General features: G+C 43.9%; 1 protein-coding gene across 8 annotated transcripts; it reads left to right on the forward strand.

Annotated features, from left to right (window-relative positions):
• The first annotated feature begins 16,513 nt into the window (after window positions 1–16,513).
• On the forward strand, window positions 16,514–51,418 carry FRMD1 (FERM domain containing 1). 8 transcript variants are annotated; one of them, XM_085219822.1, is made up of 14 exons: window positions 16,514–16,797; window positions 24,919–25,100; window positions 30,088–30,178; window positions 37,762–37,850; window positions 38,892–38,968; window positions 40,555–40,741; window positions 43,037–43,192; window positions 45,349–45,414; window positions 45,622–45,690; window positions 45,877–46,051; window positions 46,803–47,138; window positions 47,265–47,393; window positions 48,119–48,198; window positions 50,125–51,418. In XM_085219822.1, the coding sequence occupies exons 2-14, from the start codon at window positions 25,005–25,007 to the stop codon at window positions 50,410–50,412; spliced, it is 1,839 nt and encodes a 612-aa protein (XP_085075948.1). In that variant the 5' UTR covers window positions 16,514–16,797; window positions 24,919–25,004; the 3' UTR covers window positions 50,413–51,418. The 8 variants fall into 8 exon arrangements, with proteins under 8 accessions (XP_085075948.1, XP_085075953.1, XP_085075949.1 ...); XM_085219827.1 differs by having other exon boundaries at window positions 37,762–37,841; XM_085219823.1 differs by having other exon boundaries at window positions 24,922–25,100.
• The last annotated feature ends 8,229 nt before the right edge of the window (window positions 51,419–59,647 follow it).

A 59,647-nucleotide genomic window follows, 5' to 3' on the forward strand; every position in this document is an offset into this window, starting at 1 on the left:
AAATACAAGGAAATAAAAGTTGGGAGTAGAAGAGGGACTATCACTGGTATTTACTGTTCCCTAATACCAGATAAGCCTTTTACTTTATAGCAAAGTTTTTAAGTGCTACTTTTCCATGCTTTTGCAAGTTGCTACTATTCTGTTTCAATGAATATTCTTGTATTGCACAAGGAGGAGTAAAATTTTATCTCTGTACGCACAGATGAATTTCAGCCATACCTTTCACTCGCTTGCATCTGTTCCTTGCATACTGCATCACTTTTGACTGTCTGCCCACTCCCTGAAATAAATATCTTCCTTATCTCTTAGTCTCACTTGAAATACTTGTCCCAAGTGTGGGGCATACACGGCAGGGACTCAGCAGCAGGGGCTGTATGTGGAGAAGGGCCATGCGCTGCCCCATGCTGGTCACAGCCAGGCCTCACCACCTCTGAAACCAATGTAGGTGACCATCACACACCAGACCTGCAGCCAAGCAATGGATCCCACTGCACCCCAGCATGGATGTATCTCAAAGGCAACAGCAGCCATTCCTGCACAGACGACACTCTAAAGGAGATACATGGAGAGACATGGAGCTGCAGAAGCACTCTTGGAAAGAAAACCTCCATGCCAAATGAGACACCCTGTGTCCTGGGGTGACCCACATGTATCAGGGACATTTCTGTGGGACTGAGGCTGTGGGTGACCAGTGCTGGGGCAGAGATTACTCTGAGGGACTGTAGCCATCATACAAACCAAGGAGTGAGGAAAAGCAGTCATCATGACAGGTGAGCAAAGGATCTTTGCACCTGGATTGTGAACCTGGCTGGCTGGGACAAAATGTAGCCATGACTGATGGTAGGTTGTGGCTTCCTACTTTGTAGCAAATGAGCTAATGGAGTACTGGAGAAATCTCTGCATGATGCTTCTTGCTGAACTCAGTTCACATCACTAAAGAAGGGAGAACGTTATTAAGTACAAATAGGAAGGAAGTGGTTGGCAATTCTGTTCACTTCCAGTATCTTTCCTTGCATGAATCATAAGCAAGTACAGTAGAGTAGACTCATACAGACCTTAAGAAACACTACTGAACAATCTCTTGGCCCTCCTGTTCCAAAATTACTTGGTAGCTTTACCCTGAATTTGCTTTTTCAAACCTGTTCTTTATTTTCCATTTGAATGTATTTATTTTCCCCTTTGCCTACCACTGAGTATTCAGGAACTGAAAAAAACAATACGGTACAAAATGCACAGTGATCTTACAACTGTTCAGCCAGAGAGATGCAATACTCTGTGCTGCTGCTATTCACTAGCAAGTATAGTGCATTTGAAAAAATGGCAAGTGATGGATTTTGCTCGTATTCAGAAGACCACACCAAGTCCTATCTGTTAACCACATACTAGATAAACCTAGTTTGAGGTCTGCTAGGGATCTATGCAGTGCACAAACCTTGTGGTCCAAGGTACAAACCTTACACAGAGCCAAGGGTTTCCAGGCCTCTGCCTACTCCTGCAGACTTTGCAGGTTCTCCCAGCCATTTCAGGGCACATACTGGCAGTAGAGAGCTGCTGAGTCCAGCAGTGTGACCTGCTGAAAGACATGAGCAGCCGGAGGGTGAAAAGACTCTGGGAGAGCCAAGAAAGCTCCTAGGGAGTGGTCGAGCTGAACTAACAAAATTCTTTCCCATGCACATGCCTAATACTTATAATAATATAAAAACACTTTTTGGGGACTACTGAGGCATGGGAAAACCAAACAAAATCTGCTTTGGATTTACTTTAGTGAGTGGCACAGGAGTATCAGAGAGCCTGGTACGCAAACTGGAGATTTAAATACTAAAAAATTCCTGAGACAGATAAAAACAGACTTTTATTTTCAAGAAGGGATGTGCTTGTGCAATGTTCATAGCACTCACTGACAGAGTAAAGCAATATGTCTCCCAGAACTAGTGGCACTGCCACCTTTACTCAGCCCTTCCATCAGCTGCAGAGTCTCTCAGCAAAGTCCTTCTCATGAAGAAAACATCTCTGCAATGCCAAGCTCAGTCTCTCCATGCAGAGAAGTGCTGGGAATGGAGTGGCACAGTCAAGTGGCCGAGCAAAGCAGCTTGAAAACCTTGCACCAGATGGGCTTCCACTGAGCACTGCTCCTTGCAGCACAAACCCATCCTCTGCTGCAGCCAGCAGCTCAGCCCTGGGTAGGCTGCACAGGTTGGTCAGTTCCAAATAGCAGGAGCTGTTCTCACAGCCACGAACAGATCTAAAGCCCATGGTGACCTGAAGGACCACCAGCTGAAAGTTCTTGTGTGCTATCACAGTCACTGGGGAACAGTGCTCATCAGAAAGCTCTTTTGTGGAGAAAACATGTTCTTCAGTATGTTTTCCTCTTTGTCAGTTTAGGAGCAGATTTTGTCACATTCACACAGATATCCCCAGACAATCCATTTGCTTCGCATAAACATATGTTGATTGTTTGACAGACACCATATTTTTGCTGATTGTGGCTTTGCTGGTGGTGTGAAGATACCTGAAGGAGATGGAGAGCAGAACTGGCAGCTGGAGACTGCTCTCTGCCTTGCTTGAACAGGAATAGTCCTTCATAGCTTGTCCTTCAGTCACTGCATGTGCCTGGTGGAGAAAGGATCCAGAGGACAGGCCTTCCTTCCATCCTGCCTGGCCTTTTCACCTGGAATATCTGCCTTCCCATGGGAACAGATTCAGACATGATGGGGAACGTGATGTGGAGACATCTGAAACTGTTAAATCCAGTGATGTGCAAACATTGTTGTACTGCTTCCAGACATGTTGTAGAACATCTGTGTACTGCTGCACATGGCCAGGATTGGGCTCTTGCAGATCAGGAATGCTTCCTTCTTGGGGAAGGCAGCCTGCAAATACCACTAAACTGAGGAGCAAGCGGATGAAGAGAATCGTCAGGAGAGGAACAGCAGCAGTATTCAATCGCAGCCAGTGTGGTCTAAAGGTACCAAACTACATGTTAAAGGGACTTACTAGAGTTGTGTCTCAGGTTATCCAGGGACCCAGGAAGAATCCAGGCCACAGTTTGGCAATGTTGTAAATCCAGCTTCAGAGCTCTTGTTAGATCAAAAATATTGCATCCTCATGCTACAGGAATTAAAAGAGTAAGCACTGAGTGCTCTATCTACTAACCAGCCTGCTAATTTACTGTAGGAGTTTCACAGGCATATGGCACAGCAGTTTCTCTCCTCAGATGCTGTGTGAAAGCAAGATATAAAGCATCTCCAGAACAAGACTGCAGGGGGGGAAATAGCTGAACTGACAATGCATAACATCAAGTTTACTGAGTAAACAAGCTGGGGAGACAAAAGCAAATCTTCTCTCAAGTCTTTAGTTAAAAGAGTCTTTTTTACAGCATGTAGCTTTTATAGCATGCAGCTGTAGCACCATCATCGCACAGATGGGATTGGGAGATTTGAAACCAATGTTCCTTTTAAGAGTTTGCCATGGGCGCCCATTGTAGGAACAAACAGTATCCTCTGGATTACCAGTAGGCAAAGGCCGGTCACCAAATTCATTTCCTGCAGTCGCACCCAAGGGCACAGAGATGCATCACTGCCAGCATCAAGCTCCATTTGCAGTCCCAACTGCAAACCAGGTGCACAAACTCTGCCCATTATCTTTTCCTAAAGATGCTATCTGAGGCAAAATAGGGAGGGTTTGTAGTACTTCAGTGCTCCAGATTTGCCTGCGCTGAAGCCAGCTCTGTCCCTATGAGGGGACAGACTGAGAATCTACACATGCACACACAGATGCACATACACTTACTAAACTTTGCAGTCAGAAGTTGTCTTCAATGCCATTTTGCCTTCTTTGGTCTTGCTTTTTTCCCACAAAAGACTTGTGGTTGCATCCAGAGATAGCATCTTGCTATGAATAAGCAAGGCATCTCCAGCATGAACAGGGGCTCTGGGGGCAACCATACGATGTTGTGATGCTGCTTTTCAGAGCGGTAAGCTGGCAGTACAGAAGAAGAGAGAAAGAAGGACTGAAAGAGAGAGATAGCTGCTTCATGATGCCAGGTCAGCTGGTGCTCCTCTTATTCAGGTGTTAACCTTGCATACATTGGCCTGGCCAAGGCTGTATGAATACACTGTGAAACTAGCTTAAGGCACTCAACACTAAGCTCATTCCTCTCCCAGGACATGGAAAATTCAATGTTGGATTGGAACCTGTTTTTTTGTTGTTGTTTTGTTGTGTTTTTATCGGCAAAACACCCTGAAGCACAAACCTCCTAGCCCTCACACAAAAGTCCGCAGCATTTCGGTAGCAGAGGGGTGGGCTAGGTGGGGGGGATTACGCTTTGCTGTTGTTCTGTTGAAAGTAGGTTTGTTTCTGTCTCATAAAGTATGCAAGAATTTTCCCATGCTCTGCTCCTGGCCAGCCCTGAACAGCATGCTTTGCACATTAGCAGCTGATGCTGGAATGTGGCGTTCCCAGGGCAACTATTAACCCCCCATGGAGCACCGCCAACCCCTTGCCATTGTGTGGGGCCTGACTGAAGGCCGCTTTGTTGGGTGATGTAATGCCATGTATGCAAACTAAGCCAGGGGCACAAATGGCACTTGGAAACTGTTCCCTGACTTCAAAGGATGGGCTGCGTGACTCCCACTATGGCTGACTCCAGCCTGCACCATCCCAGTCATATTTCCAGTGCAGTCCCATCTGCCATTATTGCCCTGCTTTGGCCCTGGCAAAAGTTGCACCTGCCTTGTTCACCCCTATGTTCCCACTTGGGTCTCTGTGCCTCTGAGCACTGTGCCCTCAAGACATTTGGCTTTCATATTGATTAGAGGCTTCAGCTCCCAAGAACCATGACTTGATGTAGACTTAACGCTGTGTAAATAGTAAAAATAAATTTTTTCCATCCCTGAAGCTTTGCTGAGTTCTGCAGGCCTTGAATACTGGATGGGGAACTGGAGGTTTGCCACTAGCTTCAAAAACAGAGCAATGCTGCTGTTAAATCTAAAATCCATTTATTACAACACTGTCTAAATTCAGTTACATAAAATATCAGAGCATATCAGGGACTGCAGGGACTAACCAAATCCTTACCAACACCTTGGGTTTATGGAAAATCTCAGCATCAGACAACTCACAACAGCATCCTAGATTGATTGAGAAACAATGGAAATGTGCCTGGTCTGCAAGTGTACTTTCTGTTCTGAACAAGGGATTGATAGAAGCATTTTGAAGGATACAAAACAAAACAAACAAAAAAAAGAAAATTTGCAGTGTTCAAAACATTATTTACAATGCACTTCTTTTGTGCAATAGCAAACCAATATATAACTCCAATTAGGATGGAGAAGTTCTGACTGAGAAACAAAAGCATGCTAATTTCATATCTACTTGCAGACTGCAAAGTACTTCAATACTGACATCCTGTCCTAGTACATTTTGGCCCCGTTGTTCACAGATATATAGGGTGATGGAAAATGTATATAGACATCACTGAGTTAAGTGTCTAATGTTTTGTTTCATGTTCCTTAGTATACGCAGCTGCTGGTACCAGGACTTTGTCAAATGATCTTGGACATTTCCTCTAGCACATCCGTGAGGCACACAAGTCAAGTATAATTATGATGTTTTTAACCAGGGCAAAGTAAATACATAAAAGGACAAGTATTTTGGTCATACATCACTGTCAGTGACAGAACTGGGACAATAATCCAGTGCATGCAGACAGGAAGAACTCGTTTTAATTTCAGGGCCAAGGTCCCCCCTCAGTCTCCTAGTTCACCTGCCTTAAGGAAGGTGATTTCATGATCACACAGTTCTTCTGATGGGAATGAAAACTGAATTACATAGTGTTCTTTGTAAAAAGGAATCAATTGAAACAACTCATACAAGCTGGAAAGCCAAGAAATTCAGATACTCTTAACACAACCTTATGATGTGAAAATAGAAAGTGAATGTAAGGCATATAAGTATGCCCACATGTCCCTATCAAAATGGAAATAGGAAGACTTCTGCTTCAGTTATCCAGCTCCCACAAATGAAGACATTGAGAAATTTTCTAACCTGCTCTAGTGAGACTCAGTCCTGCTTCTCTTGAGGTTACACAAAGCTCCCATCACTTTCTGTGGGAAGAGCTTAACAGATCTAGTAGTGTGAATGGGTGGGTTATAATGACAGTAATAACAAATGTCATCTACATTCCATGATTAGCTAGAAAAGTGATGCTAGGGCTAAATAGGCATGTCTCATTCAGATGCATGTCACCAAGCTGGGCTCATCACCTAGGTACTGGATGCCATCTCTCCCTTTTTCTCCTCCTATTGCTAAACATGCTAATCCTGTGCAGCAACCAAACATCATTATTGCAGGCTTGTCCAAAAATTATGCAGAGACAATTAGCCTCATTGAAAAAGGTATCAAAGACCTCACAGTATCATTCATCTGTCCCTCACTGTGCGCACACACACACACAGAGGCATCCAAGGGATTTTAAACATAGCTAAAGACAGTGTTTTCATTAGTTCACTGTGAATGGCAGTGACTTCATGCATTAAAAACTCGGCACCTCCCCCTGTGGTGTAATGCCTGTGCCTGAGATGAATGGCTTTGCTACAGCTTTTTGTCCTGAAAGCCTAGGACAGAGATGCTCACCAGCCCCAAGGGAGGCTGCAGCTGAACGTGGCCTATTATGACCATGCTGGCAGCACATATTGATTGGAAAAAGCAAATGATAGCATCCTCACCAAAATAAACACAAGGATAAGGGGAACATAGAGGAATACCTCGGCTTAGCTTCTCCTAAGGTGTAAGTAGTCAGCAAACTTTTCAGATTGCTTTACTAATATGAACAGCCACTGAGCTCCTGAAAAGTAGAAATGTCATCCCTTGTCCTCCTCCTTCATGTTGTAAAAGTGAAAAAAAGAAATATGAGGTGGGTTCAACCACAGCATTCTCAAATGTAACTCTCAGCACCCAGGCACCATGTGGGAAAGAAAAACTATAAGTTGGGCAAGTGGATGCAGGAAGGGCAAGTGGATGCAGGAAGGATCCAGAAGTTTGCAGAAACTATGTAAGTAGTCTGCTATGGCTATAAAGTTTCTGTAGGGGGTTCCCTATAAAATGATATTATTAAATGAGTGGTTTTTTTTGTTTGTTTTAAAAATGCTTTTCAACTATTTTGATATCAGCTTTTAAGACTACAATTCTATTCCCTATATTTGTTATTTTATTGTTCCCAAGCATTCAGTGCATGTTTATGACAAATACATGCTGTGATACCATCATGAGGGAACCACTACGTACCGAACCAGCCTACTGAATGAGACGCTAAGTTGCTCTATCTTACTGCGAATTTGTCAACAAAGATGAAAAAAAAAAAAAAAAAAGAACCCCACAACTCTGGAAGGAGATTATAATCATAACTTGTCTTGGGAGACATGATAGTGCAGCCAGAGATCAACCAAGCTGTGGAAGTTGAGTCCTGGGATCAGTTGATGGCTCTGTGCAATCCTATTGAAGTGTCCACAGGCCTAAAAGTTTATTCCCATTTTACAGCTGTAGGGGCTGTTACTGCTCTCTTAAAGCACTTCTCTGGACCACCAAGGCTGCAACAATTTCAGTGCCGCTTTCTTAAGAGCAGCAACTTTCACATCAATAGCCTGATCCAAGAGTAATGGCCATGTAGAAATGTGCAGCCATTCTAAAATCTCAGCTCTTAAGTTTGCTTGAAAATATAAATCAAAACTTTTCCCAAATCCATTATTGAAAATATTTACCTGCTCTGAAATCTCCTTAGCAACTCTAGGGAAAATCACTGTAAGACCAGATCAGTACATTTTCACAATGGGCTGCCTTTTAAGAGTGAATTAGACCAGCCTGGAGCAGTGTCTGTGCAGAGCCTTTAGGAATCCACAGTTGTTAATAATTAAACTAGATGCCATTACCTAAAGGTGGACCTGCAGCTGAAATGAGATCCATAGGTAGGCAGCAGAAACCAAGGCAAAGCCACTGTTGTTCTAATAAAGAATGATTACTGCCTTCAAGCATAATGCTTTTGACAGGCTGGTCTAAACTCTTGTTGGGGTCACAAGGTTAATCTCGCAGCAGCTACAGGCCCCCTCACTGCTGAGCGTGAACAATATGGTTAACATTTTTGGAACGGAGTTAAATTTCTTTGTCACTCCTGGTCCACACCTGACAGAAGCCGCCCTCTTCTGTGCTTTTGGAACCTGCCATCTGGAAGATAACAAATTCTTATCTAGCCCGTTGATCTTTTCTTAAATTGCTATGAATGTTTCCCATCGCTGACCAAAAGACCAGAATACAGAGTTTATCCACCTGAAATAAACTCTGAGCTTTCCTGGGGCTAATTCCTTCAGATCCTAATGTGACTGCAAAACATTAGGAATGTGTGACACAGCGGAGAGCTCTCATTGCTAGCAACATTCCTCAGGCTCATCACTGCAGCCATCACAGCTCTTTTTCCTGGGCTACCAAGTAAATGCAAATAAATCTTGACATCATGTTTTTGTTCAGTATCTGACCGTATTTGGCTTCATTCATCAGTTTATCCTCACATAAGTTAATAAAGGATGGATGACGTCATTTAGCTTATGTCCAACAAAGAAGGGATTACAGTTTGCTTGAGCACCTACAGTGACTGTGCAATATTTACCTTTGGTAAATTAGCATCAACACACAGATACTGATAATTTTACTAAGGGATCTGCCTGTCCTCACGAAGACTTGTGTCCTGTGCCGCGGAAACTATGTAAACCAAAAGTATTCAGACAACAAGTGCTATCTACAACCCCAAATCTTATCCAAATGTACACAAGTCTTACCATATCTACTTGCATTTGAGCAAGCTTCTTCCTGGCCCCTAGATTCCAGTTAGAAACCTGAAGGCATCATGTCCAGGGTGTCAAATCCAAGCCCTTCTCTCATGTGACCTACAATTAACCAAGAAATTCCAAAGTTTAATTGCTAGCAATGCAGACCAAATAGCTATGGTACAGATCCACAGACAGTTAAGTCTTATTTACATACCTAAATTCTTTTAAATCACTGAGGTCAAGTGTCTACACAGTAATGCATACCTGGATTACTGAGAACTATTTATGCTGCTTAATTTTAGGTGAGGCAACCTGAAGGGTCACAGAAGGGAGAAAGGCCAGTTAGAGGTGGTATTTTCAGTTTCCTAGTAAAACTGGCTGCTCTGTCCCATCCAGAGAAAGGGAATGTAAGCTGGGGAAAGAAAGGTGTAGATGGAGCCCCAAAACTCTTCCAAAAGAGAAATGACATAGTACTTAAGTTTTGGTACTCTTCCTCCTCAGCAGCATCTGTGTTGGCTGTATTAGGAACACAGACAGAGTGATCTCTATCTGCAGTTACCCTTGTTATCTACACCTGTGTCCTGCTTCGCACCAGATCCAAAAAACATACAATTGCCAGAGATTTCAGCCTTTTATTTTTGTGGGTTAGGCATCACTAAGACATGTTACTAAACTTAATTAACAGTGGTTTCTGCTGTAAGGTTGCCTGCCCCCACAAATCTCCATCTCTAGAGTCCCTGCCAGCTCTCCCAGTATCCTACTGGGTAGGTCACCTTCAAGCAAGGTGCTTGAATTCAGCTGGCACATAGTGAGAAAATTGGTTAATTTTCCCAAAAGATTAATTCTCTTGCATATTTCTACTTTTCTTGTAACGTAACTCTCTACAACATCAAAAGTGATTGGAAAAAGTATTTCTCACTTAAAAGCCAGTCAAAACAACTGAAAAAAAAAAATCCAACCAAAACAACAAACGTGGTGGGCATTATAATATGCTAAGGACCTTAATATGGCATTTCTCAACATCCTAGAAAAGGGGAGCCCACAGACTAAGACACCTGTCTGAACACGCTTTGGTAGTTGCTCAACCAACTTCTTCCAGCAGTTTGCTTTCCTGCTCGTGTCTGCTTTGAACCAGTGCTACGTCCAAGGCACTGTCCAGAGCCCAGTGAAAGAAAAAACCTTAAAAATTCAATGTTCAACTTTGAACCATAAGATTGAAATTAATCAATACCCGTAACAGTTTTTATGAGACAAAACTAATATGCACCTAGAATTAGAGAACACTTTTTCAAGATTCTAAATACATTTTGGAAACAACTGTAAGTGAACCAGGCTGACTTCTGTTTCTCATCTTTACTTTATTATGATGAGAAAAGGAGATAACCTCAGTATAAATAGCATGATTTATTAAAAGCTGAAAAGAGTAAGACATGTTTGCAACTATTGCAGATTAGGAACTCCTGTGTGCATATTTTTTATTACCTTAGGCTTTTCTTCACTTCCCTCCCTTCATCTCCAGCTTCTACCTTGTCTTGAAGTCTTTCTACCTTGTCTTTCCTAAAGGACAGAAATGAACTCCACCAAGGATTGTGTTTCACAGGCACATTCTTTATTTACAAGGAGTTTTCAGTGCTCAAGACCTTTCGTAAGATACCTCAGTTGTTTTTATAACATGATGAAATGTGATGAGGTGAGGCATAGTTGCCTCTTTCGTTCATTTACTTCAAAATATGAACTCTGGGTGGAATAAACCCCAAACCTAGGGCACTTTTCCTAACATCGGCTCCTCTGTCACAACTCTTCCCTGTGGTCCTTCCTGGCTTTGCACAGGAGCTGGGGTTTACCCAAATCCCTTGTTCACCAGAGAGGTAATGTGATGAGGAAGGCAGTGGGACATATACACCTTAGTAATTTTATCCTGAATGTGCTGGAGAGAACAAGAACATTTAAGGAATGCATCTGTACAGCAGAAGACAGTTTCTTGTGAAATCCAATAGGGTTTTAAGTCAGGTAGAGGCAATACCTTTTTTTCATGTTTGGAACTGTTTTGCCTTGAGTAATGCAAAAAATTAGAAACAAATTTTAGTCAAAATTACTAAATTTGACCTACATTTGCACTGACACTGTTGTAAATTCAAATTATTTCACTCCAAAATCTTCACTCTCTAGAACATAGCTGAGTCCTAATTGTTATTTTTACAACCTTTTGTTTACAGATTTCACTGGTTATTTCCTGCATTATTATATTCCACTCCTGCTGTCTAATTTCAAAGCTCTTGCTGCTTTGACACAGCATACCTGTGTTAATGCATAACTCGTGCATTTACTAAATGGGCAGGAGGGAAAAACAGATGAGCAAGAACAGAGTAAGCACTTGACTATAATTACCTCTGAATAGGCTTAGGTTAGCAGCGATAATGGCAGAAATAGATTTTACACGTCAGGCTAAATTCATCCTGTGGGCAATTCAAATTATCTTTGTGCCATTACTTCATGGAAATATTCAATGTAAATGTAGCCCCCCCCCTTTTTTTTTCCCTCTTCTACAGACAATTTCTTATGTAAGAAGCAGGATGACACAGCACATAAGGTTATTTATTCTTGTCCCTTTCGCTTACAGCAGTATATGTATTTTAATTTTTGTCTTTCTCTCTGCTTTTGCCAGAATTTTCTCATCCAGGCTCAAGATTTCCCAAGGTTGGGGAATCTGAAATGCTGCCTGGTGGCACAAGGTACAGAAAGGCCAGCACATTTGCAGGTGGTGGTCCTGTTCAGACAATTGTTTCCTGCATGTAGGACTTTGGAGCTTGTGGAGCTGCTCCCAGGCACGTTTACCTCCTGATGTACTGCAGGCTCCTCCCTTAATCCCCCCAACCAGAAACACCAGCTCTTCTTCGCATGAGGACACAAGATTGCATCAGCCAAGATTGCACTTCTTTTACATCCCAATTTGCTGAGGGGTGAATCCAAGGGAGCACATAAACACGTATTTAAAAAAAAAAAAAAAAAAAAGACCAGGAAAGGATAATGTTTTTGCCATGAAAGGCTCTAGTGATTTTGCAGAAGAATCTCCTGGTTCTGCTGCCTCTTTAACAATACTCTTAACACTTTGTAACTTCGGGCAGCCCCATCATTTGATCTAGGAAAGAACACAGAAATGCAAATAAAAAATACAAAAACGTAAAACCAGATGAAAAATAAAACTTATAATTGGCATTAAAAAAAAAGAAAGAAAAAGCTTAGCAAGGGAATATATTTCCAAAGTATTTTAAAAGTCATTTAGTTTTTGTAATCCAAACCTAGTTGTTCCTATTAGACAGTGGTGTTATTTTTTACTTTTCCATCAGAAATACTTAAGCCAGAGAGAAAAAAAATAAAATAAAAAAATGGAGAAAGAATACTACAGAAAGTAATTCCAAAAAAAACAGCAAAAATAAATACCCAGCTAGAAGAATACAAAATGGAGAGCAAAGCCTGTGTGAAATGCATCATCTGTGTGAAAACACATCAGATACAGCAGAGGCTATGACTGTTGGGGAATAGTGCTTTGGCAGAATTGTTGCCCCTAGGGACCAAGAGAAGAAAACTTGCATGGAATTGACAGCAGGAAATATTTTTTCTTTAAGCAGTGAATGGACAGTGTGAAGCATATGTTTGCCATGCAGGTTATTAATGCTGTGACTGAAGCACAAACACAATGAGCACTAAGAAACCCCAGGCAGGGAATTAACATCACTGACAAGGTTTCAAAGTTAACATAACCAAAATTCACAGTTCAAATCATAGAGCATGGTTAGATAAGTCAACTCCTTCTCTGTCATTACCGTAGCAAAAATTAACTATGGCCACTGGGGAGGAACTGTTAGAGATTATTACATTTTATGTAAGGTCATCGAAGTGGCATTACTGTGACCCCTAAAGCGAACTCGTATCAACACCTTATGCATTTTGTGTGTATTTAACCACAGATAACATCTTGCCAAAGCACCTGTACAGACAAATATCTATTGAACAGGTCCCATCAGAGAGTAGGCAATTTAAACTCCCCGTGGCCAGCAGCCATGTCACCACCAGCTGTGATCTCAGAAGGCTGCGTAATGTGAATACAGGTTTGGGCGTGCACAGAGCTGGGGTTAGGAAATCTTGAAGCACAAAAAGTAGCGAGAAAGGGCTCTGGGAATGTGGTCAGAGTTCAAATAAAATCATGAGCTTATAATGATATTAATGATTTAGGGTTACTGAAAGACTCAACTTCTCTGTTCTGTTTTAGAACTCATATGAAGCGTATGATCACTTTAGTAAATGCAGTCCCACAGAGACACTGTCAAGGCTATGAGCTAGGCCAGATTTGATTACGAGCCCATCCTCCTCCCAGATTGCTTATATGCTTTCCAAAGCTTTGCAGCACCATGGAGCACCATTAAGCAGCTGTTCTCAAAGACATGAGGGCGTATCTGTTTCAACAGCAAACGAAAGAAACTCTCTCTGAAGAAAGGACACCAGGACTCTTGAAGATTAAAGATACAATATATACTGCTTGTAAAACACAAGACAGAATAGGGTAGAAAGCAATGTTTCATATTTCCTTGCAGTCACATGGCACATGAACCATACCTGAACTGCCTGCAACCATTTTTTGGCTCCAGTGCCAACCCTTGGCCTTGCCTGCAGCATCATGTGGTTGGTACTCACTACACAAAGCATTTGTTTTTTATTTAATGTAAACTGATGTCTCAAAACTCACTAGTTATAACTACAGATTATACACAACTTTTGGTATAATAACGACTGATTATAATTAATAACAAGTACTGTTATTAGCATATAAACTACCCTGCACACAATTTTATTGGTGTTTGTTGTTTGCGTACTGTTATAGATAAATGTGGTATTTTAAAGTTGGAAAAAACGCATTCTCTGTCCCAGAGCTCAAAATTAAACCTGATTTTGCAACGTTAATCATGAAAGCCTTGGTTTGATGAATACTCACAATGAAGCCATTGATAATTTTCTAGGAATAGGGAACGCCAGCAAAATCAAGCTCCAACATGCACCGAAAACACAACAAAATAAGATTTTGCTTCAGCGTGAATGCTAATAGAGAGCAGATTATGATCATCTCATGTGTAATGCCTAAGATGACTGTATATACAATGACAAATATTACAAACAAACCCCTGAAAGAGTTGCACTGTGTTCGGAAAGACTGCATAACATGTACAGCAGGGATCTGACTGATGTAAATGCAGAATGCAGAGCACTGAGAATAGCCTTTCACACAGGAAAGTTGTGTAATTTTTTAAAAAGCTCTCTGACGGTCAGCTCATTGCAGCCACCACTAGTTCAGATTTTAAGATTAATTTCATGCCCTCTTTTCTGTTAATATCCTGGCGGTCAACCCTTTCTCTAATGAATAGCTGGCCTATTATTCTTTGATTTGCCATTGATTTCTTCTCCTTACTTGCCAATGCTTTGCCTGTTGATTAAATGCTAGACATAAGAATGCCTCAAATTTCTGACTTCTGAGTCATCCTCTCATGACTTGAACAGCTTGAAGCCAGCTTCAGCTCCCCGAGATCATTAGTGAAAACTCCTTTTGTTTCCAGACACTACAAACATGCTTCTCCCCGAGCTTCAGCACTGCTCGTGAACTAGAAAATAAATCGTACTAACAAAACTATTTCCTACATGCATTTTTTAGATTATCATAAGAAAAGGAAATGGATTCTTTTCCATGATTGTGAAGGCAAACTTCAGCTTTCCTTTTCACACTGTGAAATCCTTTCATCTACATGCAGTGCAGACAAGACCATGAGCAAAGACATCTGTTTATGCAAACTTTTGCTTGAAGTCCCTCTGACTTTAGCAAAACTCTGCATGAGACACATGCTTACAAAAGGAGCTCTATTTTCTCAATCAAGACTCTGCTTTATAAGAACTCTTCCAGAAATCCTGCCCCCCTCCCAGCTTCTCCTTTACAGAGAAAGCTGGTCAAACTTGCTTATCTGCACTGCAGGTAGGAGAGCTGGAGTTGACATGTTCAACAGGCAAAGCAGTGTTTCCTTGGATCATAGATATCTTCAGACTCCGATGCTTTGATGTGCCCTTTTAAAAACAAACAAGCTAACGCTATCTGCATTTTCCTGCAGTTCTGCTGTTTCTCAAAATGCAGCTTGTTTTCTCTGGGGTGACACATGTAGGCCGCCAATCGTAGGAGACCAGATATGCAGGATAATTACTAGATTTGTAATTACAGTACCATACCTGACATACTGTATTATCTTCCATTATGATCATAGCTAGCCTGGGAGCTGCCGTTGACCCACACTACAAGCCCTTCCACTTAGATTCCACAGGAAGGAAACTCAGGTGTGAGAGCATCAAGGTGGCTGATGGGAACAAGGAGGACGGCAGAACAAGGTGATGTGCCAGGACATACATAACTGCCTCAACAGCCAACACACAGCCATTTGCTCCTGCCATAGCTGAAGGATTCTGTCACATAAAGCTATGCTATGATTTTGTAAGCAAATGTAATGTTTTCTTTTTCAACTGATCAAAGCCCAGAAGCATGCAACAACCATTATTCCCATTTCTAGTTCTATGCTAGCTGTCAGGGCATGACAGAAAGTCCTACCATGAGCACCTTGCTGGCTTTGCTGCAGATTGCATGCATAGTGTTGGGCAAAATAAGTAAGAAGTTCAACAACAGAGCTTAAATGCAGGCACCAGATTCTCAGTCCATTCTGGAAAGGGAGGAGACCTAGGTGATGATATACACAATGCTGACTCTAACAATGGATTGTGCCCTGAGACCATCTAATCAGCAACAAAACAGACTGCTCTTCCAGCAAAAAAGCTTGAGCTTTCTGTTCTTTGGGTGAGCTGCATCGGCTTAGTACTCTAAAGTGCCTCACAGCTGTGCTGCAGCAAAGGGAGCAAAGGAGACAGAGGACTGGAAATGGGAAAGAATAAAAGGAAAGGACAGCCAGGCATCTTTCTATGGGCAGTAGGGAAGGACAGCTGTATGAATCAATATGAAAGAACCAGAGATGACATTGGCCTTCTTTCAGAAACCGCGCTAAAAAGCAAACACACAAGAAGGATGGGGTGTTTAACAGAGCACCTTCCTCCCAAGTATGTTGCTTCTTACCCAGTCAGGTGCAAGGGCTGTGCACAACGTGAAGTGTTTCCAGATCTGATACTGACTTTTCAACTGCACTTTTAAAACCATTTTATTATAACCCCTTAGCCAGCACCGCACTGCCGGCCTGGCCATGGGAGAGCGGCCCGGAACTGCTTCTCATGCCCTGCTGGGATCGCTCTCTGTTCAAATCCCATCTCCACGTGCTCTATGACAGCCGATAACGCCCGCAGACTGCACCGCCACAACACCCGTGAATAAAACCACGTCCGGATGCAGACAAAACACCCTCCGGCAAACACCGGACAGCCCGAGACTAGGCGAGGCGACCAAAGGCCACAGACACGGCCGCAGGGCATCCCCGGTTGCAATCGGGCACAGCCGTGTTTCTTCTTCCTCGCCGCGCCCCAGCGGGCGTAGCCGGGCGTTACCGACCGAGCCGGCCCCCAACACCTCCCTTAGTGGCAGGGTGCGGATCGACGGCGTCGCTAACCAATCAGAGACCGCTCCGCTAGTAAGTCCCGCCGACTGCTTGCCCGGCTCCGCCAATCCGCTCACGCGGCGGAGCGGCGGACGTGAGTGAAGATGGGGGAGCGCCGCGCGAAGTGTCCGCGTGCCGCCACTCCACGTGGGCGCCCCCGCCGGGGAAGAGCGGGGCGGGACGGGACCCACGGCCCCGCCCCTCCGCAGGGCCCCGCCCCTACCTCTGCTTCCCCCGGCGGGGTACCGGGGGGAGCCCGGCGCTGAGCGCTGCCGGTCGGGGTGCTATCGCTGTCGGCTCGGTACGCGTCGGATGCAACCCCAGACGGAACGGCGGAGCCCCGAGGGCGTCCCGCGGTGAGTGCGGGGATCCCGCGCCCCCACCGCTTGGGGTTCCTCTCGCGGCACAGGGGACAAAGGACGGAGCCCTAGAGCGGGGCGGCCCCGGTGCGTGTTGAGGGCGGGCAGGGAGCCCCGCAGGCTGCCCCGAGAGCGGGGCCGGCGCTGCCGGTGTGAGCCCGTCCCGGTGACTGCGCGGCGGGAGCTCGGGGTGCACCCGGCTGGGCTGGAGCTGCTCGGCTCCGGCTGTCCCGCGTTGTCCGTGCTGAGCTGCGGAGGTGCCGCGCCCTGACGGTAAGCACCTAAAAATCACAGGGGTTACTATGAGAGAAAGTAACACGCGTGTATCTCTGGCAGTGGTCACCTTTGCTATGATGTCCAAAACAAGGCTTTCAAAGGCTGGTGTCCCTGTTTGTTTGTTCAGGTGTTTTAAAATCTTTTCTGTCTAGTTCCCGGGAAGCTCGGAGTGGCCGTAGAATGCCGTGGCCTCGCTGTGCTGGTTATTTTTTGCTCTAATTGCGATATGCTCTCAGTCAGGCGTGCTGCCTGCTGTTCTCGTGATGCCGGGGCTTTGCCTGGGTCTATGGACCTCAGATCGGGGAGACCCAGCAGGGGGAAAAGGTGTTTACTCATACCCCCTTCCCTTTCCTTTTAAAAGTGAAGATGAGCAAATGCAGAACAGGTCTCCATCAGACACCGTGTGATGGAGTTCTACAGTTGCCCTACTGTTAGTCCAGTTCAAGACAGTGTAAATGACTTGCTTGCCTGCTGTGCTCTGGGGTTACGCTGCTTCTTTTCCTACAGGAATTCTCTTGCTGCTCCTCAATGCTCTTGGAGGTGTTTAGCAGTGGCACCTTAATTCTTAGAAACTGAGCATGGAGAAGGTGTGGGCCAGATCCTGAAGTCCCCAAGAGGAGCTGCTTCTTGGAGAACTTTAGGAGGAGGATCTTTTTTTTAAGGAACTCCTTACTCTTGCTTTTCTTTTTTTCTTTTTTTTGCTGTCTTTTCTCTTTTTGCAAAACTCAGCATTGCCGCAAAAAGGAACCATTCTTTGTAAGGCTGTTTGTCCTCATTCTGTTTCTTTTTTTGGGCTGTGCCTTCCTGTTTCCACATCTTTTTGCTGAAGGTAGCTGCTGGCAGCAGCATGTGTGATCCCTGAAGCTGCATTTGTTCCTATAGGCCCCGTTTGTGATGTTGGCATTAGTTCTGTCAAAGTATGGGCAGATAGGTGATTTCACATTTGTAACAGAAGCAGGCTGTGTTCCAATCAGAGCTTTCTCTCTCTATTCTGGAAGTTCCTCTGTTTTACATATTCAGAGCAGAGAGGAGTATTGGTTTAAGATAAGCTGCACTTTTCGGGGAGGGAAAAAGTTAGAAGCAGGTGGATGCAGAAGCTGAATGGTTGGTGTGGATGTTCAGATTTGGATTTGAGTGCCATGAGATGAGCAGTGGACTTTCTCCCTCCTTCAGAGAAGCAAACCAGTTTTTTTACCCAGTTCTTACTACCTCAAAGGGTTACTTATGTAATACAGTGGTAAAAGCGTGTCTGTTCTTATCCATCTTGCAGTTCAGGGTATTACCTCTGAAGTTATAATGATGTCTTTATTTCTCTTAAATAGCTTATAGTGCGTTTACTTCTAAAACTGATATAAGATCTTGGTTTGTTTGTTTGTTTGTTTTTTGACAGCTCTACGGAATATTTTGGGTGGCTTGGTTCCAATTCAGCCCAGTATAGCTGAAATATAGAAATTCCACCACAGTGGAACTATTTCTGCAAAGACAGTCTTGCAGAAGAATTTTCTCAGCTGTTTTTGAGTTTGATTACATGAGAGTTCAAACAATAGATTAAGCAAGTATTTAATAAACTGACTTGTGAGAATCACTGTTTATTAGCCTTGATAGACTCAATGGAGAAATATGTTCCCCGTTAGAGAATTAGCTGATAGGCTTTTGGGTTACGAGATCTCAACTGTTTTCAATTAGCATGACAGAGAAACACGCTTTTCTCTTGAGTCTCTGGAAGAGAGATCAGGTCTTGCTGTTCCATGCTCTCACTGTGCTTCCTGAACATCCCAACAGCTGCAGGAGCAGGGAACAAGCCTCATTCTCCCTTCTTATTAAGACCTTGCTGCAGCTCTCCACCTGTGCTTTGCTTCTCCTGTTTCACCTACATACAAAAGGTGAGCAGTCTCTCATAAATAAAGGTTGCACTACTTGGCGGAGGTGTGCAGGGAAAGCACCAAAGTGGAGTACCTTCTGTTGCTCCCCTTCACACTGAGGCAGCAGACTCTGCCTGGTACTGTCTGTACTGCACTCTGGACTGCCTGTGTATGCATGCCCGTGAGTTAGCTTTCTGTACTGATCTTTCTCCAAAGGGATGTGTCCTTGTGTTTGGGTGTGGGCAAGCTTTTGGTGAGACTGAACGGCTGCTGAAGCAATTTGCTTTGCTTAATCTTGGAAGGATTCATGTGATGCTGCCTTGGTCACTCAGCTGAAAGAACAGAGCTTTGCACTTCCATGTAAGCTTTCTTTGCAGCAGCTTCATGTGTTGTGTCCTGGACACTGAAGCTGTTTCACATACTGTGCTGTATTTCACTGATTCGTTCTTATGCGTCTGCATTTGCCTAAGCCATTTGATTCCTTCACATAGTACGTAATCATAAACACTAATTCACATATGTGATTTTTGAAACCTGAGGAAGTCCTGTGACTGTTAATCAGTAAAAGGACCCCAGCTGTAGATTGTGAGGAAATAAACAAATTCATTGTAATGAGAACCTTCACGCTGGTAGTCAGGCATGATGAGGAAATGCTGTATTTGCATTACCAATCAATGAGCAGGCAGGGTCAGTTCAACCATTGCTGTTTCTGATGTTGACAGCAGAAAGTCTTCCCAGGAACATGGCATGCTGCAAAGGAGATGTGTGTTCTCACTGCAGACATTTAATGTTCAAAGGATGTATATTGCAAAGTTTTGCACGTTTCTATTAATGCACTTTAAAAGGCTGCGTACCTTTGTGCACAGAAACTCAAAGGCAGACACAGACTTGGAAGTGATGGAAAACCTTGCTCCCTCATGAGATCATAATTTGTCCCTTTTGCTTGGAGGCTGTAATGCTCATTGTTTCTCTCAAAGACTTCTGAATTCAGTTCTGTTTTTGGGGAAGGATTAAGCCCAGGTGATTCATGCTGAGCTCTCTTCATGGGAAATAAAGTGCTGAAGTGCTTTTCTCATCCCAGGAGCAGCCAGATAGAAACATGGCAGCCACCCACATGGTCCTGCCCTCACAGCCTCCTCACCTCCATACTACAGGAGCATGTGTGTCCTTTGCTGCTTTGCTTTCAGCTGAGCCTTTTTCCCTTCCTTGAAGACTGTTTTGCAGGTGTCAGTGTGTGTACAAAAACATGTGTCTCTTGGCTTCCAAAGAGCGCTGCATCACCACTGAGGAGAGTTGTCCCCTGCCTCTAAGCAGAAGTAGGGCAGCCCATAAAGTGGCATACCACCACGATCACAGGTCAGGAATAGGTGTCGTGGGAATTCTGGGGGAACCCATCTTCCTGAGCACACTGGCCATGTTCTAGGAGAGGCAGAGCAAAGCGGAAGAGGTAGAAACCCAAGAGAGCACTTCTTGCTCTAGCGCTCACTTTTGATGCTTGAAGTGAGGTGGGAAAACTTCACAGCACACAGGTGGAGTGTGGGGCAGTCATGCCTAAGAGCTGTGTCTAATCCTGCAATAGGACTACAAACAAAGAGTTTTCCTCTCTATTGTTAAAGCTCAATGACGTTGGAGAGTGCTGTTTGTACAAAAGGGAAAGAAAAAGGATGTTAGTTGGCATCTAAGACCAGTATTCAGCAACTTCCCCATCTGTCCCCAAAGATACGTGGTGAGAATGAACTCTACCAGGACTCCACAGCCCTGGAGTTCTTGAAGGCATTTCCTATTGGTCCTTTTGAAAATCCCAGAAGTGAGAGCTGGGCCCACATCCTATCCATGCAGGTGTGCTGTGCTCAGATGTAGCAGATGCAAAAGACCTGCTGCAGTTGCATCTCCCTAGTCTATGAACCGAATGCCAATCATTTCTGCTGACAGTGTTGCATCTTTCTTGTGGCCAGACTGCATCTATTCTGAGATCCTGTCTTTTGGAGCACCCAGGGAAAATTTTGTCATCTCATGGGCTAGTCAAGGGAGTTGTATGGGGACTCAGGTTGTTGAGAAGAGCTAATACATGCCACTTGTATGTCCTTGTTCAGCCTGGAAAAGAGAAGGCTGCAGGATGACCTCATTGCAGCTTTCCAGTACCTAAAGGGAGCCTACAAACAGGAGGGGAGTCAAATCTTTGAAGGTAATGGCAGGACAAGGAGAAATGGTTTTAAGTTGAAAGAGGGAAGATTTAGGCTGGATATCAGAGGGAAGTTCTTCACAGAGAGAGTGGTGAGGTGCTGCAACAGGCTGCGCAGAGAGGCTATGGATGCCTCATCCCTGGAGGTGCTCAAGGCCAGGTTAGATGGGGCCCTGGGCAGTCTGGTCTAGTATTAAATGTGGAGGTTGGCAGCCCTGCTTGCGGCAGGGAGGTTGGAGCTTGATGTCCTTGAGGTCCTTTCCAATCAATTCTATGATTCTTTGCTTGCTTAGGCTTTTTCTTACTCTGTTTTTGTTACTCTGTCTTACAGTGTATATTTGAAGGGAAAAAAGATATAGGTGAGGGAGGTTCTCAGTTTTAAGGCTGTATTTTATCATCAGGTTGAGGCAACATGAGCGTGGGTTGCTGCACAAAGGTAGGCTTCTTTCCAGGCAGCTGCCTATCTGCCTTGCTGCACAGCTGGCTTGATTAGAGCTACCTAAGCTGATTGTGGAACGGCAGTCTAGGAGTCCGGTTGTCTTAGAAGCATAAGACATCTGTGAAAAACATTAAGAAGAGTCTTAGCATTTCTGAGCAGTCCTTGACAGAACTCGGTAGGGCCAGTCTGCTGTGGTTTCATCGGGAATGTGCTAAGTGTTCATTTCTGTCAGTAGTAGCAAAACAAGCTTTCCCAAGATACTTTACTATAATAAACCTTCAAAACCGTGCTTTCAGGTTGCGTTCCTGGATGTTTTTGAGAGAAGCACATAATTATCTGCGCTCTTTCTTCTTGATGATTGAATTTTGTTCTGCTTTGCTTCTTAGAGTTGGTGGGCGATTCTTTCACCTATTTGTTTTTATTCCCTTGAGGTGTGCCTGTGGCAGTCCCGAGAGGCTGAAGTCAAGATTAGGGCCTAATTCCAAGCGGGCTGTGATATATAAAATAGGATTGTGCAGTTCACACTGAAGCCCAGTTTAAGTGCATGGGCTGGTTTGTATAGATGCCGTTTGGGGATCTGAAGTTACAAAGTGCAGGAAGAAGGAACTACTAACTTTTTTTCTCCTTGCCACCTTAGACCAGAAAGAAAGGTGGATTTCAAACTTGCTTATGGAAATGCAACAACCAATCTCATCTCCAAAGGATTCTCTTGCTTCTACTGCTGTTGCTAACTCCACCAATTCCCGTTTTTACTAACTGAACACTGTAGCCCTGCTCTGCTGCTGGGAGGCAGCTTGTGGGGCCGTGGGTAGAGGAGCAGAAGATTAGGGTTCTTACTAATTAGTTTTTACAGCCGTGTTTGACCTGTTTAATCGGAGTAGTGTTGAAATTAATGGCAGGCTTATTGTCCAAAGCTCTGATGCACGTGTATTTAGGTAGAATAAAATAAACAGTGCTAAATAAACTGTAGGCACTAAAAAGATGCCTGACTGATACCAGAAGAGTAGGAATATAAAGCATCTTTGACTGTTTCACTGACAGGCCTTTGACTAAGCAATTACATCTCAAAATGGACTTCTCTGGGAGCAAAATCATGGAAAGATGTTATTTAAAAAAAGAAATCAAAACAAACAAACAAAAAAAGGCCAACCCAAACAAACTGTAGAGTGTCCCAGAGGCCAATGATTGACTTCAGCTTTTATTAATTCATCTGCAGTGCATTTGCCAGAGCTTTTAGGGTTTAATTGAGGTTAAGAGGTTGGAATCTCTGGTAAACAAAAGAATGGCATATGGGCAGTCTGAAATTGTGTATGTTTAAGTAAGAGCATTCCTTCTGGCCACTTGTTATGGTTGGACAGTTATTCTTGGCTTTTTTGTGTGTGTGTGTGTGTGTGTGTGTTCAGTATAAGCGTGCACTGCTAGCAAGTTAATGATTCATTAAGTTTTATCACATTCTAGCATACCTCTGAAGAAGAGAAAGCTGATCTGGGCTTGTGTTTGACCTCCCCCTTCAGATTAAGGACATCGCTTCTTTAACCTCTTACCTGCTGCAGGGTTGAAGAGCTCATTTGTTGTAAAACATTGGAAAAAATATCTCCCTGTCCATTCACAGCATCACAGAATTGCAGGAGCTGGAAGGGAACTCTGGAGACCATCTTGCCCAACCCCCTGCTAATGCACCCTGCTAATGCAGGGTCCCTTTCTGACTTCCCATCTCCCACAATCTACAGTTGTCCATTTGAAATTTTAGGAGAACAAAGCAAGTGTGAATAGGATGAGCCGTGATTAACAGAGGGTATGAGGAAATAGGGTTCAGTTTCTCGAATTATCCACAGGGGAAAAAAAAGTCAGTTTATTTTTACTTTTTCGCCTTTTCTGACTTGTGTTACAGGCTGTGTGAATGCTTGTCCCCTTGTGAGTGAAGACATGGGCCATAGTGCAATAGTTTGACAATCGAAACAAACCTACTTACAGTGGAAAGCTTGAGCTCATAACTCTGAGGTTCTTATACTATCCATAAAGTTTATGGAGCGCATGACATCAGATGACAATAAAAAGTGACCTGTCACCCTCAAGTCATTCTATAGACGTCTGGTATTTATATACAGCTGTTCACAGTGTGTAGCCTGGGACCCAGGAGAGCTCATTGGTATAATTATATTGATGGAGGAGGATGAATGAGAGATTTTCTCCAAATGTTTCATTACCTGGAAGCTTTGACCTCTTCTCATCCGGGAAGTCAAATGTCTTTTCTGTGTGCTTATAATTTAGAGCAACCTTCATTTTAAAGATCCTAGTTCCCGTTTATTACTTTTTTTCAAAGTCTGAATTAATAATAACTTGGTCCTTTAATGGCACTCCCTCCTTTATTAGTAAGTTTTGTATGCTTTGCTCTCAGAATGATTTCTATAGAAAACATATACAACACTTCTTAATAAAGCAATGCTTTATATGCCAGCTCAAGCAAGGGAGGAGGTGCATGGAGCAGCTTTTGCAGTTGTAGGAGGACACTTACAGCTCTTCTGCTTGATTCAAAAACAAAGCAGAAAGCATGTAGCATTCTGATGCAGGCTGTGCAGTGACCAACAGCGAAAAGGTGGCAACAGGTAGCTGTGGGGAGTGCTGTGTAACCTCCCATAGCAATGGGAAGAAGATACGTGCTGTTGTGCTTCTGCGCACGAATTCAGTTTCCCTCTCATGTTTCTGTGGTTATTGTAGCTTCAGCTCTGAGTTGCTTGTGCAGCTCCCAGGCAGCCGCATTTTCGATGCTGTTCCAGCAGCTTTTTCCCAAAAGTGAAAACCTCCCAACTGTGCTGCCAGGGTTCGGCCCTTGGGAGGAGGCAAAAAATGAGGAGTGGTGGCTCAGCCTTGGAAGCTGATGAGTTCACTTGAGTATGAGGGCAGCGATTTCCTGGGGATCAGGGCTGGGCAGAAGGGATCCTAGTTCAGATGACGTGCTCTGCGCTGACAGCTTGTCAAAATCCTCCACTTCAGGTGGCATCAAGGAGATGTCCCAGATGAAGAACGTGGCACTCCCTTTTGCTCATAGGCTTTTTCAGGCAGTGTCCTGTGGCATCATCTGTCTCGTTGCTTACGTACATCTCAGTCTTGTTTTGGGTTCATAGATCTGATTGCTTTATGGCACTCTGCTCTGCCTCTCAGACTATGTAAAGGTTATCTCTGCCCAGTTTGTGCCACAATGCCATCAGAAACATTGACAGTGACCTTGTGAAATGGGTGAGTCAGGTTCCACTGAGACTTGCCCTCTCGGCACAGCGCAGCCAACCTCAGCCAGCAGTGGGGCAGAGCTGCAACTGCAAGGCCTCACCACAGCCTCACTGACACTCTCCCCTTCCCAGCAGGTGCATGGGATGAAGGGAGCCTGACGCCTATCCACACCGGAGACACCAGGTGCTGCTGGCGGGGCCACACGGAGCTGCCCGCCATGAGCCGGGCACTGCTGTCTGGCAGGATGCACCCTGAGGGCCGCAGCGTCTGCGTCTTTCTGCCTGACCGGGAGCAGCTCAGCCTGACTGTGGGGGTGAGTGGCTCTCGAGGGATGCCGGGAGGCCTCGCTCCGGGCCAAGGCTGGCTTTGTTAGCTGCTGTTTTTCTCTCAAAGCCTGGTCTGCTGACCCAAAGGCTATTAGCCAGCTTAGTGTAATTGGCACTCCATTTTCTAATTGGGTGGTTTCAAAACGTTAGTACTGACTTACCCAAAACTTCTGGGATGGAGGTAACTTCTGTTCTTTCTCTGCTGTTATTTTGTTGGGGTTATTTTAAGCACCCACAGTGTTTTTTCCACAATTAATAAACCAGAGATTTTTTCATATTGAATCTGAAGTGTCCTGATGATTTAGCAAGCATACTTAATAATGACCATTTACACTGGTGTTTCAGCTATTTCTGCTTTGAGAGCCTGTCAGCGTCTTTCAAAGAATCCAAGGCAGAGCAAACATCTGAGGCTTTTTTTTCCCTCCTTCGAGTACTTGTACACACACTGACCACAGCTAAGTTGCTGCATTTCTTTGATCAGCTCTTCAAATACTGGAGTGCGCGTGCAGGAGTGCTGGCAGAACCCTGCTGGCTGCCTGCTTGGCACAGCCCCATGCCCACTGCAGTGCACATGGGCTCCTTGCTGCTCGCTTCTCAGCTTGCGAGAAACCAAACCAGCAGCAGTACTTCAGCTTAGGTGACAGAGCTGAGCACTCCCTTATGACTATGTGCAGTTTCCATGTGCGCTGGTGAGATTTTTCCTTTTGATTTTTATTTGCTTTCCCCTGGGATGGGGAGAGAGGGAAGGCAGGTGAGGTGAGCTGTTCTAAGTACTCAGCTGAAAACATGGCACGTGTGCTAATCTTCAAAATCCACATAGGAATTCTCCTGCCTGTTATGCCTAAATGTGGCATCACTAACGGAAAGTTCCACAAGGGCTGGTCAGAATGAGACTTCAGTAGCAAAACCTGGGGCTCTCTGCTTGCAGGTCGTCTGATCAAATTCAGCCCAGTTACCTCCCGAACTTCTGCAGTCTGTTAGTTTTGTACAAGTCACAACATGAGAATTTAATTAAGCTCCTAGGGCAGGTGCAAAGGCCAGTGATAATGGTCTGTTGAGACTGACCCTAAATCTCACCTTTTTATAGCTTTTATCAGCAAGGCTAAAGATGTGAGATAGCAGAGCCTGCCCTAAATCTCTTGAGGTGCAGACTCGCGTGCAGAAGTGCAGGCAGGGCTGATGGCATTGCCATTTGGTTTGGCTCAGCATTAAATGAGCAGAGGGTCATCCAGAGATGCCCAAAGCCCTTTCTGGTCTCATTGCTCCACCTCTGCTCCCTGCCTGGCATTTTAACTGTGGTATCGCACATCTGGCTGAGTACTGTTGTCCCAAGAGCATATGACAGCTGTGGGGCTGCCCAAGCTCCACTGTCTTTAGGCGATGTCCCACTGCAGCAGGATGTCCCATGCCCAGTCTTGGGCAGGTAGCAAGAGCTATAGTCTGTGTTTAAAATGTGACTGTGAATTGCCCTGGGCTGCAGCAGCTTGATAAAGCATAAGGAATGTCCTTTCATATTTAGTGTTTTGGGGATGGGGGGAAGGCAGCATGTCCCTGTTCCCACCTGCCTTCCTGCAGCTCCTGCAAAAAGCTAAGAGTCTTTGAATATCCCTTTCTCTGGCAGGATCTGTGACACCACATCCATCTGTAGACCTTTTAAGACATTTTCCCTCCTCACTTCTGCTGCTTCATGCTTCAGTGGTTATAAAGTTGCAAAAATATGTATGCGGAGATACCTGGGTGTGAAAGAGAATATCTGCTTGGGTCAAAACACGAGTTCTCAAAACACAGTTGTGTCCTAATTGCATAGAGAGTGAAACATAACCTCTTAAAACTGGGCAAGTCACCAAACCCAGCTTTTCATTTGGCTTCATTCTTTACCACAACACCCCTTCAAAACAACAACAAAAATCAGGATTTTGCAGCTGGAGACATCTTCTAAAAGGAACATCAAGGCAATTTTCCAGTAATATTAGTAGAACACAAATTTAATTAGCACAACCACAGACGATAGCTTGTGCATTTATTAGAATAATAATGCCACTACTTAATGTTTCCAAAGCCTTTTAACCTCCTCAATGTGGAATGCAAATACTAAATAAGGTTGGAGCTCAGTGAGGTAGGTAGGAATCATTATCCTTCCAGCAGAATAAATTATAGATCCTTTCCCCGATAAGAAAAGAGTTTATGCACATAATTCCTTTCTCCTCCTCTCATACAAATTCCATCCTTCCAGATAAGAGTTTTCCTATATGTGTTTTGTATGGTTGCATGTAGATGGAAGCCTGTTCTTTAAGTTTTTGTGCTTTTCTTAGATATTGACATTGTAGGGAAAAAAGTCGGGGCCATTTTAAAGTTTCTTCAGCCCTCATCAGATCTGTATTAATTTAAGTGTCTGCCATGGGGGTTTATTGGCTGATTTGAGGGAATGGTGAGAAAGAACACTGTTCTCTATGTATTGTCTATCACTTACATCAAAGATCTGGAGCAGCATCCAGTTTGTTCAGTTTTCTTTACCTCCCAGTGTGCTGGCTTACCTCATTTTGAACCCACTGGTCAGTACCAACTAGATTTTGTGACTGTCTCAGTAAAATTTCTGAGAAGTTTCTTTGGTGATAGCAGCTGAAAAAAATGACAGAGACCTAGAATAGTGAGGGTCAGACTGCTTCCTGTGAGGAGCAGAACAGCCAACTACTCCACCAGTGCTTAGGTGTCTCAGAAGTGCCCCCAGTTGTTGCTTGTTGCCAAGCTGGCAGAGGAGAGATGGGAATGTGAACTGAAACTTGGGAAGAAAGTCTGGTGTAGTCCTGTGTGTTTAGGGGCAGCAGGCGCAGGTCTGAAGTCTTCCAGTTATTCTGTGAGCAGCAGAGCTGGTTCTTTAAAGCATATGGACTGCTAAAATAGAGATGGGTGACCAGCATGTATGAATGCTTGCATGTAGAGTGACTCTGGAGTAGCACATGATTTTATGATCTTGCATATGATCTTATTTTTGGGTTTCTTCACACTATGAATTTTAGTCCAATCTGATGTGGAACAAAGCTGAGTATCAGGCCTCATCAGAGGAAGGAATGATGCATAATGTGTTTGGAATGGAGTCTGGCATACAAACCATGTGCAAAGGGAGGAAAGGCCAAACAGAACCACAAAAAATGGAAAATTAAAAAGGAAATATTGATTGTTCTAACAGGGGAATGTAAGAGGAGGAAACAGAGATTGCAGGTGTTATCAGTATTGCATAGCTATGAAGTTTGGGAGTAAAACTGGATACAGTAGGAAAATACCAAAAGGAGAATGGACAAGGTGGTAGATCACATACCTGCTGTGCAAGAAACCTCATTGAATTGCTGCTTTTGAGATGAGTGTTGCAAAATGTTCTTCAGTTCATAGAAGTAAATATCTTCCAGCAAGTTTTTCTTCCCTTAGGTGTGAAAGCATGTCACAAAATATACCTATTTATATAGCTTTTACATAGTCATGTGCTCCTAGTGACTGATGCATGTGCATAATCATTCCAGCTACAGGTAGGTCATCCAGTCCTTCCCAGAAAGGAGAACAAGCACAGAGCTTGCTTTCTTGAGAAAGGAGGCCAGCTACAACTACGTCTTTTTGGTGAACGAGTACCACTTTTAGGTCTGAGACCACACCCTTACCGTTTGGGGGTCTTACAGAATTGCATGTTATCACCTCTCATCCTAAAGTTTGTGTTGCACACATGTTGGTGTAGTGCAGGTTTCAAAGCTTTGGGTGAAGCATTAGTGAGTGGCTGGTTGGTGGTGCATTGTCAAGAAGAAAAAACAAAGCAGGCAAACAAAAAACGTCAGTGACCTCATTTCCCATTGTCCGTAACTAGTGACATGGTACACCCTGGGGCAGGGAGGAGAGTGGAACCTGCTTCTGGGCAGCATGGCATGCCAACCCTAAAAGGGCTTGAGGAATTATGGTGGCAGTTAATTTGGTGATGATTACACTGCAGGCAAGTTCAGAGAGAGACTTCTGTTTTCTTCTTGGGATGGCAGCTTCTGGTGCTGCTGCTTGGTATTGTCCAACAGTGGCACAGGAGGACAGCTGAGAGATTGTGGCTGATTTCACAGCAGCTGGCTGCACCCCAGGCAGCACTTTGGTTGTCTGTCTCAGTACTGTTTTGCTCTCTGCAGCTGTTCTGGCTCAGAACTCCTCCCATGTCTCTTGAGGGTTGGGGATTTGTGGGATTTTGCTAGTCTGTTGAGTTGTACTCCTGAGGTAGAGTATAGTGAGGGAAACAAGGCTATAAATGAGAGGAGATCTAATAGGGGAGCTTTCCAGTCACTGTACACATCCTTGCCACATGCAAGTAGCCCATAACACCACTTTGCTGAGGGAGCTTGTACTGGACCGGTCTCCGTTTGGCAAGGAAATAGGCAATTGATGACAGCTTCTGAAAATGCAGATGTTTAATTGTTGTGTGACCAGAAGTCAGTGGCAGACAGAATAAGCTGTTCTGTGTGGAGTAGAGAGCAACATCGTTTGTACCCCACAAGGCATTTCAGGTAAATGTAGGAATGCAGTCTTGGCTTTCTTTGTGTACTTTTGTTTTTAGTTCTCTTGAATGAAAGTTTTGTTGTTTCTCATAATCTCTGAAAAAACATTTATACAAGAGACCAGTGTTTTGATTTCTATATTTACAAACTTTTTCCATGAGAGTACCTGTCAGTAGCACTGCACAAAGCTAGCACTCCAGAATTCTCTTTACCCAACAATGCCAATAAATAGGAGATCTGAATTCATATCTGACTGAGCTGAGCCACTTTGCAGTGTGAAGGTACAAAAGGAATGCCTTGATAATTTTTCTATGATGATAATAATGAAAACAAATCTTGTTCTTTGAGAGTTCTTCAGCTTTGATAACCAAAAACATGTTGGCCAGTGTAAGGAAGGAGAACTGGCCCATTCAGGTGTGTGGGCCATCTGTAATGTTGGACTGGTTGTTTCTTTCAGGTCAAAGCCACAGGACAGGAGCTCTTCCAGCAAGTTTGTGATTTAGTGAAGATTAAAGAGCCTCACTTCTTTGGCCTCAGCATTGTTAAAAGTAAGCAAACTCAATGCAAAGAACAAATGACTTGGCAAACTTCCACAGACCTGCTTGTGTGTATTTACAGTGTGTGCATATATACACACTGGCCATGCCTGTGGAGAATTCAATTGTAATAAGGTCACAAAGTATGTAGATTATGCACAGGCTTCTTAGAGCTCTCTTGATCTTTGGTATGTGGGCAGACAAATTGGGAGAAGGGGGCCCTTTTCTTCTCTTTCTTTGTTCTTATGTTCTACCTCTTTGTGGAATTTTCTTTCTCCCCTATAGCTAACTTGCTAGCCAACATATTTGTTACTGTATGAGTTCAGAACTGTCAGTAGTTGGACAAGAGATGAATTTTAAAAGGAATTTGGGGCTGGAAATGTTATTTATGTTCTGAAGTCACATGCAAGGAATGCAGAATAATGGGGAGAGGAAACTTACATGGTTTGAGGGGACTGAATACATGAGGAGTAGGAAAATTGTGTTTTGAAATATCATCTGGGAAATATAAAATGTCTTAGTACATGAATTGAAGTCCAGTCTGCTTATTCTTTATCTTGGTGTTGACCAGGTGACAGTGTAAGATGATGCCTTAAAAAGGAGCAAACCGATAGGAGATATTACATTTCTAGGATAGTGTGCATCAACACCTCCCAGCCTCTTCGAAAACAGTAATGAATCTGTTGACTTCTCCCTCTAAAATTTTTCTCAAGTGTTTCACTATTTACTGCAGTATCTCTGGATGTTATCAGTGAAATGAGAATAACTTTATGAATCCTAAGTGAGGTTTATTTTGCCTGCTTATGAGTATGTGGGAGAAAGTTGTTTAAGTTTTCTCATCTCATTTTCCTTTCTGTTCTTTCTCTAAAAACTTTTTCATTTTTCTGAGCATAGCATTGAAGCTAAGATGGGAGAAGCTGTTTATCTCCCTAACGTTTGGAGAGTCTCCAGGAGTTTCCATCGACATAACTAAACAGTAGCTGACAAACATCTATCTGGATTTAAACCAGCACAGTTCTTTATTTCCATTCCAGTGAGGAAGACCTGAATACTCCAATTCAACTAGGTTGAGCAGTGCTACTTAAAACTCAAAAGTATATTGCCTATAGCTTTAAACATAAACAATCTTCACTTGCTTCACGAAAATGCTCATCCTTTTTAGATAAGCTAATTCTTTGCAGTGCTCTTAGAAAAATGACAAGTAGCTGAATGGGACCTCTCCTTTTGTTCTGTTTTCCTCACTGTTCTTCACTCTTGCTGTAGCTCAGTTTCTAAAGCTGCTTGGATGAAGGCTGGCTGTGTGCTCACCTTGGCACCTCCTCCACCCTGGCAAGTATCGAGATTTTGGACGAGGAAGAGAATCTTTTTTGTTACTTTGCTTAAGAAATTGTCTGGATTTTGGGTGCCAGACAACAGGAGGGAGGGAAGCATCAGGAGTCATTTCCTTAGCATGAATGGCCACAGCCACCAGGAAAGCTGTAGCTCACTCTTGAGACCCGGGACAAATTTGGCCTTGTGTGCTGCTGTGCTCTTCTGTTACCTGCCTTCAGTCCTTACGTGGGGCTGTAGCAAAATAAGTCTTTCATTTTCTGTTCCCAGACTTAATTTCCACCTCCTTACCTGTCCTGGCCAACAAATAAATCTCTTGCTGTCGGTGGTAACTAAGATCTTGCTTCTATTGCAGATGTAGTGCTCTCCATCTTTGGGCTTTGGGAAGTAACTTTTGAGTCACCCTTGGTCAGTTTTCCAGGGAGTTTTGGTTTCATCTCCAGAAAGGGAAGTAGCCTGTCTTGGTTGTGGGAGGCCTGGGTAAGTTTTGCATTGTCCAGGGTTGTCATGTGAGTAAAGTCCGATGCCTTTGCCAGGATTCAGTGTGTTTACTGCAGTTAGTGTGTGGAAGGTTTGGTGCTGGTCTAGGTGGACTGGGTATCCAAAAACTAGAGAGGAAGCCTTTGCATTTTGTAGCAAAGCATGTTCCCCTTCTACATCACATTTTCACCTCCTGGTGCTGCAGCTCTAAAATGCCATCATTAAGAAACAGCCACCCTGTTCCAATAAGGACATATTTCACAGATTTGGTGTGTATTTATTTTTGACAATCTGATACTGCCACATGCAGAACAAGATATTCTAATCCACCTGCATCCATTACCTTGCTGTTAATTTGCCAACAAAACCCTGACTGTCAGCGGGGGCAAGAAAATGAAAATTATGGCATTTCTGCAGAACTGTAACCAATCACACTTGGTGGATTATCTGGATTAGGAGCCCATTTGACCTGCAGACATTGAACAGATATGGTAATGCTCAGTTGGTCTCATAGTAAGTATGTGTGTGAGGGGGAGAAGTTGGGCTCCTTAATCATAAACAGAAGTTTAATCCCCGTGTGTGGCAAAAATGAAAACAGCACCACTAAGCACTGTGCAAACAATAATTGCTGTGAGATCTAAGCTCTAGGTCTTGGAGCATGTCTTCCAGTGTTCCTTGCTTAAAGGATAAGAGAATTTGGGGCTCTCCTTAATTTCCAACTGTTAGAAATCCTGAGGACAAGCTTCAGGATTTAAGGCAACAGTAATGATGAGAGGACAGGATTTTTCACTGCTGTTGCTCTTTTGCCTTTTTTTTTTTCCCCTTCAATATTGAAAGCACTTCGGACAACTATAAAGGGGAAGAAAGACCTTTGCATTTGTAGGAAGAATTTTATCCCTTTGAAAATTATATTCAGGAAAGTATGTTAATGCAAAGCAACACCACCATGGAGCTTGGGATATGTTGTTCTTCAAGTTTTGTCACGGGTCATCAAGCAGACTATACCTTGTGTTCAGCTACTCCTTACGTGCATTTTTTTCTTGTAATTTGTTCTCTGATGACCCTGCAGTCCTTACAGGTTCATGCTGGCTCCATAGGTTTCAGCAGCTGGGTCTTACATAGCAGCTCCTCATGCAGGGTCAGTCTTATCTGGTGCCCTGCAAGAGTTTTCCCTACTGTTATCAGAATGTGTATGCAGCTTCACAGTTCAATCTTCTAAAGCAAAACTGTTTGTCAGCAGACAAAGAGCAGCCAGGTCTCCTTTGTTGTTGTAACCCGAATCCTCGCAATCCTAAGTCTTGGGCTTCTCCTAGGATCAAACCTTGCTCGACTTAAGCAGATAGAAGCCTTTGACTGGGAAGAAGCAAGTGTTTAGCTCTTGGACCCTGCCACTGTGTCTACTGGTGTGCTCATACCAGTTTGTCAGGTTGGCTTTCTTACAAAACCAAATCCCTCTGCTTCAGCTCCCTTGCCTCGAGGGTCATCCTTCAATTATTACAGCTCTGGCTGCTTACTTTGACAGACCCAGGGAAGAATAGCTCCTAGTCCTCCTTACTTGTGTGCTTAGCAGGGAGCTTGGTGGTTAACTCTGTCAGGACTTCTGTGTCTACAGGTAACTCTTCTGCAGCTATGTATCCTTCACAACTCTAGTTCTTAGGCAGAAGAGTCTACAGCATTGTACATTGTATTATGTAGGTATCTGTTATACCAAACTGTCTCTTAAGAAGGCAGGTGATAACAGAATTTTTCCAAAATACCCTCAGGTGATTTCTACACCCTGGTCCTTCCCTGCTACCCTCTGCTTCTACCGCTTTTCCTTCAGATATCTGCAGGGATAGTTGTATTCCATTTGCGAGTTGCTCCCATATCCTAAACAAAGGAGATACAGTTCACTGTAACGGCTTCAGTACCTCAATCAAGAGTTGCTTACAAAGCAGGGAAAACATGCGCAGAAACATGCCGTCTAGGCAAACTTGCAGGTAGTCAGGACTTCAGAAATTTATATAATGCTTTCTGGAAGTACTTGCATGGTCTTTACTCAGGACAGCATTCTTTGGCCTACACCTGTTGTCAGTTTTTCCACTTCACCACCTGTGCGCCATCCAGTAAGGTGCTCTCCTGTCTGATGACTGCAAACAGTATGTTTTCTCCTGGATGAGGAATGCTGGGAATGGTTCTGCAGCTCTTCTGGTGCAAAAGAATCCTCTGCCAAAAGTCCGGAGAGTTTTGCCTGGGCATGCTTTGTTGCTAGCTTTAAGATGCTAACACAAAATACCTGCAGTACTATGTGCTCATTTTCAGTAATGACTGCGCCATTATCTCAGCAGTTCCTGACAGCCAAACTATTCTGTGCTTCTTAATGTTGCCTCCTTTTATTTTCCTGTCCATCTCTGCTAAGGGAGCTGTCACCCCTTTGCTGTTTTCCCAGCCTCTGTTACAACCTTTCCTTTCTGCTCTTTGCATGCGTGTACTTAACAGCTAAAGCTGAAAACAAGGTTATCCTGATCCAAGTTCTACTAATCAACAAGGGATTGAGAAGGTTTCTTCCTGTTGGCTTGAAAGATAACACCAGGTGCATCCAGATGTTCTGTGGAGTTGATTGCAGCAGATGCCATACAGACATTGATGTTCCCAGGCCACCACCACTTGGAAGCCAGGGGAACTCACAAAAGGAGCGTGTGGCCCTCTTCAAAAAACAAACAAAAACTGCTTGTGTTTGGGGAGTTTAAACAGGTTATATGAGATCTGTAGCACGTTTGTTGTGAGGTCTCTGCTTTGCTTTTTCTTTCTTTCTCTCTGTCTTTCTCTATTTTTCTTTGTCTTTCAACTTTCCTGACTGTCTCTCCTAATACCAGCTCTCCCTGCCATTCCTCTGTTCTGCTCCTGGCCTCTTTTCTGTTGACTCTCAAGAGAGCAGTGGTGTTGCAGTGAGGCTTCTTGCAGCATCTGGGTGAAATTTAAGTGCTATATCCAAGGACAACTGTGTTTTCCCTTCTTTTAAAGCAGAAAATGCCTGCTATGGGGAAATTTGGCTTTGCGCTAATTCATATTTTATTTCAATCCTAATCTCCTGGACTGTCTAAATAGTTACAATACTAAAATATACTTGACTGAACCAAGGGACTTAGCAGGACATTCTTGTCTGCCAAGTGGGTCTCAGCTCTCCCTCTTTGTATGATTAGTAAATGATCTGCCTTTGGCATTTCTCAGTGCTCTCAGCCCAAAATGGGCACATGAGGAGAACAGGTTATTGGCATTCACCGTTACTTAGTTATACTGCAAGGAACACAGCCTTCCCCTAAAAACAAAAATCAAAATGGGGAGGCACTAGTAAACGTGAAGTAAAGGCTTTTAGAGTAACAGTGAATCACAGTTCATTTGACTGTACATTACAGTCAGAATTGTCCACTCCTATTTTTCAAGTAGTGTGAATAATGCATGTTGTACATCCACATAACTCATTAGAATTGTCATTTTATTCTGGTTGGCCCATATTTTTTGCTTGCAACAGTTCAAGTCCTATATTTGCTGAAATACATTAAATGTGCTAAGCTAATTTTGCAGTCAGCGCACTTGAATGTTTGCATTTCTGGTGACTATTAATTTGAAGTGAGATTGTTAAAGCACAGATTTTTCCTTTAATTTGAGGGTGCTTGAAAGCTGTAGCTGAGGGAAAGATGTAAGATGCGCTGCTGTAAACTCATTGACTGAACAGAAGCTTTTAAGGGAAGCTAGTGTGATATATTTTCAAGCTCACCACCAATATTGAGAGAATGATGGATGCAGTGTCAGTGACTGGTAGTGGATATTTGCGTGTTGGCATGCATGCATGCTTCGAAGCCAGCTTTTTTGGTTGTTGCCATTCATGTGAGGCCAGCAAACCAAGGACACCTCGTACATGCTGATTATCTAGCCCTGGTTGGATCCACGGGTCAGACAACCTCTTCCCTGGAAAGGTGACCATCTGTGCATTTCTGTATGATACCTTACAGCACTGCTGTGAGGCACCGCAATGCCACGTCCTCATTTCTTTTAGAGAGAAGCTTGTTTTCAAGCCAGAAACAGTTTCAGCATCAGACAGAGATCTCTTAAGTTTCACCACTAATCCAGTTTAAGGAAAAAGCCCACAGTCCATGTAGTGCTGGGGAGGGAAATGCCTCTTTGTTTTTGTAGAGGGAGGCTTACACCACAGGTTGACATTCCAGCAATATTAACTTCATTAAAGCAGGAATGCAGTGCAGCATTCTTGCAGGGAGGGAGGAGCAGGAGGATGCTGAGTTGAGGAGGAGCAGGACCACCAGGGAGAGTTTAGGGTATCTTCCTCCTTCAGCCTGGTCTCTTCTTGGGGTTTGCGTGTAAACCGTACTAGTGACCTGAAGTTCTCATGCTTAGTGTCTGGATCCTCCTGGGGTTCTGTCTCTAATCTAATTAATAAGACATATAAGCAGGGACTATGGGGTATGGGTAACAAATAGCTGTACTGTGGTGAAGCTGGCTAGGACTTCCGGCAGTCTTTTCAAGGCAGTGTTACTTGATCTTTATGGACTTAGAAGCATGGGTGGTTTGGGCCAACAGGCCTCTCCCAGCTGCCCTGTCACCCGTGCTCCACAGATGGCTGTGGAGTAGCTCATTGCTCTTTGAATACCTGCTATAATGCCAGCCTGTGTCACTTCTCCGTCAGCAGTATTGATGGTAGTGCAGGTTTTCATTTGGCTGTAAACTTCTATTGGAAACAGTTCACCTCTTTTCTTCCTCCTTTTTTGTTTGACATCAGAAAGAAAAAGCCGAAGTCTGGAAGTCTGGGTGGGTCTTTGGGTCAGAGGAGTGGTTGTGAAGCTTTTTCTTCCATTTTTTTCCCTCAACTTTCATGTTTCTTATGAACAAAGCCTTCAATTTGAGACTTATGTCACTTGTAGTAACACTTTTCTGGGCAAGAATGTGGAGTAGATTGACTAATCAGGTGAATGTGCTCAGCTGGCGTTGCCACTGAAGGACTCGTCACATCTCTTTTTGTGAGACTTGAGAAGGCTTAAGAAAAAATTCATTGGCTGAGTTATTTGTATTTGATAATTGGTAAGTAGCCCTACAAAAGCTTTGAAAGCAGCACAAAGCTCTTTCAAGATGATGCGCTGCTCAGACTGGCTCTTGTTCTTGCTCCCTCTCACCCAGATGGAGAACAAACTTCAGTTCTTCGAAGTAGGTCAGGTTTTCCTTCCTTTGATCCATCTTTTAGCTCTATGAAAGAGGTTAGGTCTGAGCAGGAGACACCAAACTTTCTGAAGAGAACGTTTGGATTTGATCCTCCTCACCATTCTACAGGATCCCGTTCATATGTAGAAGATTAAACCTGTCAAATACCTGACCTTGTCTACTTGTTTATATCATTCTGGACCATGATGTAACATGACAGAAAAGTGGAAGTTTGGATAGGACTTACGTGTTTAATAAAATTACCCCATTACTCTGATAGCACGGTCATCTTGGTAAGGTGATATTTTCTTTCTGTAAGTGACTCTGTGACTCATAAAGGAAGGATTCAGCATTTGTGACAGTTTAGGAAATTCCAGCTCAGCATCTGAGGCATACCCAAGCTTCCTTCATACTGTCGGAAGCGCCACGTGCATTGAGTCCCGCTGCCCTTTCTTTTCCCTGCCTCTGTTTATTCCCTGGTCAGCTTTTGTTTTCAAGTGTATTGGTTGGAAACAACCGGTAGAGTCATCTTAGTACTTCATGAACAAGAATTTCTACTTCTTTAACATTAAATGCTTTTCTGTCTTGCCTTCCAGATAATGAATATGTTTTCATAGACCTGGAGCAGAAGCTTAGCAAATACTTCTCAAAGGAATGGAAGAAAGAAACCAGCAAAGTAAGACAGGTGTTTAATTTTGGAGAATACTGTTCTGGAAAGCCTGGTCCTGTTGATTAAAATAGGGGACTATGGATGAGTTCCAGTTTAAAAAAAAAAAAAAAAAAGGAAACATTTGATGACCAGAAAGTTGCTGTTAGCATTGGATGTGAATGGAATGCCATCTACAGTGAGATGAATCTGACCAGCAAAGATTTTGAGCTCCCCATGTGAAAAAAATTACCTGTATAAACATTAGAAGCAAGTGCCAAAGAAGGAAAGATGAGAGAATGAGCTAATAAGACAAGATGTTCCTTTCCTCCTCCTCCTGTTTAAACAAGACTGTAAGTCTGAAAGGAAAGCTGTAGTAAAAACAACAGATGTCTTGCTGGCTTTCTTCTAACAGACATCTCAAATGTGAAGCAGACATCGATGTCTCCCTTTGGTCTGTGGCTGTAGGGAGCGGTGAATAACTAACCATTAGCCCTGCCAAACAAGAGGCAAGGAGTTAATATCAGGCTGGTGCACCTCAGCCTCAGGCAGTACAGCCTGGCTGAGCAGCTCCTGCAGCAGTGCGTGTGTCCCTGCTGTATGATGTGGCATGGAGCAGATAAATGGTTAATTCTAGGTGTGTGCTGGAAAGACTGCAGCGCTGCAAGCATGGCATGCTGCCTGCTGCGTGCCTGGTGCGTTGGGGAAGGTTTTGTTAAACTTGCTGTGTTCAGCACTAATGCGTACAGGTGCTGCCAGGTGCTGAGCTAGGTAACTTTGTGCCAGGCCGGGCATCCCCAAATTGTGCTGTGGCTATTTTACCAAGCTCATCCTCTCTCAGCCAAATTCTTTTACTCTCCATAGGGTATTTTGCCATTCTGCCCGTCTAAATTTTTTATTATGCCTCATCTGTGTGAGCCTTGGTGATGGTCAAATCCTCCCCAAAATTGCTGAAGAGCTAAATTTGGCAAATGGAAAGCAGTATGGGGTGCAAGCTTGAGGAGAAAGGAACGTTAAAAGGTGGTAAGAGAAATTTTGGATGATGAATATTATTTAACATGACTTCTGTCTCCGCTCTAGGGAACAGAGAAATTCATCCCTCCTTTTGTTGCATTCTTTAGAGTACAATACTATGTAGAAAATGGAAGGGTTATAAGGTAAGTTCTTTTCTGTGCTAGTAATTGTGTTTTGTGTTTCTTTATTAGCAATTTTTCAAAAAATCGTCTTGTGGAGGTTTTTCTCTTGATGTCTTTTTTTTTTTGTTTTTTTAAAAAAGAACTCAGCCGATTTCCTCACGCAACCATGAATATTTTCCTGGTCTCTCACTTCTTATCCCTAGGCTCCTAGGAAGATGGTGACTGCTTTCCCATCTGTGTTTAGAGAGCAGGTTGAATTACAACAGTATTGAAATATGTTTAACAGTCTTTTGCTTGCATCTTTTGGTTGTATGAAAGGCATCAGATGAATATACCAAAACCAGCTATTTAGATTCCAAAGTGCATGCTAATAATTTTAGTTCAGGTTTTTGTATCTGTGCAGTGCTCTGTGCAGTGTACTCCTGGAAATGGACTTTCATAAATAGACAAAAGAAATGACTTCATAAGTTAGAGAGTTTTGCATTTGAGTGCGATCCATTCACGTGGAATATGGGCTGCCCTCAAAACACAGCCACCCTCTCTGCATGGTACAGAACAAAGGATGAGGTAGTTGGAAATGAACAACTGACAGAGTTGATTTGCATCAGCACTGCTGGCGTGGCTGTGACCCCAGGGCAAGCCAAGAGCTGGGATCATTCCAGTAGATTAAAATCTTTACTTAATTTTTGGCATTTGTTCTCATCTTGAACAAAGACTTTTTTTTTCTTCTGCCCTCATCACCACCCCGGTTCTCCTTTTTTGGATGCAGGAGAGTCTTTCTTCTAGAGTCTGTTTGGCTGTTAGGTGTTCTTTGTTTAGTTTTACTAAACTAGAGGGATTCAATAGCGCTTTCCCACCCTGTGTATGCATCCCTTAGCATCACAAGCTAATTTCTCTTGTACTAGTCATTTAATTGGAGGAGTTTGTAGAACAGTGCAGAGGTACTTATACACACACGCTTTTACATACAGATTGTAGTGTCCAGCACTTTATACATACATGTCAGCAGCATGCTTCCCTTGAGCTCTTACAAAGTGTGTATACATTATCAGTGGTCCACATGCCTTATCAGACTATCCCTGTTTAGCAGTCTGAGGAAGAAGACGAAAACAAGCCCAGGGCTCTTGCATCTTTTGATCTACCTTGCAGGGAATTAGCTGTTCAAAAGCACCTTGAGCCTAAGGCAAAGTGAAATGAAAAAGCAATGCCAGGTTTAGAGGGGAAAGGAGGACAGGTGTGCAAGAAACAGGACTGGAATTCAAGGAAGTTGATTCTCCTGACTGCTATAGGCTTTCCAGAGTAACAGAAATGCTTGATGTTGTCAGTCTCCAAACAGGTGTGATACGATTTTTCTTTCATCTACCCTCTGCCCTACCTTCTTAGATCTCATGCTCCTAAAGACAGAGGCTATTCTTTCCCATGTTTATACAATACTTGTGAGAGAAGACCTTCATCTTGGCTTGGGGTTTCCTGCATGCACTTAACTGTATCATGGTGGTATCACACACACATCAGGGAGCCCTTTTCTCACAAGGAAGATGCGTTTGAGAGGCCCTATATGAGCCTGACATTTCTTCCTCACACAAACCTGCCTTTGTGTCTTCCAGTGATAAAGTGGCAAGGCAGCTCTACTACTGCCATCTCAAAGAGCAAGTACTTATGTCTCGGTGCAACCACAAAGAAGAAATCTACTTCCTGCTGGCTGCCTACAGTTTACAGGCGGACTTGGGAAACTACAGGGAAGAGGTCCATACTGGGAAATATTTTGAACCTCAAGCATATTTCCCACAATGGGTAAGTTTGAGGGAATCTTTCTCTCAGTACTGTGCATGCAGCAGGAGCCATGTTACGCTGGTACCTAATTGCAGCCATACAGCTTCCCCAGCTTACACCATGATGATCAGGCAGAGTGACAGTGTCACCCTCAATTTCCCTCAGGAGTTAATTGCCCTCTGTGTCTCTGCTGGCTGTAGGTGACAGTTCCTCTTGGGCTATGGGAGGTGGGCAGTTGTACTCTTCCTTAGTGAGGGAATGTGTTGGTGTCAAATGAATGACTCCAGCAGCGTGCCTTTTTTTCAAGTCTTCCATGGCTTTGAGACTAGTGTGCCTCCAATATTATGTCAGAATAATCCGCACAAGCAAAGCCCTGCAGAAAACTACAGGGCCACAATGCCATGTGTAGCGTGCCCTTCTGTCCTGGCTCTGTAATCTTACCTTTGAGATGTACAGACCCAGACCCTAGGGATAGTACTGCTGTGCATTGCCTCTGGTGCCTACTTTGTTGTTTATTTGAGTCTGAATTGCAGTAAGAGAAAAGGGAAGGGCCTGGAAATGGTTTTACGTTGATTGCTAAGCATGTGTACCTTGGCTTGTGCCCTACAAGATTTACTAACAGCTTAAAAGACCCAGAGTTGGTTTAATTGTTGAGCGAAGGCAAATGAGTTGAGAATGAAAGATTTGAAAAAAAAGATCTGTCAGAGTTGATGTCCTGCACAAAGTTCTGCTCTCGTGATGAAATGGTCATGCAAGCTTTTGTCAAAATAGAAAAAGAAGTTAGCTTTGTTGTGGACACCTCTGTTGTTGGTATCTGCACAAGCAGGATATTTCCCAGGACTTGCACATACCCACCTCTGCAATTTGATTTAGATTTGTTCCCTGCTTCAGGGAGAAGATTTGGAGGAGGGATTGTGGGAGGGAGGCAAGGTAGTAGAATGTCCTTTATGCATGAGTCCCAGCCTGCCTTGGTGTGCTCTTCTCAACAGCAGGCCTTCATCTTGCAGCAGGGCACCTGGCACAGGGCAGCTGACAAAAGGCTGGAAAAATTGAGTCTGGTGCACCCAGTTTATGGGGCATTTAAGTCTTATCACAGACTGTTTTTCATTCGGCAAACATTGCAAAGGCCAAGTCAAAGCCTGGCTCACCTACAGCTGGCTACAGCCCCAAGCAAGTATGTGGGTGATTTATCATTACAAAGAGCAAAATCTGGCAGTCATGGGGACGCTTCTCTCCCTTCCCCTGGGCTGCTATGGGGAGGTACTCCTCCAGTGTGTTCTCTTCAACACGTGCTGGAGATCACTGTGGAAGATCATTTGGTCGATAGCTGCCTTAGCTCTCCTACTGTTGAGAAAAGGCAGATGCCCCTGGGGTAAGCAGCCCAGCTTTGAACTGTTGGAGCTGGTACTTCTTTCTGCTGACACTGCACAGCTGATGGCATCAGTGTTGTTCATTGTGGAGCCCAGTCTTCCTCATGGTAGGATGACTGATCTGACATGGCATGCAAAGAGAGAGAAGAGGTGTTAGTAAACAAGGGGCTTAATTTAAAATGGAAATGGGAATTGAGTGATGGGGTCTGATTGTTTGAGGAACAGACAGCTGGCTTCTGAAATATGTTCACAGGTAACTGGTGGGGTCTGATTTTAAATGCCATGAGTAGCAAGGGATTTTGTGTCCTGCTTTCCATGGAGAGAGCATGTGTCCAAGCACAAGAACTGGGCACTCGCAGGGCAAGAATAAAAGGTCCAGTGCACATTTCTCTACTGCTTAGCAAAGCTGTGTGCCTGAAGACCACTCGTGACACAAAATAGCTTGAGATAGTGTTATCCTCCCCTTTGAGGATGGAAATGCTAAATAAGCCTAATGTGTAGTTTCTGGTCCTTAAAAAAAAATAATGGATTAACAACAACCAAAAAAAGCATACCCCACCCCACCCTGACCATAAAGCATTTCTGCAGTGTTTGGAGATGTTACTACTGATTATGTTGGCATGCAGAGCTGTATTTGTTATCTGCCCATAAGCATTTAGGGAAAGCAGTTAGGAAAACTGATTCCAACACTTAAGAATGAAAAGGGCTGACACAAGCTCTGTAGTCTCAGTCTTTTATGATTTTGCCATCTCGGACCTGTTTGGAGACATCAGTATCATCTGGGCTGCTTTAAATGCTTATCCTCCAGGAGGATGAGGTAAACATGAACAAACTTCTTGAGACAATGTATGAACCTTCTCCTCCTCCAGTCTTGGCTTTCCTGTTGATCACAGCTGCTTCTCGTGGGCTTCACTGAAGAATTGCTGACTTGTTTGTTTTCCTTCAGATAATTGCGAAAAGGGGGAGTGATTACATCTTGAAACATGCCCCAGAGATGCATCGAGAACAGCAAGGCTTGAGTGCAAAGGAAGCTGTGCTGAAGTTCATTAAGGAGTCCTGCTTGTTGGAAGATGTGCCTGTCCACTTCTACAGGCTGCAAAAGGTTAAACAAAGAGCTTATTTCAAATATCTCTCCCCTCTTTAATTGGGTGCACTGTTTCATTTTTTTACTTTCTGTCTAATTGAGGGACTGCTGCCTCTGATTTGGGAAGGCCAAACAAATTTCCAGGCTCCGAGGCCATTCCCACAAACAAACAATGTATTTAGAACCTTATTTTGTTCCTCATCCGAGAAACTGGCCACAGGAACAGCGAAGCTTAATTTTTGCTTAGTCTCTTCCTGTCAGTGGACAAAGTCAGTGCCCAAGAAGTCACTGAGAAATTTGTTTTGTTGCAGTCCATTGAAATTATAACAGTCAGCTTTCATGCAAATGCCATGTAATAACTGGAGGTGACACTGAATCATCCCAGCTTTCTTACCTTACTCCAACTCTGTTGGAGTGTCTGATATTTTTTCAGTTCTCTGTAACTCTTGGATTTCTTTACTGTTGCTTGTTCCTAAGTTTTTGTGTTTCTACCCAAGCCTGCTTGAACAGGATTTGCTTCATTTTGATACGCTAAGACTGTAGGTCTAGAAATAGGACTGAATTTTGTATTCCTCCTCAGTGAGTGAGACCTGGTCATGCAATTAGGAATTGCAGGGACTTCTTTTTTCAAATGGAGTTACTCATAATTAAACTTCTTAGCTGTTTGTACTCAGAATTCTGTCTGGAAAATGCAGAAACACAAAGAGCTTCTTATTTTCTGCAGGAGGTAAATTCCAGTTTGATCTCTAATCCAGAGGCCATGATGCTCCTGACTGAACACACAAGGGTGCTGGGTGAAGGTGTTGGTGTACCAGCTACCCTGGGATTTCAGAAGCAGTCACTTCTGTCTTACCCTCTCCTTGTGGCTGCTATGGAGTTGGAGACTCTGAAAGAAAGGCAGTGCTGAGCCCCATATCCCAACTCTAGACCAACAGTGATTTATTAAAGCTCTTTGTCTTTAGGAGGCAGAAAGATTTCTTACTGACTTTAAACTGGATTTCTGATTTTGCTGGGCATGCGTAGTAGCAGAGGGGTAGAGGGTGAGGTAAATGTGTTGGTGTGAGGTTTTTATCTTGACAAGCCAGGCAAGGAAGTCTTGGTATAGTTTGAGCTCTGTGACACCAGAAATTTTTGCCCAATAGTTTTATTCCTCCCCTTCCTCCAAGTAAGAAAAATAGGTGTTCCTATTTAAATCTGCCATGCCAGGAGAGAGACTGAGTTAACTGCTTCTGGATAATTTTTTTTTTGTTTTGGTCCTTAAGCAAAGAAGCAAAGAAATCGCCTAATTACCAAGAAAGCATCTGTATGAAAGTACGGCATGTGGAAAAACAAGGCAGTTTTCCAGCTCAGACTTAAACACCTAAAAGCATCTGCTGTTGAGATAAAAAGGTTGAGAGAGAAAGTCCCTGTAACTTTGGGCAATAATTAGTTCCCTCCTGGCAAATGTATGCCTGAAGTCTGGTAAGTCCCAAGGTGGGAACATCTGTGTAGTGACAAAGAGAGGGGACTGGTGTCACTTCTGGTTTGGGCTCTCTGTCACCTGGAGAGTGTGATCTGTGCATAGAATCACAGAGAATCATAGAGTCATTAGGGTTGGATAAGATCTCTGAGATCATGTAGTCCAACTGTCCAGTTACCACCAATATTGCCCACTAAACCTTGTCCCTAGGACTACATTTACCCTTTCCTTAAACCTTCCTTCCTAACCCTTTCCTGGCATGGTGACTCCATTGCTCCCCTGGGCAGCCTGTTCCAATACCTAACTACTCTTTCTGAGAAGAAATACTTCCTAATATCCAGTCTGAAATGTTCATGCGTACAGTAGACACAGAGTATGGTAGTAAGAGAGTCTTTTATCAATTGCTTTTGAGAACAGAAATTGTGCATGCTCTCAAATCACTTAAGCTGTAGGATTCCCTCTCCAGAGCAGTTTAGGGTATCTGCTGCTATTGAAAAGCTGGAAGCCTCAGCACGAGGGGATTTGTAGGTGTTTCTGATCTCAGAATTTTTCAGGGATCAACAAGACAAGGTGTTTTTTAGAAACAATAAAAAGCAAATGAGCTGATGGCATCTGCCTGTTGAGCAGTCCTGCTACCTCTCTTGCAGTAGGTGCCAGAACAAGAGCATGGTCTTTGTAGATTAACCTTTGACTCCAGACTCTTCTGTTCTTTCAGGATAAGAAGGAGGATCGCCCAACGGTTATCCTGGGCCTGACCCTTAGAGGAATGCACATCTATCAGGTAACAGACTGCCATGAAAGACTTCTGGTGTAGCATTAACTCTGTCCAGCTCCCCTGTCCTCCCCCCACCCCAGCTCCTCTGCCTCCCCTGTGAGCGCCAGGCTCCGCATATCTCGCGTTCTTGCTTGTTTGCAAATTCTTTGCACATCACTGACTCCACCCAGTACCTGCCAGTCCCTGTGTGACTGAGAGTTTGATGTGTTGCAGGAGGTGAACCATGTTCGTCAGCTCCTCTATGACTTTCCCTGGTCACACATCGGGAAGCTAGCATTTTTGGTGAGTATGACAGAACAGCGTCCATCTGGCAGTGGGCTGTCAGCCTGGGACCTGGCAAAGCCATTGTCTTGCCCAACTTGCCATATCAAGTCTCCTTACTCATACACACAAAGCTGTAATTACCTCAGCCATGTGGCTGAAAACATGTTCTTGCCCACTTCACTGACATCTCTGCTCTTTATGCAGGGGAAAAAATTTGAGATCCAGCCTGATGGTTTGCCCTCTGCACGGAAACTGGTTTACTACACAGGCTGTCCCTTCAGGTCACGGCATCTGCTGCAGCTCCTCAGCAACAGCCATCGGCTCTTTCTAAATATCCAGCCAGTGTTGAAGCAAATCCAAAAGCTGGAGGAGGCTGAAGGTACGTGAGAAAAGAGCAGGTGGCTTTGGTAAGGCAAGAGTACAGTATGTTAGACTCTGCTGTTGCTTCACAGTGGCTGCTCCCTGTCTAATTAATGGTGTTTCTATTTTATTGGGTAGACAGTGAGGAAGTAGACATGTTGGATTTGTTTCAAGTCCGTTAGTGGAAAGTGTTTATGGTCTCTGCCTTGCTAGACTCTGATCAGAAAGCACAAGTGTGAGAACAGCAAAGGGAGAATGTCTTTGTTTTAAGAAAGAAGTCCTTGCTCTGTGGAAGCCTTCAAGGCCAGACTGGATGTGGCTGTGGGCAACTTGATCTAATGAAAAGTGTCACTGCCCATGGCAGAGAATTGGAAGTAGATGGTCTTTAAGAGGTTCCTTCCAACCTGGACTATTCTTTGATTCTATGATACTGTTTCTCAAAACAGTCACCAGTGTGCTCTGTTTTAAAGACTGAGCACTTAGGTTAGGTAAGCAATTCCTGCTTTTTCACATTTTCTTCATTCTGGAAGCCAGTATTTTCTGTATCATAACTGCCTCTAGTTGCCTGCCCTAACTCAGGAGGTGCTGGTTTTATTGTAAGTATGACTATAATTCGGCTGGGCATCCCACTGTATGTTGAGCAAGCAAAATACAAAGCTGTTTGTGCCTTTATTTGTTCAGTAGCTGCAGTAATTGTTGTCTCACCATCAGGTTGTGCCCATCTCAGAACTTACTGATATTTTTGCCACCTTTCTTTCTGTCTGCCTTAGAGAAGAAGCGCTACCGGGAATCCTATATCAGTGACACTCTGGACATGGACCTGGACCCATGTGATAAGAACTCACGTGGCAGTGGGAGCAGTGGAGGCAGCAGGAGAGATAATCGTCTCTCGCGCCAGTCCACGGGGAGTCATGGCAGCTCTCACACATCAGGCATCGAGGCCGACTCAAGGCACCGTGTGTCAGTAGAAATGTCAGTGGATGAGCCCTTTGGTATTGACCGGGTGCACAGGAAAGAGAAATCCTGCAGCTCAACCATCAGCTACGGTAGCTCTGGCATTGACAGTGGCAGCAAAGGAAGGGCTGAAGATGACTCTCAGGATGATGGTAAAGAATTTGGAGATGTGGAATGACTTCTAAGCCTGCTTCTGCTTTCTGCAGCAGAATAGGGAGAAAATGTGAAGCAGCTTGGAGCAGAAGTTAACACTTCTCCTGCTACTCTTTTCCTCCTAGATCTTGAGCTGGCAGTAGATGAGCCAGAGGAGGTGCCTGTAGATGAGCCTTTAGAGGGAGAACAGTTAGAGGAGGCCACTGTGGGAGAATCTGTTGAATCTCTTCCTCTAGATGCTGCTAGCTGCCAAGGTGAGATGGCTTTCTGCTACTGCACAGTGCTTTTCTTTAGGCTGTAGCATCTGGAAGACGTTTGAGAAGCCAAATGTAATCTGATAGATCTAGGAAAGCTGTGTCTTCCCCCATATGAAGTACCAGCGCTAATTACTTTCCTACTGCAACTGTATTTGAAGTCAGCTCCTCTAGAGATTGAAGGCCAGCAGTGCAGCGTTGCTCTCCTCTGTGCTCCTCAAGATCTCCCCTTTCCAAATTTAACAAGTTACTGTATTTTTATTCCATTAATAACAAAAAGATAACTGATGTAAACCTTTTGTAGTGAAGGAATTCATTTTAAAAGATTGTATAACACAAGACAATCAAGGGGTTCAAGAATAGATTAGTGGGCTAGTCACAGGAATTAATGTAAGCCACAAAACTTTACCTGCTACAGGAGAAGGATAGACAGTAGGTTAATGCAGGAGCTGTCTGGCTTTAAGACATTTAGCCTTCATAGCAAAGCAAGGCTGGTGAACATGGGACATGGTGAAAAGCTATTTCCTTGTGAGTTTTTAAACATTAAGGGCAAAAAAGATGTTCTTGTGAGCAAAACTCACAGAGCACTGAGGGTGCTTAGTGATGTATGCTTATATTTATTGGGCAGCACTGTTTAAATGTGGCCTGTGAGAACAATTTCCACTTTCTTCAGTCAATAAAAATCAAACCTGTAATGCTTCTTATTTCCTCCTTTTCCTTTGCAGTTATAAATCAAGAATCGCTGCCTGTGGTGCAAGTTACACTAATAAAAATGAGAGGTCAAAGTGTGGAGTCCCTTCAGCAGGTGGGTGTGTGGCACGAAAAGGTGTGTGTGGGCCTTGAATCAAAGTCTAGGGTAATGAACACAGCTGTAAATCAGGTGAAATTGATGTCTATATTTGACTGATTTAAATGGTGTAACCAAAAACAGCTGTTGGATGGCAGTTACTGTCATGAATAGGATGAGAGCAGTGTTTGAGTCCAGAAAAGTATAGAGAGGTTTGGAATAACTAGCATGAGAATCTTGCAAGTCAGCCATTATCTGCTGTAGGCTTCTGGACAGGAAATGAAAAAAAAAAAAAAAAACCACTTGCAAATTTTCAGTGTAATGTTAGAGCCAAGACCATCCATGCAGATTGGATGTGGGTTGCAAACTTGATCATCTTCCTCCTCCTGAAGTCAGGAGGAGCTCAAATCAGAGCGAAACCAGATGTTTAAGCTCTAATTTGTGTGATTATCATTTGTGTGATTATAGTATATGTGTGCTAAAGACTTTGTTGTCAACATTTTCTTTTCATCAAATTCTTGAGAAAAGGCAACTATATATGGTAAAATATGTTGTATTAGAAGTTGCACTATGGAAAAAGCAAAAACCTTAAGATGTCTTTGTAAGGCCAAGCAATACTTCTTTTTGAAGCATAGCTGTATTTTACTTAAAAAAAAAAAAAAAAAAAAAAAAAAAAGGGAAGAAGGCTCTGCCTTTTCTTTCTGGGTTCATATTAGCCTTTTATCTACTAAAAGAATTTTAAAAATCTGTTCTTCCTTTTCCCTTTTACTCTCTGCTTCTTTCTGATCTATGACTCCAGTCACTTAAGATTTATTTTCTTTTTCATGCTTTTAACTATACCCAGTCAGAAGTGATAAGGAATTTTCACTTATCAGGGAAGTACTCTGTTAAGTGCTATAGGAGATTAAGATAAAATCTTAGTTATTTTTCCAAAGCTGAATGCTACAGTACAAATAATAATGAGCTTACTTCTATATTTGTGTTGAATGACTTAAGAGCAAGGGAAGGAACATGTATCTTATTTAAGTACCATTTTTACATTAATGCTTTTACCAACACACACTTGTGATGCTAATTGATTGGGAGGCATCTGTTTTATAAGAGTTCATAAGGACTGTTTAAGCAATTGAAGATGCATCTCATCCTCCTGACTGCTACTTTTACATATCAAATTCTGGGTTTCTTTAGTGTGTGGTTATTTCTGAGAGAGTTTTTTTATTTCCATCCAGTAGGTGAGAGAAGTGCTACTGGGAGGCACTTTTTTCTGTGTTAGTAACAGAAGTGTCTTCGTTTAAAATTAAGTATTTAACTTAGCATTCATAAGCTGGTTTTAAAGATAGAGCAAGAAAAATCATGTGGAAAAGTTGGAAATGTCTTAGATGATTGGTATTTCCTCCATAGAGGCCACATCACTACTGCTCAGTTTGACAGCTGTTTCTGGAAGTTACTGCTATTTTGTTGCTTCTGTTTTCATTTCTGAAAAACATTATGTAGAAGAAAGTACACATTGCATTTAGTGAATTTTGGATGCCATAATCCCTTAGTTTGCATGATTGCTTTCTGAATTTCCTTTCGGCTCATGAGACTTTCGTTAATTCCATCTTGGTGCATTCAAGCAGTAAGAATAATTTTTCAATGTATATATTGGCCAGGCTAACTGCACGGTTGTATTAAGAAGTGTCAGATTGTTCAGATACTAATACCTGGCCAGTTTTTTGTCCGATGTACTGGAGACTGAGGACACAGTGCAAAGAGATCAGGATCTGATGCAATGTGGCAAGGCAGCTGAATGTTCTTTTAATTTCTTAGTGCTTCACAGCTTCATCAGAAGGCTGGTGGGACTCTTTGAAGGAATGGAAGAACAATTTGGAAAATCTGAAGCATGCATCCTTGAGCAGTCTGAGCTAATCATTTTTATTCATGTCCATCTCACTGAACTGGCAGGTCAAGTCACCCAAGGGCAGGAGCTGCACAGACCAGCACAGCCAGAGTTTGGATGACATTCGCCTCTACAAACACCGGCATCCACCACTAAGTGCCACGCTGTCGTCGGACACGTCCCACAGCTACACGTTTGGCTGCAGCCTGGAAGATAAACTGGCTGTCTATGGCTGTGTTTATTCCACAGCAGACTGCAAAACCAAGTCTGCCCTTTATGGGAAGCGATCCATGAACTGCCTCTCCTTGGATCTTCTGGGAGAGGACCAGCTGCCAGAGGAGTTTGTGGTGTAAGGAGATTGGAGCTCTTCCATACCCAGGGAAACAGCTCATTGTGGAAATATATACCTCATTAACACATGTGATGTCACTGGTTCTTGCAGGAGATTGAGCAGCTTTGTTACTCAACTCCTTAATCAGTAATGGCATCGCTTCTGCAGACCTGTCTACAGGGCAAATCAACTGGAGTGTAGCACTTACTGTTGGCATTGAAGTATCTGTTGAGCAGAAAGTGGAAGTGGCCTGCACCATTAGCAGTGACCAAAAAAACCCCACAAAACAGTAGGCCAAAATCGATACTTAACTGACGAAACAAACGTGTATAAATGATTTATCAAAAATAAATATAAAAGGTCCACGTCAGTTTTGTTTACTGCCTTTCTCTTCTGGTCTATATGTTGATGCTAGTATGCAAATAGTTGGGTTGTTTAGAACTTGTGCTGCTGCAACACTGCCAACAGCTGTCAGGCCTGAGCATATTTGGAGTTCTGTGTATGGTAAATATGATTGGTAAATGAATAATTATATCCTTGAGGGAGATTAGGGGGAAAAGATGGGACAAATGATCTGGCCACTTCTGAGCATACAGAGGACAACTTAAGAGCAGTAAATAACTGGTTCTTGAAGTCAGGAGTTGTGACTGGAGAATTTCACAAGGCAAGATGGGCCCCTATATTGAATCATACTTTTATGTTGTTCTTTATTTTTAATACATTTGTTCCTTAGAATTTTTTACCCTGCTTTAGAGGCAACTATAGACTGAAGAAAGTTGCTTTGAATGGATTGAAGTCCCCAGTGCTGGATAGGTCATGTGAGTGAGTGATGCTGTAGGGCCTGTGATAATGGAAGCATGGTGGGGTGGAACCAAGGGTACATGTTTAGTGATCTTCAGTCCCGTGGAGCTGGCATGCTGGCATTTACCAGAAAAGTAGTTACAGCTATGCTGTTTGACTAAGGCATTGTCTGGTGTGGGAATCACCTGGCTACCTTTTTGCATCCAAATAAATGTATATTTGTTTGATTTTCTTCTCTGTCTTCCCCCACTGTTTAGTACCTCTTCTCCATTGATTCCCAGTGTTTAGGAAGCTTGTACTTAGAGCCAGGCCACGCGTAACCTGTGCCCAGCTTTTTACAACCTTGCAGGCGAAAACTAATTACTTTTTATGGCAAAATTCAGAACCAGAATGATGCTATTGTGCTGATTTAGGAAGTGAGTGTTGTACAGTGTTAATCAATCAAAAGGAAGATGGCTGCAGTCAGGAAAGGAAAGTCAAAACACGAGGAGAGTTCAGGCTGCTTTCACAGTGAACTTGCTGGCTTGGCGAGTGTATTACATTCCTGCAAACTGTTAAAATAGCAAATCCATGAAATCTTTAATCTCGCTGTTTCTGTGTAAGTGTATGTGGTGCAGAGATGTAACATCAGGCCATGAGATGTGTCTGAAGTGACATCAGTGGCTGTACATTCTCATAGATGAATCCAGCACAAACTCTTAACTATGTTTGCTGAATGAGTGATGGACACAAGCTCTCTGTAACCACAACTTGGCTGACTGTGCCCTCTTCCATCACACTACTTTCTTCCTGTAATGAGCAATTCTAGTCTGTATGTTCACCATAGCCTTTTTTTCCATCTTGCTAAGCAAAGCCAAAATGCTTTGTACCTGAGTACTTGAGGTATATTTATTATATTCAAAAGGTCCTTTCACTATTTAGATGAGTTTATCTGGCTGCCTTCCCTGATACCTGGGGCCTGTCTGGCCTTAAGCCGTAGGAGATGGGCACCCCAAAAGTCCAGAAGGAGCAGGCAGCCTTGCTCCTGCACCTACCACAGAGCTGGAGGGACAGCTCTTCCAATGAGAAAGGTGGAGAGGTCTAAAGTGATGGCTCTTCCACGCATACTGATATACAACAGCTCATAGTTCTGGAAGTGCTTATCTGGGAAAAAGTTCAAAATTCAAAAGATATCATTGTTTGGTGTCACGTATGTGTGCCATGTGCTCACATCCATGCACGTGTCTCAAAGATGATGGCAGTGGTAGCTGCCTCAACCTTACAAGCTTACTGAAGCATATACTACCATTAAGCAGCTTGGTATCTTCTTGGTATTTTTCAGTACTAGTGAAATGCTACAGTCCAGGCATTGCTGATTCACAAAATGTACCAGTGCCTGACAGCAGTGCAATTGGCTCTTTAATGAGTATTTTTTGCCTTGTGTGTACATGTTCCTTGTATTTATTCACAGCTGGTGGGGAAGGCAAGCTCTCCAAGTCTGACCATCATTCAGTGGTCTATACAACTCCCTCCAGTATTGTAAGTTAAATATATGTGTGAAGGGGAGTCTGGACTTTTTTTTTTTTTCTTTTTTAATGTGTAGTCTGAGAATGAACTAATTAATATCTTACAAGCACTGTGAATATCTGTTATGCAAGTTTTTGTATTCATATGGAAAAAAATGTTCCTGGTAGTAATAGATCTTTTTTGTCTTTGTATTAAGAATGTCTTTTATTATTTTGGTTTGATTGGTTTGGTAGAGGGTAACATGTAAGCATTTATCAGCGGATGTTAGGAACTGGCTGCCAATATTTGTATATATTTGTAATATACTCATGGTATAATCACTTTATTTTAATGGTAAAAGTGTCTCCTTTCCATGAAAGGAATCTTTTGTTCAAAATAAAATATAAGTAATTATATGTATACCTGCAATAAAGTATGGACAGAAAAAAAGTCATTGTGTAATTTTATTTCCCCTTCTAGATGCACGTCAGCGCCATCTTCCATTTGAGCTGGTTAGGTTGTGGAAGCAAATTTGCTGCTAGATTTTAACCCATGTGAGCTCAGCTTTATCTGGAAAACCATTAACACTGCAGGCGCTATAATAATTCCTTTTCTTCCCTGCCAGTCCCAGCAGCAGGATGCCAAAGGGGCCGCTCACATGCTGGTGACCCAGCCCAGCCAGCTGGAGTCAGCAGGAGCAGTAATGGGAGCTGAATGTAAGTAACCAGACAAAAGACATATTAAGCTGCTCGTGGTGGTTAGTTGTGAAAACAGAGTGTGTGGACAACTCCCAGGGGTGTAGAGAGATCCTGTCAGCAAGCCCTGGGGCTGCTTCTGAGGACAGCACACAGGGATGTGCTGCTGAAGAGCTCTCTGCCCTAAGTCACCTAACCTGCTGGCCTGGTATCTGGCATGGAGAGAGGGAAGTTATGCTTTTCTTGGGACATAAAAATCTCTGAAGGAATGTAATAGCATAGCTTCACATTTCTTTTCAAAGGAGCTTGCTGGCTGCAGTTCTGTGTAAATCCTTTTTTCTGCTCCTTTTCTCTGGTTATGTTAAGGGCCACTAATGCTAGTGTTCAAAGAAATCCTAAAAAAAAAGAAGAAAAAAAAACCCCAAGCAACAAACTCAAACTTATTTTTTAATGTATTTTGATACTATAGTATTACCACTATGCTTATAATTTTTCCTCCTGGTGCTTCACTCTTCGATCCAGCACCTGCTGAGCATCTGCTTCTTACATTCTCAAGGAGCAGAGGCTCATACAGCTTTGGGTGGGGGATGCAGGAGGAGAGTGGTCAGGCACTGGAACAGGCTGCCCAGGGAGGTGGTGGAGTTGCTGTACTGGAAGTGTTCAAGAAATGTTTAGATGTGGTACTGAGGGACGTGGTTTAGTGGGAAATATTGGTGATAGGTGGGTGGTTGGACTGGATGGTCTTAGAAGTCTTTTCCAGCCATGGCGATCTATGATTCTTTTCTCAGGTTTGGTTACAGATGGAGCTGTGTACAGAGGTCAAATTAAATAATAATTAAATAAGGCAAATATTCAGTAATCTAACTCAGGCTGTCTTTGACATCTCTCTTTTGCTTTGCTTGACAAGTCATAGCACTTTTTTGACTGCTGATGTGGATGTATAGGATGGGCCTGATTCTGAGGATGCTTTCTTGTGGTGGCGGTGAGTTCCATGCAGGTTTAACAAAGTGACCGAGGACAGGATGGAGGAAGTGTTGTTGTGGCACCTGCTTGGTGCAGAGGCATGCCAAGTGCAGGAGCGCCATGAGGCTCTGCAGTCTGATGGCACTTAAGCAAAGCGTGTTTTACTAAAGTCAGCTGAGGGGGGCAGTTTAGAAAAGTCTGGGTGTTGTGGGTGGAGTAAAGAGCGGTGAGGTCTAAGAAACTGAAGGTTGGTGAGGCATTTCAGGAGCCTGAACACTTTCAAGCAAGAATTGGCCATAAAGTCCCATAGAGGCGCACAAGATCTGCAGCAGCTGATTGCCTGCCAGCAGCGGTGCTCCCCTGGGGCAGTTGTGATGGTCTCTTGCTCCCTTTATCCAGGTTCTTCCTGGCAGCATTTCTTTCTTGCCCCATCCCTGTGCTCCCACTGTTCGCGTTCTGCGGACCCACTCGTGCTGCTGGAGAGGTGGGGCCGGATCCGGAGCCGTGAGGAAAGGAGGGCGAGCGTCCCCCTTCGCGACTCCATCCGCGGCGACCTGAGCCCGGGGCCGGGCCGCCCCCTCCCGGCCAGCGCGGGGCCAGGCGAGGCGAGTGGCGGCAGTGCCGGACCGGGCCGCGGGGAGGCGCCCGAGGAGCGTGGTGGCCGCTGCTCTCCGAACCGGGCCCCGCCGCTCCACTCCGCGGCTCAGAACAAGGTCCCCATAGAAACCTTTTACTGGAAGTTTCTTTTCTATCACGGAGGCGTAATGACCAAATAACGATATTTATCCTTTCTGGTAGACTGCAGGGGCAGCTGAATGCGGGCTATTGAAGAGCATAGCTGTGGTATTTTAAAATTCTGCTTTATTTTTATTCCTGGAAATATCTGCCCCACATTTTTTATTTTAAATCTCAGGAATACATTTATACCAATCCTTGTTTTTCTTCCTCCAACCATTGCTGCACTAGATATGCCACGAGATAATTGGACACGGCATGTGCTAGACGTCTAAGTCTCAACCCACCGCACAGAAAATACCACTGAATGTTTCACAGAATGGCCTGGGCTGAAAAGAACCTCAAGGATCACCTACATTCAACCCCCCTGCCATGGGCAGGGTTGCCAGCCACTAGACCAGGCTGCCCAGAGCCATATCGGCCTGTTCAGAGGCAGCAAACCATTTGGCAAAGGAGAAATCACTTTGGTGTGGGCCACAGAAAGCACTCAGCCCCACTGCTATGACCAGCTCACAGACAGCTTGAATTCTTTGATGATTGTGGCAACAGCAGTGGACTCCCACAGCTGCCATTCTCATCCTTTCTGAAAACAAACTTTCTGCTTGTGTTCTTTCCAGCCAGACGTGAACAGAAGGACTCCATACGTTAAGGCAGCTGAAGCACCTGGGGCTGTACAGACAATATGAACATTGTCAGCTTTGACCACATTTACCATGGGTGTTGTAGTACATGATGCTTTCTCTTTAAAGCTCCAGGTCTTGCATAAGACCCTCTTGCTTGCAATCAGGAAAACAAAAATCCTTTCCCACTACTTGGCTGAAAGAAAAAGTAGAGTAAAGCTGTCCAGACAAGCAGAACCCCAAATATAGGCATATTTTTCATAGAATCTTTAAGGTTGGAAAGACCACTAAGATCCTCTAGTCCAAGCAGTAACCCATGCCTCTGCCTTAGACCATGTCACTCAGTGCCACATCTACCCTTTTCTTGAATTTCCAGGGACTGTGAATCCACCACCTCCCTGAACAGCCTGTTACCAATATTTGAACATGCAGAACCAAACTCACGCTTAAGGAATGAATACTTCAAGGGCAAGTGTGTAGATGCTTAGACTTCCTCAGGAGCAGTAGGACCTCAGCAGAGCTGCAGTTAGCTTGGCTGTCTATAAGCACATGCATTCAGCTGGCCATGTCCTGCAGCAGTAGATGAGCAGCAAGGATTTGCTTGGGAACAGCTGGATGCAATTTTGCTTAATGTTTGCAAATAATAGAGAGGGCACAAAACTTTCCTTTTCAGTTTGCTTCAGTGCAAACCACTTTCAGAGCTGAAGCTGAATTACTGCTGAAAAATACAGGGTGAGGGCTAACATGTGAAAGGAGAGCCCTAGAGCCATTTTACTGGTTTTATCCCATCTTCTTTTCCTGCAGTCCAAGAGAGCAGGACTGGAGCTCATGCTGGTGACTCCCCAAGGGCATTGTCAAGGCACTGTCTGAGCATTTGGACAACTCAGTGCCTTTAAGGCTAAGAAACTTTAAGACAGGCCTAGCAGCCCGGTCACATCCAGCCCTGCCTGTGGCAATGGGGCTGGAACTTCATAATCATTGAAGTCCCTTCCAAAACAAGGCGTACTATGATTCCATGATCCCAGGCCAGTAGGAACATTAGGTTTCCTGGTGTCATCCCTGAGCAGTTCTCCTCCACTCACAGATCAGGATCCTTGCAGCCCAAAGCCCAGGTGAGCTCTTAGATGCAGGTGGTAGCAGGGCCAGGTGGAGAGCGCTGTAGATGAGTGCAATTAAAGCAGAGGAAATCAGTTACTCTTTGAAGGGAGGAGAAGTTTTCTGCAGATTTGTAGGGAGGAGGGTTACCAGTAGGTTCTGGTGTGAGCTGCTTGGAAAAGAGGTAAGGAGTAGGCCACCTGGGGGTGGTGGAAGGGGATTTGTTTGTGTTTCAGTTTCTCTGAAGTGCTGTTGTCTGTAGAGAGCACTTACTGTGGTGGGGTGTGGAAGCTGTTTCTTTCTTTTGCCCTGCCTGGAATTCAGACATGCTGCTGAAGGAATGATGTGCAGATAGTGGCATGGATGAGAGTGGCAGTAATGTTGTAATGCCTTGATGAGAGTCTGTGCCTCATCAGGAGGAGCTGTGTTGTTAGAGTGCATTTTATTTACCTCTTAATGTCCTTATTTTATCATTTCTTTGTGGCTCTTGTCTTGCTGTGCATGGGGCTCCCATGGGAGAGCTATGGGCCAGCAGCCAGGTGAATGTGAAGCTTGGGACGTGGGCGTGCAGACCTGCTGTGAGGCCTTTCCTTGTCTTGTGATGGTGGCATCATGCGTGAGCCAGGGCATGGCTGGCTGTGGGCATCTTGCATGCTGCCTGTGCCTGGTTGTTTGAGTTCTAAGTGTATCTGCCCCAAGTCTTCTCTCCTTGTTCAGGAGGCCAAACTAGTACAGGTGTGGATACAGCCCGCTGTGGTCAGGCATTGCAATCTCTTCCTATCCCCTGAAGTGAGGGAGGAAGCACCATCTCCTATCTTTTGGATCTTCAAAGCCACTGCTGTGGTTTCCAAAGCTTTTTATAGCAGTGGCGTGGCTTTTTTGTTTTGCTTTTGGTCACTGTTTAGAAGAGGGAACAAGATTGGTGAAGACCAGAGGAAAATGAGAGGGAATGGTACTCCTTCTGGGGTCTGACTTTAAGTGAAGTTGGGCACTGACTCAGCCCTGCCAGGACAGTTAATTCCCTGTTACAGAAAAAGAGTGAGAGTGTTGGAGGAGGTGCCTGCAAGCAGGAGGCTGGAGAAGCTGGAAGAGTGTGGGGCTGGCAGCTCAGCCTGGCTCCCCAGGGAAACGACAAGATGGTGTCCTAAGCCTACATCTGTGGATGGGCAGAACTCCTGTGTCTGGAGTATGGTACCTAACAGTGGCTTGGATTTTCTTCTCTTGTTTCTATTGAGGCTGATGCTAAATACTTGCCTGTATAGTTTTGCAGTTCTCTTTTTGTTGCCAAATGTAGGTTGTGGGTTTTGAGCTGTTAGTGCTGATGTTTGAATGCCTTTGGTCATTTCATCATATAAGCATTTTAGAAATGTCCTGCCGAATCCACAGTGTGGGTTTGGAGCATCACATCAAGTTAGTCAAGTGTTGAGTTTGGGATTACTCTTCCAAATACTGTGTCTGATCCATCTCAAACTCTTGGTTGTGAGGGAAAAGGGATCACCCCTTCTCATGGAATCTTGGTACAACTCCTTTCTGCCTGTTTTTACCATGAAGCAAGGAGGCTGTTCCAACAATCTGTCAGAAACTCCCAATCCAAGAGTTCAAGGAGGGATTTGCAGTGAAGCTCAAAGATGAGTTATCAGCTCAAATTTTATTGTATCTCTTGTATAAACTAAATAAAAAAGGTAAATGTATTGCAAGACAAAACCTCACTTTATAAAAAGTAAGAAAATAATAAGTTTCTGTGCAATGATTCCTCTCAGTCATGCCCTTCAATTAGCTTACCCTCTGCCCTCCTGTCTGTAGTATGTGGCTTGTGTTTTTGGCTGGCCAGGGCTGTCTTTATAGACTGCCCAAAACCTGACCTGAGTTTGGGACAGGCTGCAATACATTCAGTGCTCAGGGCTGTCTGCTCTTTGTCAGCAGACATTGCTGCTTCCCACAGGGGGAAAAGGGGCTACAAGCTCTTAGTTGTCTTCAGTAGGAGCTGGGAGCCTTTTCTGATTACCACTTTGTCCTGCCTGTGCCTTCTGCAGAGCCTTGGAAAACTGCTTCATCAAATGGACTTGGCAATGATGACTATTTAGTAAATTAAATGTTTTTGTGAGCCTTCCAATGCTAGTCATGTCTTCTCTAGCCTGACTATAACCAAGAGCAGCCTCTCTTTGTGATGTGGCTGCTGCAGAGGCATGAAGCTACGAGTGGAAATGAAATAAATTAATCATGTTCTGACTTCAGCATAGGTTGAGGTTTTGTTTCACACTTGTGGCCTAGGAGTGCACTCGGACAAGGAAGTTCAGTGGTTTTTTGAGTCTTTGAGCTGCCCTGCATTCCCTATAGGCACCACATAATGTCCTGGTCTGTGATGAATGCGGAGCAGCTGCCATGTGACATGCTGTGCATGGAGCTGGGCCTTGCAGGTGACAGGGGACAGGGCAAGGGGTGAGGGAATGGGTGTTGGGCCAGGGCTGCAGAGTGTAATGTCACAACTGGATACGGAGGTAGGAACTGAGGTTGACATAAATGAGATGTCCCAGTGGTCGCATACCCTTTGAAATCAGGTCCTTGAGTAGCCAGCTTCTCCAGATGTGGTGAGCTGGTAGTCAGGGCTTGGAATGCGTTGCCTGGACTCCCTGGCTGCACTGGGGAGATCAGCAGAAGTGGCTCTGTCCTAACACTCCCTTTCATCTGATTGCAAGGGGGGTAACAAATGAGGAAGCAAGTCCCATCTGTGATGATAAACTTATTGAAAATGTACTCTGGGGCCCTATTTTGGACTTTTATCCTAAAGGCTTTTGTCTGATTCTATGCCTAGACTTCTGCTGACTCTGTATAGGTCTGTGCGTGTGCATATCCGTATGCTCTA

The sequence above is a fragment of the Meleagris gallopavo genome, chromosome 2, assembly GCF_905368555.1.
Source record: "Meleagris gallopavo chromosome 2, MGAL_WU_HG_1.1, whole genome shotgun sequence".
Classification (NCBI taxonomy): Eukaryota; Metazoa; Chordata; class Aves; order Galliformes; family Phasianidae; genus Meleagris; species Meleagris gallopavo.

Bases quoted from the DNA above. Each gene is read 5' to 3' on its own strand.
- FRMD1 (XM_085219822.1), top strand. From the start codon at position 25,005: ATGAGCCGGGCACTGCTGTCTGGCAGGATGCACCCTGAGGGCCGCAGC. The intron at 47,139-47,264 runs GTAAAGAATTTG...TTTTCCTCCTAG, and splicing joins AGATGACTCTCAGGATGATG to ATCTTGAGCTGGCAGTAGAT. The intron at 47,394-48,118 runs GTGAGATGGCTT...TTTCCTTTGCAG, and splicing joins AGATGCTGCTAGCTGCCAAG to TTATAAATCAAGAATCGCTG.